The 50,888-nt window shown below is 43.5% G+C and overlaps 1 protein-coding gene across 1 annotated transcript; it reads right to left on the minus strand.

Annotated features, from left to right (window-relative positions):
• Positions 1 to 2,776: 2,776 nt before the first annotated feature.
• On the minus strand, positions 2,777 to 25,255 carry ISY1 (ISY1 spliceosome associated protein). Its single transcript, XM_077822127.1, has 11 exons — positions 25,117 to 25,255; positions 24,271 to 24,293; positions 22,551 to 22,602; positions 20,168 to 20,233; positions 19,584 to 19,626; positions 18,355 to 18,467; positions 15,657 to 15,774; positions 13,051 to 13,173; positions 8,213 to 8,322; positions 6,097 to 6,183; positions 2,777 to 3,709 (listed from the first exon to the last, which is right to left on the minus strand). Exons 1-11 carry the CDS (start codon positions 25,117 to 25,119, stop codon positions 3,602 to 3,604), a joined length of 846 nt encoding a protein of 281 aa, XP_077678253.1. The 5' UTR covers positions 25,120 to 25,255; the 3' UTR covers positions 2,777 to 3,601.
• Between the last annotated feature and the right edge of the window lie 25,633 nt (positions 25,256 to 50,888).

The raw sequence follows: 50,888 nt of genomic DNA on the forward strand, positions 1-50,888 counted from the left end.
AACTACTCACACGAATAAGGGTTCTGGGATAGGCTCAGAACTACTGTGAATGATCAGAAATACACCTGGGGAGGTAGGTGAATTTGCTGAAGGTTTTGAATCCTAAGTGTAGGAGTATGAAGGCTACAGGATTGCAGGATCTTTCCAGATACAATCTGGAATAATTGTAACAGTAAAATTATTTTGGCAAATCCTTCTGGTCACTCTTCTCTCTTCCCAGGATACTAGGATTTGGAGACTGGGACTGACAAGGCTACAGTAAGCTGCCTGCTGATTTACTAAACTCCAAGCCCCATTAATGGCTTCTTACCACGGGGGAGAAGAAGCTGGCTCTTCTAGGACCCTTCTCATGTTTCCTTGGCTCGGGTTCAGGTACTTTAGTTGAGCTAATGTTGCTGGTTCATAAATATGGGTCCTACAGGACCTCTCTACTCAGCATACCCTCTTAAAGGGCCTATTTCTAAGCAGTATCCCGAGACTGATTCTTGCTAGCTAAGGAGGCTCCAGGCCAGGAGCCCTGGGGAAACAGTATTGGCATCTGTCTTGTGTAGGAAAGGAGACTTGCTCACAAAGCAGTCAGCAGCTCTTATCTGCAAACCTAAAGAAAAAGGTAAAGAGCAAAAGCTGATAGCATCATACCTTTCTTAGTTATCTGCTCAAGCATATTTAAACATTAATGTAGGCCAGAAAGTAACTGAATAGCAATTGACGTTTTTATGACCCACTCCCCAGGGGTCAAACAGCTACTGGGGGAGGGTCACAACCACCCTGCCCTTCCCATATTGCTGAGTGGAAGATGGATCCCAGCATGGAAGGGGTTGATAACCACTGCTTAAGAGCTGCATGTAGCTATATCCTTCATATGGCATAAGGATCAAACAATGTGCAATGGTTGCACAAACCTACTTAGGAGGTTCATTCCTCCAGAAGGTCTGCAGCTTTTCAAAGACTCCTAAATTGTGTCTTAGCACACCATCTCATGGCTATCCTCAGTGGGATGTTAATACTAGATTTTTTGCATAAGCCTACTGAAATTGAACTCTTAAGAGAAAAAACTGGCAAAGGCCTGAAAGCACTGTGACTGTCTTTAAATGAAGTGAAAGGAGTATAGTATTATAACACAAGTACTTATGGTGCTCATGTCTCCCATTCATTAACCCTCTTCTACAAACAATTACCATGACTTTCCCATCAATGTTCTTTACAGAGAAAAGAGGGGGAATTAAATTAAACAAGCTTGCTAAACAAACTGGTTGAGTCAAATCTTGGTCATGAGCCTACAGTCAGTCAAATTAACCCAATTAGGCAAGACATTAATGCAACAGTCAGCCTAAAATTATGTTCTATAATTACATACTATATCTGTTTTTCCACATTAAAACTAAATAAGCTTTCAGTTGCTAAGTGGAAACAACCCTTTTCGGCAGCTGGTATTCTTCTCATGACCCATTTTCAAATTTCTTCTGAAAAACCATCTTTTCCAGCTACCTCTTATTTGCTCTCATTTTACCTTAGCATACTGTAATTCCATGTGTATGGGGATAAAAATCATTGCATACAGCAATTTTCATAAAGTAGCTGAGTCATGTTGCTAAAACACACGGAAGCCCGTTACATAAACCACGTTATGGTGTAACAAACACTACTCTGAAAATATCTGAAGTCCTTATAGGCTTTGCTGACCCTAATCAATGCAGTTTTACCCCAGAGCATAGCATAGGGCATCGCACTGGGTCTTGGTGGTAGGTTTTTGTGGAAGTGGATAAAATGTTTTTAAAAACTTCAAGTGTTCATGTTGCCTTTACTGTCACTTAGCACAAGATGGTGTTGAAAAGCTGCAGCCCCTGTTTGAAGAGCTCCATTTTCAGAGGATCCAGAGGACAGCATTGAGCAATTGCTCAGCTGCTCTAAGGGCTCTCTCAAGCAGTAGGTTTCTGGCAATCATCCCGTTCAACACATGAGATGCTACCAGAGAAGTTAGTGAAGTGGTACAGGCTGACGGGCTTTCAATATGCAGGTCACACCCATCTTTACGTTTGTTTCAATGGACCTGTATGGTAACAGCTGATGGCCCTTACCACAGTGGCTGACCAAAATCAGAGTTCAGATTAGGGTAAAATGGCAAAAACTCAGCCCAAAAACAACTGATCTTATGCTGGCTAGCTAGGAAAAAGACTCAGTAAATTGTGGTAGTATTATCAACTCCTTTGATTGAGGGAGATGTGTATTTGTTACTCAGGTTTCCAATTTAGGTGTTGTCAGAGTCTCTGCTTCTACTCAGATTCTCTACTCTTCTTGTAGGTCTAGAAATAGCAGTGCTTTTGAGTGCTTTTATTTTTTTTAAATATCTGTACTAGGGAAGATACAGACCTCATCACAGTAATCCATACCTTTGCCACCTTCAGACTAGATTACTGCAATGCAATACACAGGGGCTACATTTTAAGACTGCCTGGGAACTTTAGCTAGCACAGAATCTGCCTGTTTGTTGAATGCTACATTTCTCACAGACTATGCTCTGTGAACAGGAGTGACTTCCAGTTAGTCTCCATTCATGCCTGTACACTATAAGATATTCAGGTTTCATAAGTTATTAAAACTACATAGCTTCAGTACCTCAGAGATTGCCTCATCCTGTGCTACAGCAGCCAAGAGCAGCTGGTGATGTGAGAGTTAACAGCCCTCTGGCTAAGGGATCTTATGACTTCCCTTCTCTAGTTATAGTAAGGAGAAAACACATTATTTTGAGTCAGATGGAAAACAATATAGAAAAAAATTAGTTTGTATAAAATGCTTTACTAAAAAGATCTGAGTAACTTATTACAAAGGTGAAAAAGTAATTACAATAATTGCTGAAATATCCAGCACTCTAGTAATCCATCCAGAAACAGTTATGAATCATAGCAGGAAAAGAAGTTTAGACTACAAGAAAACTGCACCACTTGGGCAGATAATTGAGAGGTTACTTCTTTTTGAGTTTGAGTTATTTTTCCAAAATTTATGAAATAATCATGGAAACGGTCTTCAAACTCCATCTCAGACTAACAGGTTATAGGCTATCCTAATAGTTTAGAATTAGCAGACCTGCACCTAGAGGTCACCATAGGACGGCAGAATTAACAGTCAGAATGTGGAGGAATGAAAAGTATTTGCCAGCCATGTCACTCCTAGGGCATCTCCTCTGGCTTCAGAAGGAAACTCTTTGGTTTGCTTTTCCATTCAAGAGTGGTCGCTATGGAAGTGACCACTAGAGAAAAGGGAAAACAGGGAAGTAGGGGAAATAAATGGAAGCTAGAAAAAAAAAAATAGTACTGAAAACATGAAGGAGGCCAACTTATTTTTGTTGGTCATTTTTTGAGACTGAGGGACAACAAATACATTCCTTAGGGTGGAGACAGATGAGAGGACAAACCTATATGGAGTAGATTACCTAAAACACTGGAATTTTTTAGGAAAATATGCAGGAGGATCATCTTTTATTCTTAGCATTAGCAAAGACTAACAGTTGCTGATGAGTCTATATTTAGGGGATCAAAGTAACTGCTGTCAGGATGGATTGTAAAAAAATTAAAAAAAAATCATGCTACTAAGTGGTGAGACACTACAACCCTAGGAGTCTTTTAGCGTCTTCACTTTGTGCCATGAGAGTTTCACTGGCGTACTTCTGGAGGAGCTCCATCTTCTTTCTACGGACAAGAGCTTCCTCAATCTGCAAATACAAAACATAAAATCATTCAACCTTCAGTTCAGTCACTAAAACCCAGAGATTCTAGATCAGGCAGAAAAGAAAGCAGCCTGTGAAGGCTGGAAGAAGTTGACCTTTTATCAGAAAGCGGTACTGCACAGGACAGAAGCAGCAATAGTATTCATATTGCTCCCAACGTTCAGCTAAAAAATAATGCCGGTCAGCAAAGCCTATCACTGGAATGGAAGTAACTGATGACTTTACAGCTTTGCTACTGCACATTAGTATTTAAAAAGCTTCTGTGGACTGACTCATTTTCCATTATATTGAATATGACAATCTGCTCAGAACTCTGATTGGATAAAATAATTCAAGTGAGTCATTTTCCCATTACAGGGCTTTGCAATGAGATTTGGATGCACAAACATGACAGCTCTAAAAGTAGGCCAAATCCATACCACAATAGGTTAATTAATTTGTACTGTTTACTTTTCATTTCAAAGTCTGGAAAACAAGACAAGTTTATTGCTGTTTTTTAAATAAAAGAAACTGCCTGCATATGTTGCAGTCTTAATAAAATCACCACTAGGTTTCTGACACAATTACAGGATTAAACATCTTCACTTGAACTCTATATCTATGCTCAAACACATACAACAGTTTTTTAAAGAGATAGCCCTTAGCCACAAAGTCTGGATCTGAACTTCCAAACACATGAGAAAGTTCAGATCCTGAGTTTTGGTCTAAACCAAGCTCTAGTATTTCAAAAGTTTTGTGCAGAAATTCCAATTGCATGTAAAAAATATGGATTTTTCATTTAAAAGGTTGCCAAGGAGAAAATGATCAACAAGTTCTACATTTGTCCTAAGGATATAAATCAGCAGATGCAATTCCACTTGTACAATCAGTGTTGTCATTTATTTTTCCCCATCTCTCTAATTGTTCCCTCTGAAAGTCAAATATCACCACAAGGAGTACAAAATACGAAGTGGAATTGCACCTACACTGATTTATATCTTTAGGATAAGGCCTTATTATTGATCATACCTTTTTCAGGAACCTTTACATCAGAAGAGGTACAAAGCTTAGTTAATGTAAAACTGGCATTTCTATACAAACATCACAAGATAATTAAAATACACTCCTCATTCCTTTTGAAATCCACATAATTCTTATTCAAAAGTACACTGCAAAATCAATGTTATTCCTATTAAAAACTATTACATATTTGTCTGAATGAGACTGTACCTAGTACATGACGTTTAAAAAGTTCATTCATTCAGAGAATGAACACCATTATAAATTATATCCACACTGATTTTGATTAAAAATAACTTCCTCTTCAGCTCTAGCTCTAGGCTGCAATAGGCAAACATTAAAATAAGAAATGGATGATTTAGTCATTAGAAACAGATTATTATATTCCAATGAGTAACACTTGCATATAAAAGGGTCTGGTCCATTAACACTCGCATATATTTACCCAAGAGACAACTTTTTTGCTTTACAACTGGAATCCCCCTATAATTCCCCTTGCCTACATCATTGAACAGTAGTTCAGCATCAGATACCCTGTTCTGACTGTTCCTCACAGGGCTGTGCTCACTAAATCAACAGTACTGCTATTCAGACTGCAGCATTTCTCTCTCCTATAATTTTGCCATCTCATTTTAGCATAGATTAACACTGTGCTTATCAGCCATTTCATATGGATATATTACTGTTGTCCTCTCTTTCCTCTGAGGCTCTGGTGCCAAGCATTATGGGGTATCTGTGTGAGGCAGAGGCACATCCAGTGCTAGGTAAACATAAACTGGGTGAGAAGTCTCAAGAGTTGTTTCAGGTAAATTGATAAATTAAGCTAAGTATGTACCCTAAAACAATTTCAAAAGTGAACAGAAAAAAAGAGTGACTGATTTCAGGCTCATCTAACCAGGGCCATTTTTAAGAATGGTCACTTGATTCCCTAAACAAACAAAGCAATCAAAAATAGAGGCATTAAAAGTTAACAAGAAAAAAAGCCAGATGCTAAAACTCCAAACTCAAAAACTTAGGAAGTTATTGGTAGCAAACCAGGATTATCTTTCGAGTAACCCATCATAAAGTATATTCTTATTTGCACACTACTTTACAAAATGTTTGAGACTCTCAGAGGAAAACATTCAAAACTACAAACGTTATGTCCTATAACGCTCCTGGAAGGTAAACATCCCCATTTCAAAAGATGGGTAAATGGAGGTGAAGAGCTTTAGTGATTTCCATAATGAGCCAATATTCAGGAAGAGAACCCAGGAGTTCTGCCCCTTAACCAGTAGGGAACTCTTTCTATAGGATGCGTGCCATTAATTAGGTCCTGCATTGTAACAGCCTGCGAACGTCCCATGTGCCTTTGTCTCCCAGTTATTTCTTACCTCTTGTTGTGATGGCACTGGAACATGGGCAATAAATTTCTGCTGGCCTTCTTCGCCTTCTTTTTCTTTGCTGCTTTCCTCATCAGACTACAAAATGAAAGAAGTTTAAACAAGCTTATTTTGCAGTTTCCATCAACAGGTTACTACAGCTAAATCTCACTGATCTGCAGTAGTAGAGGCAATCCCAAGGCAAATTATTGAAACTTGAGAACCACGAAGTGCTAAGGGCATGACCACTGTAGGAGACACTGCACTCCACGTAGCAATAGGGAAGTATCACACCACCCTTACCCTGCTATTTAAAGTCCTAAAACAGAGTTGCTTACTTTCCTATGTACCAGGTGCCACCCCTTGTGCTGCTGATGTATGGAGCCATGTTCTTACTTTTCCCACATTTCTCCACATGGATGTGGAGCCATGTTCTTACTTTTCCCACATTTCTCAGCTGGGGCAGTGCAGAGAAACTAGTTAACTCAGGCAGGGGATTGGGGCCTTTACAGAGACAGCCATGCCATTTTTCCGTTGAGTGGTTGCTCAAGAGCTGTCACCTCACTCCGCACCGCTGGGCTCAATGTAGCCATGGGAGTTAGCACAGATATAGACAGAGCAAGGTGGTGGGGGAACAGCAAGCCAAACTTTGTCAGCTAGACTAGTTCCTATGACAGGCCCAGCAGAGCTGCATGCAAGCGATCAGAACATGCTTCTGCAATGCTGCTGACCTCCCAGGAATAGGAGACAGAAGTAGCCCTATCTCAAGGTCTCAGTGAGTGTGCGATAGGGTTAGGAGTGACATGCACTCCCCCCACTGCCTTGCAGGAAGCGTGATGTCACAGCAGTACCCCTGCTCATTAACACCTGCAGAACCTTGCTAATCTGTGTTTCACAGAAGAGAAAAGCTGGAGGATAGTTTTGTAGTACATCAAAGTGTGAATAAGTGAAGTTCTACTGTACACAAAACAACTTAAGTTCAACTACAGACACTAAATATTCTACATATTGTATGTACACTGTCGTATCTGTACTGATAAGTAAAAACCTTTTGAGAGATTCAGAATCTCAAATGCCATCTATGCCATCCCCCACAAATAAAAACTCAAAATTAGTCTTCTTACTTGGTTTTCATTCCAATCACAGGAAAAAGCCTTCCCAACCTGCTGACTTTGGTCACACTCTAAGCATGCATTAGAATCAAAAGCCCCATTCTAGTGTTAATTTGTATCAACCAAAAACTCATGCATAGGGCCCTACCAAATTCACAGCCATGAAAAACGCACCACAGACCGTGAAATCTGGTCTTGTGTGTGCTTTTACCCTGTACTATACAGATTTCACAGGGGAGACCAGCATTTCTCAAATTGGGGGTCTTGACCCAAAAGGGAGCTGCAGGGGGATCATAAGGTTATTTTAGGCAGGTTGCGGTATTGCCACCCTTATTTCTGCACTGCCTTCAGAGCTGGGCATCCGGAGAGTGGCAGCTGTTGGCCAGGTGCCCAGCTCTGAAGGCAGCGCCCCGCCAGCAGCAGTGCAGAAGTAAGGGTGGCAATACCATACCATGCCACCCTTAGTTCTGTGCTGCTGCCTTCAGAAGTAGGTGGCTGAAGAGTGGCAGCTGCTGACTGAGGGCCCAGCTTTGCAGGAAACAGAGCAGAAGTAAGGGTGGCAGTACCATACCGTGCCGTCCTTACCTCTGCGCGGCTGCTGGCAGTGGCTCTCCAGCTGCCCAGCCCTGAAGGCCGCGCCACCACCGGTAGCAGCGGAAAAGTAGGGGCAGCAGCACCACAACCCGCCTACAATAACCGTGCGACACCCCCCCACCCCCAGCTCCTTTTGGGTCGGGACCTCTACAATTACAACACGCTGAAATTTCAGATTGAAATAGCTGAAATCATGAAAATTATGGTTTTAAAAGTCTTATGACGGTGCAATTGACCGAAATGGACCATGAATTTGGTAGGGCCCGACTCATGCAAACAGTACAGAGGGTAGCAAAATTCTCCTCAGAACAAAGCAGCCATTCTGGTTCCAAGTAATTAATGCTGAAGACATCCAAAGGATACTCATGCTATCCAGCCTATTAATTGCTATCAAGACTTCAGTCTCTTATTCACTGTGGTACCTCATCATCGACGGCATATATGTTTATTTCCTCCTCTTCCTCCTCCTTGTCACCTCCTGCAAGTCGTGCCTCTCTCTCTACTTTCCATTTTTCCACTGCTTCTGCTATGACTGGGTAGAAAAACAAAGTGGAGATACTACATAACTAGGTTTAAAAGTAATGTCAGACAAAAAGTCAGTTCTAGAGCTGATGCTAATTCTTCTGAGTTCTTGTATACAGACTTTTATCATGCACTTGTAACAATGCTCCTGGTTAGATCCACAGGGATTGAACCTGGGACCTCCATCTAAAAACCATGAGCTTCTACTGATTGAGCAAAAGGACTAGGTCCATTAGTTCAAAGGCAGAGGAAGACCCAAAACAAGGAAAGGTAGTTATCTACCAAAGGGAGACAAAGTCACACTTAGTGTGAACTGCACTGTAACCAGGCTGAACCTTGAACGTGACCAAGTTGTTAGATTGGTTACAGAACATGGTTAATGGCCCAGACTCCACACTATAATTGTGTTGGAACCAGATCCAGGGAACACTGTTCTAAATGGATTCAATACCACAGCTATATTTGTAGTGCAAGCAGGCACACGAAAACAGGCTGCTTGATGGCAGTTAACGTACCATAAGGCTGTCAAATACAAAATTTCTCGAGTAATTACTACATGGTTAAACCACGTTCTGCTCGACTCATTTTTATTTTCTCCATTTTATAATCCATGCCAAATGAAATGTACTTCTATTTAAGGTAACTGGACTTGGTTGTAGAGACCTTATGTTGTGGATAACTACTGTTGGGCTACTATACCTGGGGTACTGCAAATGCTAATACACCCTTAACCATAACAGTAGCTGTGCTATTTCAAGTTATAAGTAGTGTGAACATTGCTCCACTCCTCTTTTCTTCATGCCTTTACCTGGTTTTGCAGCCTTCACGTTAGGGTCCACATCTATCTCAAATGAGCCTGCAAATATCCTGCAAGGACTACCAACGTATGCAATGACAGCCCATCTCAACCATTCAAGGTTAGTCAGTCTCCTAGCAAAGAAGACAGCAATGTCTCTAAAAAGCCCACAGAGATTTGCTAATAGCTTTCTTATCATGCAGTTAGAGTTACAATACCCAGAAAGCAGCAATTTTTCATCTTTGACAGCAATTAGGGAATTACTAGCCCTTCTTTACTCATGTAAAGAAACAGAACTACAGGAGAAAAAAAACTGACCAGTGTCATATAGCTGTGCTGCTACGTGATAGCATAAGTGATGAAAAAGAAAGCTACTGCTAATTAGGAAAGTTCAAGTAGTGTTTAACCTTTTAATTCTATATCTCACATGAGCAGACCATAAAAGAGCCTGGATGATGTCTCACATAACTGGTGACCTTTATTTTTCTATTAAAAACATCTTAAAGATGTCATGTGCTACTACTTTGGGGCAGTCCTTCATATACTGGGAGGAAAAAAAAAAATATCTGAAGCACCCATCCCAACAATTCTAGGAGCTTACACAAGCTTTTGAAAACACACACACGTTAAAAATCCAAAATATTATTTTTCCGAACTCCAATGAATTGCCCACCAAAATAACAACCTTCTTCATGAGACCCCATAACCCTGAACCCCCACCCAATCAAAAGAAGCTAGAGAAAACATATACTCCTTACAGCATGCTCCAGAGGCCAACAAATTCCACCTTACACGAACCAATTAAATTCCCTGCTTCCCCGCATTCAAACCAAGGGGCTTGAGCATCTCCATTTATTACAGATGGCACAGTGTCATTTGGGGAGAGTTTCTTAAGCAGTCACGTGAATCCAGTATACTACCCCTTCTGTCTGTAACCAAATGATGCCAAGATAAAACACTAGACGTTTTTAATGTTTGCACCAGCCCCTATATATGCTCAGATCTTATTTTCACTCTAATGCTTCACTCCTTTCTGTGTATTTGAGCTCCCAGCCCTTCCCTGTTCCCACCTTTTGCTACCTTCCACCCACTTTAGGCTCCATCCCACAACACTCCAACTGTTGCTACTCTCATATCCCTGCTACTCTCATATCCACTCCTTCCACTGTGCTTTCCCACTATTCTTTCCACAAAGGATCCAATCCCATTCCTGCCAAATGCTTCTATCCCACAGTCAATGGCAGCCCAGTCCCACACTATTACTGCTGCCTTTACCAACCCTCCTTGTGCGCCAAGCACCCTCCTACTCTCACCAGTCCAACCATTGCTAGATCATCACCCACTCCCTTAGATCGGCTTGATCTATTCTTACCTACTTCTGTCCCTGCACATTCCATCCAGGAGGAAGCCAAATTATGCTCCAACCCTAGGTATGCAGCAAGACCCCGATTTGAGGCACTACCATTAGATCCTGTAGTAACTAGGAAGCTAGGCAGCACCCTGCAGTCTTTAGAGGCTCTCTTTTAACATGTTTCAGAGTAGCAGCCGTATTAGTCTATATTCGCAAAAAGAAAAGGAGTACTTGTGGCACCTTGGAGACTAACAAATTTATTTGAGCATAAGCTTTCGTGACAAAAGCTTATGCTCAAATAAATTTGTTAGTCTCTAAGGTGCCACAAGTACTCCTTTTCTTTTAACATGGTTTCCTATATACCTCTCTCTACTGCACAGCTTTCAGCATTCCTGTGCTACTGAAATTGCAGGTAGTGAAAGGGGACCTGGCTTTGCAGCTCAATTCAAGTGCTGTGTATTGTGCAACACATGGGGCCTGCTCAAACATGTTACAACTGAATGTTTGCTCCTTCTAGCTGCAGCAGAACAGATGCAAGTTGATGACTACACAGCGTGGATTAGCATTTATGGTCAGATCAGGTCACAGAGTAGCTATCCGAAAAGAACAGCTCTGCAGGAAAAACAAGCCTGCAGTTAGAAATGAGGGGGGGAAGCCATGAAAGAAAAGGCTGTTATAAGGGACTTGAAAAAAGGTTGAGTGCACAACCTGTGGCTCTGACATCATTTGACTCAGCTGAAGTATATAATACAGGTTTGTCTCTATGTATTCAAAAGAGACTGAAGTAAACCAGAAAGGGACGAAGTCAATGGAATAATATCAAGTCTACAACGACACAGATATTCATTTCAAGAAGGTATAACCTGGGACTTTTACTGGCTATGCAGATGAGCTAACTCAAGTCAACCTAATGTTTTCTCCATAAATATTGAGGTCATAGTGGGAAGAAAAACCAGGTGAAAGGCAGTATTTCATAACTATTTATAGAGCTTCCCCCTGTAATCAATTACAGCAGCTCAGCTATTTCCTCTGTGGCTCATCTAATTTGCTTTAGGCTCATTCCTTCCATAATATAAGAATTACAATGATTAGTTTCCCCTGTATCTTTGTGATTACAGACATAACAGTTTAGCATATGCTTAGGCTAACTGGAGTCAGGTGGTCAATCACACACATGGTTTCTACTCCTTTATGCAGCAAGCCATTTAGGATCAATAAATAACTTAACCAGTCTTACCAATGCACATTTACAAGAAGGATGTGGATAAATTGGAGAGAGTCCAGCGAAGGGCAACAAAAATGATTAGGGGTCTAGAACACATGACTTATGAGGAGAGGCTGAGGGAGCTGGGATTGTTTAGCCTGCAGAAGAGAAGAATGAGGGGGGATTTGATAGCTGCTTTCAACTACCTGAAAGGGGGTTCCAAAGAGGATGGCTCTAGACTGTTCTCAATGGTAGCAGATGACAGAACGAGGAGTAATGGCCTCAAGTTGCAGTGGGGGAGGTTTAGATTGGATATTAGGAAAAACTTTTTCACTAAGAGGGTGGTGAAACACTGGAATGCGTTGCCTAGGGAGGTGGTGGAATCTCCTTCCTTGGAAGTTTTTAAGGTCAGGCTTGACAAAGCCCTGGCTGGGATGATTTAACTGGGAATTGGTCCTGCTTCGAGCAGGGGGTTGGACTAGATGACCTTCAGGGGTCCCTTCCAACCCTGATATTCTATGATTCTATGATTCATTTCTAAATGCTAAGTTTAGGTTACATTCCAATGGACTTTTTTTTGTAAGATGTTCTACTGAATTCATGTATGCCCCACCATAGTAATACTAGCAATCAGGGCTAGTATAGCCCTTTTCCAGTGGACCTTAAAGTTCTACACAAAAGCAGGGAAACTGGTATCTTCATTTTACAGACAGGGAACACGGGTACTAACGTGAGAGAGGCTAACGTGCCCAAAGCCTGTGTTAGTGGCAGTGCCTGGTATAGTATCTAGATATCCAGACTCTCCAGCACCCACTGGCTCCAGTGGAAAAGTGTAAACCAGCTGGCTTCCAAAAAAAATTAGTCCTTGCAGCTGTATACTTTTGTTTGGAAGCAGATGGAGGAATGAGAGAAATTGAACTCCCTCTTTAAATGAAAATATGCTAGTTTTCCTGAGTTGGATTTTTATATAACTTAGTCAAAGGTTGCTGAATAAAGTTTTACACTGAAATTTCAGCAAGAGACAGCTGGTGACAGGAAGATGCCTACCCTTTTATTTTAAATGGAAGCACAGTAGTTAAATGGGACAACAAAAATATTCCTATCAAAGAGCTTTCAGTACACTAAGTTAAAACTATCAAAGGTAGGAGTACTGCTTATTCACTGTAGGTAGAACTACGTACAATGAAGATCTACAAACCACCGAAGAAAAGGCAGTGAAGCACCATTTTAAAAAGTAAAGGCAAAAAACAAAAAAAAAAACCACCAACCCTTCTGCGCTAAGTAACATGCAACTTGGAGATGGTTACATGTAACAAGCTCGGGACACCAGAAACAGCCTTAAATGAAGCTGCACCCAGTTTATATAGGACTTTTTGATTTCACATACCTTTCTTTTCATGTTCCTGTTCCAATGGCTCCAAGACGCCATCATCTTCATCCCTGTAGCCATAATACTCCGCATCAATAGCCTTCATAAGCTCAGCTCGAGTCTTCCTTGGAGGAGGGAGAGCTGAAGGAACAAGAGACCATCACACTCTCAACGACCCGAAAAAAAAGTGATTCTACCAATCCATGAGGGCTGGTCCTGTCCTCATGGATCACATCAACCCTGTACCATTTGTCTAACAAGGCAGATCTGACCATCATCCTAACCCCTCACGTTCCCATCAGCTTCCACTTTCTGGCAATTTTCTTTTAACTGATGCCAGCTTCATGCTGCCAACCAGTGCTCCTAGAAAGTAGTTTCTTTGAGTTCTACAAACCCTACTTCAGCCGTGGATGACAATATCTAAAAGTGGATAGGGAAATCCCATATGGCCCTCTGTGGCTATGTCTACACTGCAATGAAACTGCAGCTGGCCCATGTCGGCTGACTCAGACGCACAGGCTCAGGCTGTGAGGCTATACAATTGCAGCGTACAGGCTCAGGCTGCGGCTGGAGAGCAGGCTCTGGGACCCTGCATGGGAGAGGATCCCAGAGCCTGTGTTCCAGCCCAAGCTCAAACTTCTACACTATAGCTCTGCAGCTTAAACGCTGCAAGCCCAAGTCAGCTGAGACAGGCCGGCTGTGGGTGTTTTATTGCAGTGTAGACATACCCAGGGGGATTCTGGAGCAAGGCTTCCTGAGGAAAAAGTGTAAAATGGTTCCATTTGGGCTTTTAGGCCCAAGTGCCTCTTGACCAAATTATGCAATATTTATGCAGAAGATTGGCTAGGACCAGCCAAAGGGTCAATAGGTCCACTAGACACACATTACAGAGATATCCATTGATCACCTGCCTCTTAAAAAAAAATAATTGACTGAGATAGAAGATTAGATAGGCCATTAATCAGAAACTATACGTAGACTGCTATACTGTCACTGATCAACGGCTTACCTAGTTCACAAGCTAGATTAAATCCAACTCATACAAATAAAGAAAAAACTTTTTTCCATAGGATATTTACCTTTTCCTTTTACTATAAAGTTAGTTCACATTCTTAAGCATTATAGTGAATACAAGAAGCACCTTTTCATGAGATTTAGTCAATATGAAACCTGGAGTGGAGAGCTGAACACAGGTAGAGTCATTTTAACAGGACAGCATCAAATAATTTTAACCAAAGGTTAGTTTTATGAGCTTACAGGCATGCCATCCTGTCTTAGAAAAGTGTGTAGTCTCTACTTCATACTAGATACAGGAGTTGAAGCATGAATGTAAAATAAGGAAGGGAAGAGAAGACAATTTCCCCTTTTGCAAAAAGAAAAGGAGTACTTGTGGCACCTTAGAGACTAACCAATTTATTTACGCATAAGCTTTCGTGAGCTACAGCTCACTTCATCGGATGCAGTGAGCTGTAGCTCACGAAAGCTTATGCTCAAATAAATTGGTTAGTCTCTAAGGTGCCACAAGTACTCCTTTTCTTTTTGCGAATACAGACTAACACGGCCGTTACTCTGAAATTTCCCCTTTTATCATCCTGCCCTTGTTTGGAACAGTCACTGAATGAATATAAAATATTTGAGCTTTGGGAGTGCAGAAAAACAATTTTATCTAATTCCAATCAAGATAATCATGGCTGTGAAAGAATAGGTATGTAAATAAATGGGTTTCTTCTCAGTCAAGGAAAGAGCTTTTAATGGATGACTTAAGTTATACTATGGTAAATGTCTGACTAGACCAGAGGTGGGCAAACTACGGCTCGCCGGCCACATCCAGCCCACAGGACCGTCCTGCCCGGCCCTTGAGCTCCTGGCCCAGGATGCTAGCCCCCAGCCCCTCCCCCCCCACAACCATGCTGCCATGCAGGCAGCGCAGCTTGCGCCCGCCCACCCCCCAGGCTTTCCAGTAAGCCTGTCCTGCTGCTCTGAGCGGCATGGAAAGGGGGGGAGGGGGAGGCAGGAGGATGGGGCAGAGGTTCGGGTGGAGGGAGGGCGGTCAGGAGACAGAGCAGGGGGGGTTGGATAGGGAGTGGGGTTCTGCGCGGGCGGTCAGGGGACAAGGAGTGGAGGGGGGGTTGGATGGGTCTGGGGTTCTGAGGGGGGCAGTCAGGGGGCGGGGGTGTGGATAGGGGTCAGGGCAGTCAAGGGACTGGGGGGGTGGTCAGGGGACAAGGAGTAGGGCGGGTTGGAGGGGTCAGGGGTTCTGAGGGGGGCAGTCAGGGGGTGGGAAGTGGGAGAGGGTATGGGCCAGGCTGTTTGCAGAGGCACAGACTTCCCTACCCAGCCCTCCATACCGTTTTGCAACCCCAATCTGGCCCTTGGACCAAAAAGTTTGCCCACCCCTGGACTAGACTGATCACTAGCCTAATATGTATGCCCACCTCCTTTTCCCTATGATTCACCCTACATTCCAGATGACACATTTTGTATGACAGAGATGCTAGAGATCACTGATGTTATCCTGGCTGAAAAAGCCACAATTCTGAAGCGGGGGAAACTTCGCATCTGTGATAGACACCCATCAATACAGAAATAACAAATAATTCTGAAAAGCAGCTAAAGTTACTTACGTTCCTTTTCAAAGAGCTCTCTGACACCCGGTAAATCTTTAGCAGCTCCAAAATATTTGTAACCCCTGTTTCCTGGAACTTCCTTGCCTTCATGATCTAGCATTTTAGGACCAACTCTCTTTAAAAATAAAGTACATAAAAATCATTGCTCCTGTCCATGGTCATTTTTCTTTCTCCATGTTAATTAGCATTACCCATTCTCTGGCTTACTAGGCTAAAAAACTGTTCTCTAGGTATGTTAGATGATTCAGGAGTAGCAGCCCACTCAGACAATCTTTTTATTTTTCAAAATAGAAAATGTCCTCTCTTTTATTGAGTGCCAAGCAGTTAGAAGGACTGCGCAAAACATGGAGTACTCTGACCCACGACAGACCCACCCTGTCATCTCACATGCTGGATTTTACAGTAGAGGGACAAGAGGGGATTAAAATGCCATACACAGAAGTTTACGATCCGACTCCCTATGTGATCCTTACCAGTCCAACTTTTAACAGAAGGGCCTGATAAATCAGCACAAATTATTAGGACTTTCAAGTGATTAAAAAAATTAATCGCAATTAACTGCACTGTTAAACAATAATAGAATATTATTTATGTTAATATTTTTGGATGTTTTCTATATTTCCAAATATACTGATTTCAATTACAACACAATACAAAGTGTACAGTGCTCCCTTTATATTTATTTTTGATTACAAACATTTGCACTGTAAAAAAACTAATAGTATTTTTAATTAACCTAATGCAAGTACTGTAATACAATCTCTTTATCATGAAAGTTGAACTTACAAACATAGAATTATGTACAAAAAAATAATTGCATTCAAAAACAAATCAAGGTAAAACTTTAGAGCCTACAAGTCCACTCAGTCCTATTTCTTGTTCAGCCACTTGCTCAGACAAACAAGTTTCTTTACATTTGCAGGAGATGCCCGCTTCTTGTTTACAATGTCACCTGAAAGTGAGAACAGGTGTTCGCATGGCACTGTTGTAGCCAACTTTGCAAGATATTTAGCGACAGATGCACTAAAGTTTCGTTTGTCCCTTCATACTTCAACACCATTCCAGAGGATATGCATCCATGCTGATGGCGGTTCTGCTCGATAATGATCCAAAGCACTGCAGACTGACGCATGTTCGTTTTCATCATTTCAGTCAGATGCCACCTGCAGAAGGTTGATTTTCGTTTTTGGTGGGTCAGGTTCTGTAGTTTCTGCATCAGTTTTTGTCTTTTAAGACTTTTAAGACTTTTAAGACTTTTGGAAGCATGTTCCACACCTTGACCCTCTCAGATTTTGGAAGGCACTTAAACCTTGGTTTGAGTGCTGTAGCTATCTTTAGAAATCTCACATTGGTACCTTCTTTGTGTTTTGTCAAATCTGCTGTGAAAGTGTTCTTAAAACAAGTAATGTGTGCTGGATCATCATCAGAGACTGCTATAACATGAAATATGTGGTAGAATACGGGTAAAACAGAGCAAGAAACATACAATTCTCACCCAAGGAGTTCAATCACTAATTTAATTAACACATTTTTTTAAAACGAGCATCAGCAGCATAGAAGCATGTCCTCTGGAAGGTGGCCAAAGCATGAATGGGCATACGAATATTTAGCAAATCTGGCACGTAAATACCTTGCAATGCCAGCTACAAAAGTGCCATGTGAATGCCTGTTCTCACTTTCTGGTGACGTAAATAAGAAATGGGCAGCATTATCTCCTGTAAATGTAAACAAATTTGTATCTCTTAGCGATTGGCTGAACCAGAAGTAGGACTGAGTGGGCCTTGTAGGCTGTAAAGTTTTACATGGTTTTGTTTTTTAGTTCAGTTATGTAACCAAAAAACCCCTACATTTGTAAGTTGCACTTTCACAATAAAGAGAATGCACTACAGTACTTGTATGAGGTGAACTGAAAAATACTATTTTTTTTTTTACAGTGTAAATATTTGTAATCAAAAATATAAAGTGAGCACTGTTCACTTTTTATTCTGTGTTGTAACTGAAATCAATACATTTAAAAAGGTAGAAAAACATCCAAAATATTTAATAAATTTCAACTGGTATTCTATTGTTAAACAGAACTAAACTGCGATTAATTTTTTTAATAGCATGAGTTAACTGCAATTAATTGACAGCCCTACAAATTACATTTTGATCTTTCATCATGAGATGTTTTGTGTCAGAGACCTGTATGTCAAAAGTCAAGTATTTAATTATTTCATGATCAGTCAGAGGATTTACTCTCTGCTGAACACCTTTACACACTGACTGACATATAATACAGGACAGTGGAGCCACAGAAAGTGGCAGATAGAGTTTGTGTATCTCTTCGGATTCTGAACAAAAAATACTAATAGCCTAATCTTAACAAGACCCTAAGGCTGAAAGAAAGCCATCAAATAGTCATTTTCAGAACCTGGAGAGGGAGAGAAAGATAGGACATCACTATTTGATCTAACATGTCATTCAGCATGTTTAGAGGTTGAACAAGATGTGTTAATCATTGAAATACCAGCCACTAGGAAAAAAATAACCAAACGTGTTTAATACATCTCTGTTGTATACACTATGAAATGCCGGTCATCCAATATTCAGTAGATTAAAGTTTCTAGTCTTGGGTTGATGGCCTTTCACTTTGCTAGCCATTCACAGTTAACTGCAGAGATGTTGTTTACCAACACAGTTGTTTTATACTTACTGCATAATCAGGACCTCCCAGCTCCTTTATCCGGACCTCCCAGTGCCCCTTCTCTCTTAGAAGTTTGTTAATTTCATCATTCAAGTCTCGAATTCTGAATTCACCTAAACCAGCTTTAAGATAAAACAAATGAAGAAGTTCTTACAGGCACTGTATACTAACCACTTCGGAAAGACTCATTTCTCTCTGTTCCCCTATGGGGAATACTCTCCAAACTCTTGTTGGAGGCCCAGCACTTTTCTTGCTTTAACCAGAGGTCTTGCCTCATAACAAGCAGTTTGAGGGCTCGAAAGACTTAACTTGAGCACGCTGCCCCTCCTTGGGGAGAAGGAGTTGGACTAGGTACTGACCCTCCTATAGAAAACTCATTTTTATCCACTCTGCCAGGAAGCAATATCTTAAATGGGGATGAAAAGTGACGGCTCTCTGGTCCATGACCAGTACTTAGAGTACATTATTCCTAAAAGCACTGGCCTATTCATTTTTAGTCCTGGCATGTCATGAAATGTATAATGCCTGGGTGTCATTTAACTTAATTTTCTTCAATATTTGTAGTTGAATACTGACACTTAAACGTCAATCATTTCACATAACTAAATTCATGAAACCTTAAGACAAGCTTCAACAGCACAGTTAGGTGGATAAAATATTGGACTTTTCTTCCCTATTTAATTGGACTATTGTAGCTCCTCATAAAAGCAGACACAAGAACTGTTCATAACAGCATTTGACATAGCCTCTCAGGTTTCTTAGTGCAGATAATCTCCGTGGCAATAAAGATTTTTAATTTGTGAATTTTTAAAAAAGTAAATATTTACCAACAAATACTGAAAAAAGTGTAAGAGTTAAGCAAACCAACACAACACTTTAAAAATGAGGTCTAGCCATAGATAGCCTTAGAAGCATCCACTAAAAGCAGGCCAGAATTGATGCGAAGGAAGGAGGTAAGATGGCAAATAGAATGATGCAGTTTTAACATCAAACCCATTATTGCTAGAAATAATTGCTATGCCCCACTGAAGAGGTGGAGTTCCTTCTAGCTCCAGTGTCAGATATCGAGCATTAAAATAGTCACCGGGACCACTGTCCAGCAGTGCTATTTTGAGACCGATCCACAACTTAAAAACAGCAGCCAATATGATTTTATAGCCAGGTAAATTAAAGCAGAGAGTTAACTGACATTGGTACCAAAGTTTCACACAAATCAACTGCAATTAAAAGATGCTCACCATTTTGAATCTGTGCCACTTTCTTGGAAATTTCTCCAATAATCTATTTAAATAAAAACAATTACGAAGAAATTAGTTTTTCTTGATGAATCAGAAGTCAAGGTAGTTTCAACTGTTAAACCATTCTACATGCTTAAGAGAACTTATATTTGAAATATCAATAAGATGTTAATAAAAGTTTAATTTGGGCACAAACACTATTTATAATGACTATCTAAAGAACTATCCATACTAGGAAATGCATCATCCATGACTCCTTTTTGTACGGACATTTGCACCTTTGTGCTAACAATAACCTGCAGTCTATCCTTTAACTTTCTGGTCATTATGGTTAAAATATGACATGCTCTATTTTAGCTCAGGCCTCAGTCAATCCCTAATTTAACTGTTTACACATGAGTAAGGAGAACAATTCTAGCAGCAAAAAAATTATTAGATTTAGTTCAGTGTTCAGTACAATTATCTCATTAATTTTGACTGTATAAATATTTTGCTAAAATTATGCATATTTCGATTATTTATCAGTCCATCCTCTACAGAATTAGAAAAGCCTGACGTTCACTGCCTAGATATGCGATGCATACCTGACGTCTCCATTTCTCAGCTTTCGGCAACTCATTACATTCTGATGCAAGAAAAGGTCTTCGCTCCTGTTTGGGAGAAAGACATGTACATTGTAAAGCTTCAAACCACCTAATATTGAAGCTTCACATGTTTCCAAAGCAACTGATATTTCATGCTCTGAGTGTAACATGGCCTAGTTGTTCCTGGATTAGTCCCAGGCAAATCAGCCACTCGTGCCCCCTTACTTGAGTTTCCTGTGTTCCCATCCCATCTTTAAAGATTTAATATAACAGCCCTGATGAAATAAATTCCATTTAACCACTGAACACAGCCACCAATTCAAGCCCAGCATGTACAAGTAGAGCCTGTCGTCTTTCCATTCAAACCCTTTTCCCTCCATTCTCCAAACCCTATTCTCTCCATTCTTCATCACCAGCAATGCTCTAGTCAGTGTGACTCAAGCGTAGCATCACTTTTAACTCCTCTGCCCACACCTAGTCCATTCCATTGCTTCTCTACATCTATAAAGTTTATCCCTTCCTTTCTATTGCTGTTGCTAATATTCCAGTCCATGTCCTAGTTTTCTGCATTAACAACGACAGTTTCCAACTCCATGGCCTCTTACCCTTCCAGTTCATTCAAAAAATTGCTACAAAAATCATTTTCCTTTCCTGCCACTAGCCACTTCACTACCTTTGTTTGCATCTTTCCATTAACATCTGTTATTCCATACATACATTCATAGTATTCCTCACCTTCAAGTCTCCCTACTTACATATTTGCCCCTACAGCTCCTCTTACTCCCACTTCTTACAGGCCTTACTTTCACATAATTTATGTCTCCCCTTATGTTTGGAACAGACTCCCAATTAGTATGTGTCCCCCAACCCCCAAAACACATCATCCCTTCCTCTAGGAAACTCCTGAAAAGCCACCTGTTCAAAGTTTATCTGCAATAGCCAGTGTTTCCTACTGCATTACTCTGTATCAGGGGTTCTCAAACTTCATTGCACCGCAACCCTCTTCTGACAACAAAAATTACTACAGGACCCAGGGGTGGGGGCCATAGTCAAAGCCCTACTGCCCTAGGCCAGAGAGCCAAAGCCGAAGCTCAAGTGGTTCAGCCCCAGGCGGGGACCTGTAACCTTAGCCCCAACACCCAGGGCTGATGCCCTCAGGCTTGGGCTTTCGCTCTGGGCCCCAGCAAGTCTAAGACAGCCCTGACGACCCCATTAAAATGGGGTCGCGACTCACAGTTTGAAAACCACTGCTCTATCTTGTCCTCCTCGGAGTTTATAAATGTATCTGTACTCAGGGAAAAGATGCAAAATTGTAACTCAGAACAAAGCCCTTTAGTAGGTTGTGTGTTTCCTTCTGAAAAAACACTTACTCCAAACAAGAAACTTGTCCTCATTTTGAGAAATAAACATTGATCCAAATCCTTCCATTGACCTGATCTTGCAATTCACCTGAAGAGAGTGGACTTCTGCACCCACACAGAGCTCCAGTGGAGTCAATGCATGGCTTCACCTGGGGAGTCAGTTAAGAATCAGGGCCTAAGATAATGGGTCCTTTTTTAGTTTCAGAATCCAACCTTTTGACCCGTGTTTTATGCAAAGCCACTGACCAACAATTTTTCAATTCATGTGCCAATCTAACTTGATTTGAGGGTTAAAAGTTTCTCCTACCATGCATGGTTAAATTTAAGCATAGATGTGATAGAAGACACCACATGGCTGAATAATGGCACAGCATGCTGTGTCATGTGCAAGCCCGGAGTTTGGATTAACCCTGGAAGTGGAATGCTTAGGGGTCGCTACTTTGGTAGTACAATACTAGGGAAGTGAAAAAGATTATAAAAGGGCTTTTCTAGCTCTCCTGAGCTAACTGGGAAAGAAGCCAAACAAAGCCCATGATCAAAACCAATGACAATGAATGTACACTCAGTTAGCAGAAAGAAATCTCTATCACTACATTTTTAGAATTGCCTTCTGAATGACCTTGCTGGTATCTCTGTTATTCTTCCAATATCAAGGTATATTGCTTCTACTGTGAAATGCCAACTTGGCTTTGGCCATATGGACTATCTACAGTATTAGAAGTTGATTTAAGCATGGTCCACTGTATGCCTCTCCAGAACAGTTTTTCAGCCCTTCCGCAGCAATAACTGTTACTTGTGGGTTTTGTTGCCATACTGCTTTCCAGAGCTTCTCCTAATTTAAGCCCCTTTCCTGGTGACCACCTTAGCCCTTGTGCAGCAATTACATGGGTCACATTCCTTCTGCTCGCAGTTGTTGAAGCAGCACTGCATGTGGCTTTGCATTATGTGCTGATAGGTGAGGACTAATTTCTTGGTTATTCATTTAAAAACCAACATAGAAGACCTATTTTTCTCTAGCCTACCTTAACTTTTCCTTCCTCAAGCTGAGCTTGGCGAAATCTCGCCAAGGCTGTCCTGAAAGGAAGAAAGGAAATTAGTTTACTTTTAAAACCTCTTCATTCTAACAGCAGTGATTTTCTAAACCAAGGTTTTCAAAGGACTTAACTGGTTAAGTTCTGCATGGATACACCTATATTATATATAGGCTTTCAAAAAATAAAATGATAACTACTGTTTCCATTAAGAACATTCCAACACTGAAGAAGCCACCAGTCACCAGTGCAGTCACCCAGCCATGAATTTTGTGTTAGTATTAGAAGTACCAACAGCCTGCTGGGGAGGCAGAGGGAGACAAGTACATCAAGCTTATTCATTTTAAAGAAACATTTCAATAATATTTCTCAACAGCTCAGGAAGACTCTCCGTACGTTCTGTGGCTGATTAATATACATAGCTTGTTTGTTTTTAAAAATAAGTATGTCTAAAAATTTCTTTAAGTATCTCTCCCACCACTACTACCAAGGGATTCTGCAAAAACCCATCCCTCCACTGTCCCCCATAACCAAAGTTATAGCACCCCTGACTCTAGCCAAGATGACTGCACGTTACTTCAGATTGGTTCTCCTCTAGTGAGCTAAAGAGGACACAGTTGCTTGAGACAGAAGAAACAGCTCCTAAGGGTATGGGCATAAACATGATAACGCTGCAGTCCTCCCATCGTGGCAGTGAAGGACTGAACTAAGCCTTGGTTGCATGGCAGTGTAACTTCAGGCTACTCCTATGTTAGTTTCCTGTAAATTAAAAACCCAAGAACAAAACACTTTCCTCGCTTTGCAATGAGCTAAGTAACTCTCACAGGACAAAGTACTTTGTGCAACACTAACAGGCCATGCAAAGAATAAAGGGTGCTGCTCATCAAACTGACATACCACATTGATTCATAATATATTAGCATCTAAATTAGCACACATCTCCAATGGGGGGTAGCAATTCTGTAATCAATTCATATTTACAATGCTGAAGACAATTTGACAGAAAAAGAGGCACAAGTGCCATGATAATGCAGGCAGATACTTCAAACCATTCACCTCCTGAATGCTCAATATTAATCTTGTGTGTTCACCTCTGCCCAGCCAAAAAGACAACACAGCTGTTCCAGTAAGGACCACTAAAAGTGCTACCACACCTGCATCTGACATCTAACTTTAGTAACACTTCTAGAACCCAGAGGCTAAACAGTAACACTGGTTTATGATTTTTCATCTTGTAATGTCCATAACTGCCATAAAAAACAGCTGATTAAGTAGGGGGGAAGTATTACAAAAGTCCTGATACTTTGAGTATCATCACAAATTATACTTTACAGGTATGTTTAACATGGAATATTACTGTGAATTAACCAAGGTTCCTTGAATTTAAGTCAGTGTGGATGAAATACCAATGCCTTTCAAGCATGGAGCAGATCATCAGTCCTGTTCATACATCAAAATACATATATGAAAGATCCATTTGCATATACATATATATATATACACACACACTACTACTCTGAAATAAAAACAAGTACTTCATTTAGACGGTAAGCAGGAACTAGAACCGCTGTACATGCGGACCGAACTTAATAGCTAAATAACGCATCTAAGCGTTCAGTTACCAAGGTGATGAGCAACAAATACCAATAGGCAGTGCACTGTGACAGACACTTTGAATGACAAACATAACCAAGTTCACAGCTGTACTTACATAGCCTTTTCTGCATTTCGAGCCTAAAAAAAAAAGACAGAGAAACAGATTAACAGGTTAACTAATACTTAAAAGTTCAGCCTCAGTCTAGCACAAAAATGACTAGCACTAGTAAATGCTTGCAAATAATAAAAATAAGAACGAAGTGCCCACCTTTGTTCAAAGTCTCCCCAGTCCCCCATCCCAGGCCTTAAATCTTATGTATACTATTGTTGCACCTAGGATGGACCAAGACCTCACTGTGCACTGTACAAACTCAGAAAACACAGTCCCTCTCCAAAAGATGTTATAATCTAAATATAACACCAGAGAACAGATGGCCAGACTGGCAAAGGAGCACAGGGAAATAATGTGACGCTGCTTCAAGGAGAGGGTGAACAAACTGGATTTCCTGGGAGGCCCACGCATGTGTCCTGGGAGCTGTTGGCAAAGGGCACACAATGAACACAGTGGGACCCTGAGAAAATGCACAGAGCCTCTATGAACTCCACGCTGCCGGGGAAGAACGTTTGTACAGCGCCTAGCACAAGGGTCTGGGGCCCAGGGTCCAAGGCTCCACCACAACACAAATCACAGCAGCGGCCCCCTTGCGAGCCGGAGCTAGTCACTGTGCGAACGCCATGGCCCCAGACGCAGCTGAGAGGAACGTGGGCGCGCGGGTCCCGGCACAACACAGCCGGGGAAGCGGGGCGGAGCCGCCCCTAGAGAAGGCCCAGGCTGGCCGGTGGAGGGGGCCGCGGGGAGGCGGGCGGGGGCGGCCTGTGTGCAGAGGGGGCGTGGGGATCCCAAGGGTGCGGGGGAGAGGTCCCAGCAGGGCGCGCGGCGCGGACGCAGCCCGTCACTCACCATGATCCCCGCTGCCTCACGGGCCCCGCAAGTGGCACCTTCTCCTCCGGCCGCTTCCCACGCGCGGACAACAGGAAGCGCCGCCTCGGCGGAGCAGGGCGGAGGTCAGCGGTGAACGTCAGCCCCCAATGCCCCGGAAGAAGATTGAGGAGGCGGCAGAAGCAGGAAGTTGGCTACGGAACGTAACGTGAGCCAAACCGGAAACAGAACTTCCCCTCCAGCCTAGTCCCAGCCGCTCGCTGGACCGTGACGCAGCGACACTTCCGGCTTTGCACCCCGTGCTCGTACTTTGGCGCTTGCCTGAGCTGTCTTCGCGCAAGTGTAGTGTGTGGTTCTCTGTGGAGCATGCGCAGTGAAGCGCTCACCTCCCTTGCGACCTGCTTGAAGGCGCAGGCGCAGTAAATCTGGTGAGGGGGGTGGGCTCTATGGTGGGTTGAGGCTTTTCCCACGCAGGCAAAGGGTTAGACGGCGTCAGTCTGCAGCGCAGCCACCTGCCACCTTTCCCCAGCACTAAGGCCCAAGTCCTCAGAGGGATTTAGGTGCCTAATGCGGCTCTGAATCTAAATCCTGCCCTAGGCACAGGCAATTAAAATATTATTTGTAAACCCTCTCTCCCCTGCACATTAACTTTGTTATCCAACCTTCTCAATAGTAGAGGAGTGCAAAACCCTTCGCACTGGTGCAGTTCCTCATAATCTAATGAGTACTTGCGGCACCTTAGAGCCATATGGTTCCCAGGTGGGTCATCAGCAGTGCTGGAAGCTTTAGATCCACAGCACAGACCTCTCTGCCACTTGGGCTAAGTAATGATACCAGCCATAAAAGGGGAGATGAGGCACATTTTGACAGTGGATGTAGCTCACAAAAGCTTATGCTCAAATAAATTTGTTAGTCTCTAAGGTGCCACAATTTTCTTTTTGCAGATACAGACTAACATGGCTGCTACTCTGAAACCTGTCAAAATCTAATAAATACTTCAAGAGTTCTATTTTTTAAAATGACTATGAAACTAGTACTGTGGGTTTCTGCGTTCATTGACTGTCGGATTCCATAGCACATTTCCTTTATTTGCATGTAAACAGACTTTCGTTAATTGCCAGCCCCATGAACTCTGGTGGTCAAATAGGGTTCTATTCATCTTGCACATCTTCTCCCGTAATACTTGTCTGTAGGCCAAATTATGCCCTCATCTATAAAACCTCTATTATTATTATGCACCCACGTTAATTTACTATTACAGTAGTGCCCAGAGGTCCCAACCAGGATTGGTGTCCCACTGTATATTGGAGATTATGCCCAGTGACACTGCTGCAAATCTATTTAAAAGTAATGTCAGTGTGAGAATGATGGATGGAAATAATCTGGTTTGACGGTCAGAGCTCAGAGTGAGTTTGCAGGGACGGCAGTAAAAAAAAACCCCAAAATATCTTAATTCTTGCAAACCGAGCAAATGTAAATCAGTAAGAAATTAATATGGAGCCATAAGAACGGCCCTATTGGATCAGAACAATTGTCCATCTATCCTGGTATCCTGTCTTCTGACAGTGGCCAATACCAAATGCCTCTGAGGGAATGAACAGTACACCTCAAGTGATCCATCCCCTGTGATCCGCTCCCAGCACCTGGCAGTCAGAGGCCTAGGAACGCCCAGTGTGGGGGTTGCATCCCTGACCATCTTAGCTAATAGCCATTGATGGAACTATCCCCCATGAATTTATCTAATTCTTTTTTTAACAAAGTTATACTGACTATTATTAGCATACTTCAGTAGTGTCCAACCTGTGGTGCTCAAGGATGACAATATTAAGAAAATGCATTGTGCAGGAGGTCAGACTAGATGATCATAATGGTCCCTTCTGACCTTAGTTTCTATGAATCTATGAAAATGTGCATTTGATATGAATGAAAATACATTTCCTGATCTGCCCCTGCAGTTTTTTAATGAACGTGTTTGAGAGTTAGCCCCATGGTTACCAGGAGGAAATAGGAATCTCACCTGCCATCGAGCCCCAAAAAGCAAAACAGGAGTTTGCCCAGAGGAGCACTTAGCAGAGGTTGGCTCCTTTCCCTTTCCCACATTGGTGCTATAGGGCACCCCAGGAGAAGTGAATAAACAAGAGAAGCTAGAAGAACCAACAGTCACTTCTGTCTCCTTGATTCTCTTCCCCAGACCAGCTTAGAACAAGTAACCTCCGGGCTGCTCCAGCCAATCCCCTGTCTACCCTCAACATGCCTGCTACACCAATGGCTGCAGAGAGGGCACTGGGACAGCTGCCTATGATGGCTTTTTGCCACAGGTGACTCCACAGGAATTCTGGGGGAAATCCCACGCAGGGGACTTGTGTGTGGTTTCTGCTCCCTTTCTGCCTGAAGGTGCAAAGGGAGCAGAGCAGGACACAGAACCTGCCCCCAGATATTGAGTGCAATCCCATTCCCTTTTTGTAATAAAGTGTTTGTCCCTCAAGCTGAAAGGTTTTGACAGCACCAGTATACCGCATCTATATCCATGACCTATAAAACAGCCATCCCTCCTTCCTAATAAACTCCTCCAATATCAAACCCTGGAGCTGCCACAGCCATTTTAAACTTTTATTTTTCACAGTGGTTGAGCACCCTGCAGATGCAGACATCTGAAGCCTAGCAAATGCCTACAGTTAGGCTAAATATACCCTGCTAAGTAAACCATGTTGAGCATGATTTAAGATGTTCACAGGTGAAAGTCTGCAGTGCATGCAGTTAATATTCCCAGATGCTGGGACAAACCCAGTATCCAGATTTTAAGATGTCAGGGCAGATCCTCTGCTAAATCAGCAAAACTCCATTGACTTCAGCTAAAAATCGGTGGAGACCTGTGCCAACTTACACCAGCTGAAGATCTGGTCCATAATTTAGCTGTACTTTGATACCTGGTTTTAGACCAGCGGTTCTCAAACTGTGGGTCTCGACCCTGTTTTAATGGGGTCATCAGAATGGAAGGTAGACTTACTGGGGCCCATGGCCAAAGCCCAAACCCCACAGCCAAAGCTGAAGCCCCAGGGCTTCAGCCCTGGGCAGTGAGGCTCAGGTTACAGGTCATCCGTCCAGGTCAGTGGGGCTCAGACTTTGACTTTGGCCCCTCCATCTGGGGCGGCGGGGCTCAGACGAGCTCAGGCTTTGGTCCTCCCTTGTGGGGTCCCGTAGTCATTTTTGTTGTCAGAATGGATCATAGTACAATGAAATTTGAGAACCACTGTTTTAGACACATAATTACCTTCCATGGAGTCAGGAAACTAAGGGTATGTCTACACTATGGAATTAGGTAGAATTTATAGAAGTCGTTTTTTTAGAAATCGGTTTTATATATTCGAGTGTGTGTGTCCCCACAGAAAATGCTCTAAGTGTATTAACTCGGCGGAGTGCTTCCACAGTACCGAGGCAAGCGTCGACTTCCGGAGTGTTGCACTGTGGGTAGCTATCCCACAGTTCCCGCAGTCTCTGCTGCCCATTGGAATTCTGGGTTGAGATCCCAGTGCCTGATGGGGCTAAAACATTGTCGCGGGTGGTTCTGGATACATATCGTCAGGTCCCTGTTCCCTCCCTCCCTCCGTGAAAGCAAGGGCAGACAATCGTTTCGCGCCTTTTTTCCTGAGTTACCTGTGCAGACGCCATACCACGGCAAGCATGGAGCCCGCTCAGGTAACCGTCACCGTATGTCTCCTGGGTGCTGGCAGACGCGGTACTACATTGCTACACAGTAGCAGCAACCCATTGCCTTCTGGCAGCAGACGGTGCAATATGACTGGTAGCCATCATCGTCATGTCCGAGGTGCTCCTGGCCACGTCGGCCAGGAGTGCCTGGGCAGACATGGGTGCAGGGACTAAATTTGGAGTGACTTGACCAGGTCATTCTCTTTAGTCCTGCAGTCAGTCCTATTGAACCGTCTTATGGTGAGCAGGCAGGCGATACGGATTGCTAGCAGTCGTACTGTACCATCTTCTGCCGGGCAGGCAAGAGATGAGGATGGATAGCAGTCATATTGCACCATCTTCTGCCGGGCAGGCAAGAGATGAGGATGGCTAGCAGTCGTATTGCACCATCTTCTGCCGAGCAGCCATGATATGTGGATGGCATGTAGTCCTTCTGCACCGTCTGCTGACAGCCAAAGATGTAAAGGATAGATGGAGTGGATCAAAACAAGAAATAGACCAGATTTGTTTTGTACTCATTTGCTTCCCCCCCTCCCCTGTCTAGGGGACTCATTCCTCTAGGTCACACTGCAGTCACTCACAGAGAAGGTGCAGCGATGTAAATCTAGCCATGTATCAATCAGAGGCCAGACTAACCTCCTTGTTCCAATAAGAACAATAACTTAGGTGCACCTTTTCTTATTGGAACCCTCCGTGAAGTCCTGCCTGAAATACTCCTGGATGTAAAGCCACCCCCTTTGTTGATTTTAACTCCCTGAAGCCAACCCTGTAAGCCGTGTCCTCAGTCGCCCCTCCCTGTGTCAGAGCAACGGCAAACAATCGTGCATCTGAGTTGAGAGTGCTGTCCACAGCAGTCACAATGGAGCACTCTGATGGGGCTAAAACATTGTCGCGAGTGGTTCTGGGTACATATCATCAGGCCCCTGTTCCCTCCCTCCCTCCGTGAAAGCAAGGGCAGAAAATCGTTTCGCGCCTTTTTTCCTGAGTTACCTGTGCAGATGCCATACCACGGCAAGCATGGAGCCCGCTCAGCTAACCATCACCCTATGTCTCCTGGGTGCTGGCAGACGTGGTACTGCATTGCTACATAGCAGCATCAACCTCTTGCCTTGTGGCAGCAGACGGTGCAGTACGACTGGTAGCCGTCATCGTCATGTCCGAGGTGCTCCTGGCCACGTCGGCCAGGAGCACCTGGGCAGACATGGGCGCAGGGACTAAATTTGGAGTGACTTGACCAGGTCATTCTCTTTAGTCCTGCAGTCAGTCCTATTGAACCGTCTTATGGTGAGCAGGCAGGCGATACGGATTGCTAGTAGTCGTACTGTACCATCTTCTGCCGGGCAGCCATGAGATGTGGATGGCATGCAGTCCTTCTGCACCGTCTGCTGACAGCGAAAGATGTAAAAGATAGATGGAATGGATCAAAACAAGAAATAGACCAGATTTGTTTTGTACTCATTTGCTTCCCCCCCTCCCCCGTCTAGGGGACTCATTCCTCTAGGTCACACTGCAGTCACTCACAGAGAAGGTGCAGCGATGTAAATCTAGCCATGTATCAATCAGAGGCCAGACTAACCTCCTTGTTCCAATAAGAACAATAACTTAGGTGCACCATTTCTTTTTGGAACCCTCCGTGAAGTCCTGCCTGAAATACTCCTTGATGTAAAGCTACCCCCTTTGTTGATTTTAGCTCCCTGAAGCCAACCCTGTAAGCTGTGTCATCAGTCGCCCCTCCCTCTTTCAGAGCAACGGCAGACAATTGTTCCGCGCCTTTTTTCTGTGCGGACGCCATACCAAGGCAAGCATGGAGGCCGCTCAGCTCACTTTGGCAATTAGGAGCACATTAAACACCACACGCATTATCCAGCAGTATATGCAGCACCAGAACCTGACAGAGCAATACTGGGCGAGGAGGTGACGTCAGCGTGGTCACGTGAGTGATCAGGACATAGACACAGATTTCTCTGAAAGCATGGGCCCTGCCAATATATGCATCATGGTGCTAATGGGGCAGGTTCATGCTGTGGAACGCCGATTCTGGGCTCAGGAAACAAGCACAGACTAGTGGGACCGCATAGTGTTGCGGGTCTGGGACGATTCCCAATGGCTGCGAAACTTTCGCATGCATAAGGGCACTTTCATGGAACTTTGTGACTTGCTTTCCCCTGCCCTGAAGCGCATGAATACCAAGATGAGAGCAGCCCTCACAGTTGAGAAGCGAGTGGCGATAGCCCTGTGGAAGCTTGCAACGCCAGACAGCTACCGGTCAGCTGGGAATCAATTTGGAGTGGGCAAATCTACTGTGGGGGCTGCTGTGATGCAAGTAGCCCAAGCAATCAAAGATCTGCTGATATCAAGGGTAGTGACCCTGGGAAATGTGCATAGTGGATGGCTTTGCTGCAATGGGATTCCCTAACTGTGGTGGGGCCATAGACAGAACCCATATCCCTATCTTGGCACCGGAGCACCAAGCCGGCGAGTACATAAACCGCAAGGGGTACTTTTCAATAGTGCTGCACGCCCTGGTGGATCACAAGGGACGTTTCACCAACATCAACGTGGGATGGCCGGGAAAGGTACCTGACGCTCGCATCTTCAGGAACTCTGGTCTGTTTCAAAAGCTACAGGAAGGGACTTTCTTCCCAGACCAAAATAACCGTTGGGGAGATTGAAATGCCTATAGTTATTCTTGGGGAGTAAGAGGGAGACGTTTATGGCGGGGTGGGAGGTTGAGGCAAATCGCTTGGCTGCTGGTTACGCGCAGCCAGACACCAGGATGGTTAGAAGAGCACAGAAGGGCACGGTACGCATCAGAGAAGCTTTGAAAACCAGTTTCATGACTGGCCAGGCTACGGTGTGAAAGTTCTCTTTGTTTCTCCTTGATGAAACCCCCCGCCCCTTGGTTCACTCTACTTCCCTGCAAGATAACCACCCTCCCCTCCTCCCTTTAATCATTGTTTGCAGAGGCAATAAAGTCATTGTTGCTTCACATTCATGCATTCTTTATTCATTCATCACACAAATAGGGGAATGACTACCAAGGTAGCCCAGGAGGGGTGGTGGAGGAGGGAAGGAAAATGCCACACAGCACTTTAAAAGTTTACAACTTTAAAATTTATTTTGAATGCCAGCCTTCTTTTTTTTGGGCAATCCTCTGTGGCGGAGTGGCTGGTTGGCCGGTGGCCCCCCCACTGTGTTCTTGGGCGCCTGGGTGTGGAGGCTATGGAACTTGGGGAGGAGGGCGGTTGGATACACAGGGGCTGTAGTGGCAGTCTGTGCTCCAGCTGCCTTTGCTGCAGCTCAACCATACACTGGAGCATAGTGGTTTGGTCCTCCAGCAGCCTCAGCATTGAATCCTGCCTCCTCTCATCACGCTGCCGCCACATTTGAGCTTCAGCCCTATCTTCAGCCCACCACTTACTCTCTTCAGCCCGCCACCTCTCCTCCCGGTCATTTTGTGCTTTCCTGCACTCTGACATTATTTGCCTCCATGCTTTCATCTGTGCTCTGTCAGTGTGGGAGGACAGCATGAGCTTGGAGAACATTTCATCTCGAGTGCGTTTTTTTTCCTTTCTAAGCTTCACTAGCCTCTGGGAAGGAGAAGATCCTGTGATCATTGAAACACATGCAGCTGGTGGAGAAAAAAAAAGGGACAGCGGTATTTAAAAAGATGCATTTTATAAAACAGTGGCTACACTCTTTCAGGGTAAACCTTGCTGTTAACATTACATACATAGCACATGTGCTTTCGTTCCAAGGTCGCATTTTGCCTCCCCCCACCGTGTGGCTACCCCCTCAACCCTCCCTGTGGCTAACAGCAGGGAACGTTTCTGTTTAGCCACAGGCAAACAGCTCAGCAGGAACGGGCTCCTCTGAATGTCCCCTGAAGAAAAGCACCCTATTTCAACCAGGAGATCATGAATGATATCTCACTCTCCTGAGGATAACACAGAGAGGTAAAGACTGGATGTTGTTTGAACAACAGCAAACATACACTGCAATGCTTTGTTGTACAGTGATTCCCGAGTATGTGTTACTGGCCTGGAGTGGTAAAGTGTCCTACCATGAAGGATGCAATAAGGCTGCCCTCCCCAGAAACCTTTTGCAAAGGCTTTGGGAGTACATCCAGGAGAGCCGCGAATGCCAGGGCAAATTAATCCTTTCACATGCTTGCTTTTAAACCATGTATAGTATTTTAAAAGGTACACTCACCGGAGGTCCCTTCTCTGCCTGCCGGGTCCAGGAGGCAGCCTTGGGTGGGTTCGGGGGGTACTGGCTCCAGGTCCAGGGTGAGAAACAGTTCCTGGCTGTCGGGAAAACTGGTTTCTCCGCTTGCTTGCTGTGAGCTATCTACAACCTCATCATCATCATCATCTTCTTCGTCCCCAAAACCTGCTTCCATGTTGCCTCCATCTCCATTGAAGGAGTCAAACAACACGGCTGGGGTAGTGGTGGCTGAACCCCCTAAAATGGCATGCAGCTCATCATAGAAGCAGCATGTTTGGGGCTCTGACCCGGAGTGGCCGTTCGCCCCTCTGGTTTTCTGGTAGGCTTGCCTCAGCTCCTTAAGTTTCACGCGGCACTGCTTCGGATCCCTGTTATGGCCTCTGTCCTTCATGCCCTGGGAGATTTTGACAAAGGTTTTGGCATTTCGAAAACTGGAACGGAGTTCTGATAGCACAGATTCCTCTCCCCATACAGCGATCAGATCCCGTACCTCCCGTTCAGTCCATGCTGGAGCTCTTTTGCGATTCTGGGACTCCATCATGGTCACCTCTGCTGATAAGCTCTGCATGGTCACCTGCAGCTTGCCACGCTGGCCAAACAGGAAATGAGATTCAAAGTTCGCAGTTCTTTTCCTGTCTACCTGGCCAGTGCATCTGAGTTGAGAGTGCTGTCCAGAGCGATCACAATGGAGCACTCTGGGATAGCTCCCGGAGGCCAATAGTACCCCACAGTACCCCAAATTCGACCCGGCAAGGCCGATTTAAGCGCTAATCCACTTGTCAGGGGTGGAGTACGGAAATTGATTTTAAGAGCCCTTTAAGTTGAAATAAAGGGCTTCATCGTGTGGACGGGTGCAGGTTTACATCGATTTAACGCTGCTAAATTCGACCTAAGGTCCTAGTGTAGATCAGGGCTAAGACAAAGCTAATAGGGGGGTACTCAGAGTCTATGGTGGTGAGGACCACATACACACCTAGATAGATGGCTATATGTGTGGCGGGGTACTGTAACAATGCATTTGCATTTTTGTATTTAAATGTAATAATAACAATGAATTTCCCCTGGCTCTCAGATGCTCGTGTTTTTTCAGACTACAATTAGATTTCAAGCTCTTCAAACACAATCTTCAAAGCAAGGATTGTGTCTTCTTGTGTTTGTATATCACCTAGCACAAAGGGGGCCCAATCCTGACTGGAGACTTAGGTACTACCACAGTACAAATAAAATAATAAATAATAATAATAATATAATTATTACACTGATGTTATTACACTGGTATTATACACAGACAACCTTAAAATTTTTTGCTCTAGGAATACTATTTTACACTTAAGCTTTCTTTGGAAGAGTTTTCCAAAGTGTTAAGTGTGGCTTGTACACAGTTCTGTACTGCTTCTGAATTCTGTTGTGAGTGTAACCCAAAACACATGCCCAGACACGTCAACATGCTAAATGCAGCACCTGAGTCAGCAGCAGTGGAAGCAAATTTTGAAAACAGTACCTAAGTGTACTAAGCATTGCAGGAATGGAAGAGAACACTCAGTTGAATCATGATTTATATACTTGTGCCACCTGATGGATATTTGCTGTCACTACACTAAGAGCAACAATACACAATGCTGTAATAAACCCCCTGACATGCCGATCTCACGACTGGTTATATTTTCTTTCAGCATTATATCTAAGGCTCCAGTTCAGCAAAGTATGTGCTTATCCTTAAGCACATGCTTAAGTCCGTCCTTATTCAGCAAAGATACATCAGAGAGTCGGCATTGAACCAATTTCCCAGCATGGTGTCAGAGGCAATCTGTTGCTGAAGGTGCTGTCTTCAGATGAGATGGAAATCTGAGGTTCTGACCGTCTGTGGTCTTTACAGGTTCCTTAGTACTTTTTGAAACAGTTTAGCTTCTAGCAGAATTCCAACATAAGTGATGACATTGTGCTACTACCTCCATGTCTAATGAATTCAGCACAGGCTGAAAGAGGGACATGGTAGATTTTATCCTTCACTGGGTGACCTTGGACATGTCAGGTAACATTTCTGGGGGAAATTCTCAAAAGGTACAAATGGCAGGTAGGTGCCAAATTCTCATTGAAAGTCAATAGGAGTTAGGCAGCCTACCTGTCATCTGTGCTTTGAAAATCTCTCTCTCCCCATTTGTAAAGTAGAGATAATACTAGCTCATCTTTGCAAAGTGCTTTGATTAAAGGTGTTATAGGAGTTGTGACAAAGTTCCTCCCCTACCTTGGTGGGTCTTGTGCTTATTGGCGGATTTGCTCATCTTGGAGCTTCATGGCAGCCCTCAGCTTGGCTGTTTTTCTGAACCCACAGTCCAGGTCGACGACTCCTGTGTCTGACCAGGAGTTGGGAGGATTTGGGGGGAACCCGGGCCCGCCCTCTACTCCGGGTTCCAGCCCAGGGCCCTGTGGAATGTAGCTGTCTAGAGTGCCTCCTGGAACAGCTGTGCGACAGCTACAACTCCCTGGGCTACTTCCCCATGGCCTCCTCCCAACACCTTCTTTATCCTCACCATAGGATCTTCCTGCTGGCGTCTGATAATGCTGGTACACCTCAGTCCTCCAACAGTCCGCGTTCTCACTCTCAGCTCCTAGTGCCTCTTGCTCCCAGCTCCTCACACACACACCACAAACTGAAGTGAGCGCCTTTTTAAAACTCCAGGTGCCCTGATTAGCCTGCCTTAATTGGTTCTAGCAGCTTCTTGATTGGCTGCAGGTGTTCTAATCAGCCTGTCTGTCTTAATTGTCTCCAGAAGGTTCCTGATTATTCTGGAACCTTCCCTGTTACCTTACCCAGGGAAAAGAGACCTACTTAGCCTGGGGCTAATATATCTGCCTTCTATTACTCTCCTGTAGCCATCTGGCCCGACCCTGTCACAGAGTGCAAAGTATTATCATCCTGTACAAAAAATCCCAACAGTTCTACTTTAAAAGAAAAAAATGCTTACTTACCTGTATAGTAACTGCTGTTCTTCGAAATCTGTTGTGCACATGTATACACCACTGCAGGTATATTGTGAGCCCAATGCACTCAAGTCGGAGACTTTTACCAGCAGAACCAAGGGATGGCACATTCACACCTACTCTCCTTGTGCACTCATCCGAGGACATAAAAGGGGCATATCTACCACCTGCCTCTCCGTTCCTTCACACTTCTGTGTATCTAATGTCCGAAGTAGTGGGGAAGGTGGGAGGTTTGGGAATGTACACATGCACAACACATCTGGAAGAACAACAGACTGTAGAGGTAAGTAACTGTTTTTTCTCCTTCCAGTGATTATGCACATATACATCCCACTGCAAGTGACTCATCAGCAGTTCCCTTACAGGTAGAGGGACTTTGGATCATCTGAACAAATTGTTACCCCAATTTGCAGAAGTTTGCATCATTACAAGAGGCTTGAGTGGTGGCGTAATGTCTGGAAAAAGTACGTACAGATGACTACATGCTGTTCTGCACATATCTGATATTGGTATATTGCTCAGAAAGGCTGATGAAGCAGACTGAGCCCTGGTGGAGTGAGCTGTATCCTCAGGGGAGGAGAGACTTTAGCAAGTTTATAGCAGAGCTTCATGCAGTCAGAAATCCAATGTGAGAGATGCTGAGTGGACACTGATAGACCCTTAATGCTCTCAGTGTAGGCAAGAAGAAAGCCTGGGAGAGGCTGTGAAGGTCCTAGTACAGTCCAGGTGGAATGCCAAAGCTCTGTGAATGTCTGATGTGTGAAGTTTTTCTTCAGCTTTAGAAGAATGGGGCTTTGGGGAAAACACCAGGAAATGAACGGTTTGGTTCAAATGCAGAGGTGACAGTACCTTTGACACAAACTTAGGGTGTGGCTTAATGGAAACCTTGTCTTTATGGAACACCATGAAAGGAGGGTCAGCCAGAGGAGCCTGAAGTTCTGAAACCCTCCTTGAGGAAGTGAATGCCACTGGAAACACCATCTTGTTAGACAATAGAGATAGGGAGATTGTTGCCCTAGATTCAAAGGGGGGATCCCATTAGTCTGGAGAGGGCTAGGCTGAGATCCCATGAATCAGACAAAGGAGAATAAATGTTGAGTAGAAATCTGGAAAGCGGAGGGTGAGAGAAAATGGAAAAGCCCTCTAGTCAGCATTGTGCAGATATGGAAGACAGATGGACTGGCAGGCCAGATGATTTCAAGTGCAAAAGATAGTCCAATACATGTCTAACTCCTGTATGATGGGGCAATAAGTTTTGAAATTGTGCCCAAGTTGAAAACAGCTTCCACTTTTCTGCGTACATGGTTCTAGTGGATTCTTTTCTTCTTACCAAGATGGTCTGCACATATTAGGAGCATGATGTCTCATAAATATTCAACCAAAGCTCATTCATGAGGTGGAGAGTTTGGAGGTTGGGATGCAATTGCCCTGGTTCTGAGACAGGAGATCCTCAACTAGAATTAAAATTATCTGTGGCCAGACAGAGAGTTGATGTAGGTCCACGAACCAATATTCCATTGGCCAAGCTGCTGTCACTAATATTCATCATCCTTTGTCTGTTTTCATTGTCCTGGCTACCCTTGGAATGAAAGGAACTGGAGCGATGCATATATGAGATGACTGGATCAAGGGAGAAGAAAGGCAACTGTGATGGAACAAAATCTCCTACATTTGTTGTTCAGATTTGTTGTGAACAAATCTATTACCGGGCAGTCCCACTAGTGGAAAATCTGGAGGAGAATGTCCTGCTCATTAACCACTCATACAGGTGTATGAAATCCCAGCTGAGGGCATCTGCACTTGTTTTTCTTATTTCTGGAAGGTGGAATGTCTTCAGGGAGATTGTTTCTTATGCATAGATTCCACAGGTCAATAGCTTCCTGGCATTCCTGAGACAACCTTACACCTCCCCTGCATGTTCAGATAAAACATAGCAGCGTGTATAACCTGGTGCTTGATGATGGACATAAATGTCTCACAGGCCTAGTGAATAGCTTCACACTCCAACATACTTTTATAGAGTAAAACTTACTGGGGCAACCAAAGAGCTTGAGTCTGAAGTTGACCGAGGTAGGCACCCCAGCCTTTGGCAGATGCATCCGTTACCAGAGTTCTAGTAGGTTCTGGGGACAGAATGGAACTCCTTTGCATGTGTTCCACAAATCCAACCACAAATCCAGAGACTGAAGCACTCATGCAGGTATGCAAATCCACAAGTCCAGAGAATGCCTGGTAGGACAATATACCAATTGGAGCCAGGCCTGCAGACAGTGAAGGTGAAGTCTGGCATGTGGAGTTATGTATGTGCATGAGACCTTGGGACCCAGGAGCTGTAGGCAGGAATGCACTGTTGTTGTTGGATTGGACATGGGGCTTCTGGACAGAAATCCTTCCATCAGAAGGAAAACCATGGCAGGTGAGGCATCAAGGTCCCCCTGATAAAGCGTATGCGTTGTGTTTGTTGTAACTCTCATTTCTCCAAATTTAGCATCCAGCCCAGATAATAACTGCCTGATCATATATATGCTGTTTTGGACTTGGTTGCTTGATGTTCTGTGAACTCATCAATCGTCCAGGTAAGGAAATATTTGAATGCGTAAACGGGTGCAGGGGGACCACTATGCCTGCCATGCAGTTCTTTAGGACCCGTAACCCTGCTATGAAGTCTATAAGATGATCTAAAACAGTGGCTTTCAATCATTCCTGACAACTGTACCCCTTTCAGGAGTCTGATTTATCTTGCATACCCCAAAGTTTCATCTCACTTAAAAACTATTTGCTTACAAAATCAGACATAAAAATACAAAAGTATCATTATTACTGAAAAATAGCTGACTTTCTTTTTTTTACCATATAATGATAAAATAAATCAATTGGAATATAAATATTGTACTTACATTTCAGTGTATAGTATATAGAACAACATAAATACGTCATTGTCTGTATGAAATTTTAATTTGTACTGACTTCGCTAGTCCTTTTTATGTTGCCTTGTAAAATTAGGCAAATACCTAGACGAGTTGATGTACCCTCTGGAAGACCTCTGCATACCCCCAGGGGCACACATACTCCTAGTTGAGAACAACTGATCTAAAAAATCTTGAAGGTGATATCATAGAATAATACGACTGGAAAGGACCTTGAGAGGTCATCTAGTCCAGTCCCCTGCGCTCATGGCAGGACTAAGTATTATCTAGACCATTCCTGACGGATGTTTGTCGAACCTGCTCTTAAAAATCTCCAGGGATGGAGATTCCACAACCTCCCTAGGCAATTTATTCCAGTGCTTAACCACCCTGACAGTTAGGAAGTTTTTCCTAATGTCCAACCTAAACCTCCCTTGTGGCAATTTAAGCCCATTGCCTCTTGTCCTATCCTCAGAGGTTAAGAAGAACAATTTTTCTTCCTCCTCCTTGTTACAATCTTTTATGTTCTTGAAAACTATTATGTCCCCTCTGTCTTCTCCTTTCCAGACTAAACAAACCCAATTTTTTCAGTCTTCCCTCATTGATCATATTTTCTAGACCTTTAATCATTTTTGTTGCTCTTCTCTGGACTTTCTCCAATTTGTCCACATCTTTCCTGAAATGTGACACCCAGGACTGGACACAATACTCCAGCTGAGGCCTAATCAGCGTGGAGTAGAGTGGAAGAATTACTCCTCATGTCTTGCTTACAACACTCCTGCTAATACATCCCAGAAAGATGTTTGCTTTTTTTTGCAACAGCATTACACTGTTGACTCATGTTTAGCTTGTGGTCCACTATGACCCCCAGATCCCTTTCCACAGTACTCCTTCCTAGGCAGTCATTTCCCATTTTGTATGTGTGCAACTGATTGTTCCTTCCTAAGTGGAGTACTTTGCATTTATCCTTTTTGAATTTCATCCTATTTACTTCAGACCATTTCTCCAGTTTGTCCAGATCATTTTGAATTATGGGCTCCTTCCTTTCAGATCCTGAAGAAGAAACATAGATGTCTTCACAAAAGGGAGGAGCAGTCCATGTGAGGGTCCAAGGTGGTCTGGGTATGGGACAAACCTGGGGATCCAAAGAAAGGAAGGGTCAAGGTCGTTGGGATAGCAATAAGACGACTGGTGCTGGCAGTGCCAGCATGATGGTGTGGGGAGACAGTGCTCTCTGGGCAGACAACATTGAAGGAGCTGGCGGCGTCAAGTGTGTCAGCAGTGCCTGTTGTGCCGAAGGCACTGCTCATGCAGGCTGAGACACCCAAGCTGCTCTGCCTGGAGTCAGCTGTAGCAATGGAGAGTCCTGTAGGAGGAGGCACAGAAGGTCTCTTGCGGACAAGAAAGCTTGCGGAGTGAAGGGCACCAAAACAGATAAGCTTTCATCCATGAGTGCTGATGTTGCCAAGATAGACTGGATCAGATGGAATTGTGAAGAAGGGCCTGATAAAGGTGAAGACACTGTTCTTAAAGACCCAAAAGAGCACATGCACCACCTGTAATATCTAAAGTATTATTCTTCTCAGCTAACATAAAAATAATATCTTAGCTCAGAACTCCCTTCCGACCTATACCGCGAATCTCTGGAGTTTGCAATTACATGTCTTAGATTGGGGTGGGCAAACTATGTCCTGCAGGCCGGATCTGGCCTGTCAGGGCTTTGGATCTGGCCCACGGGATTGCCAGCCCCATGGTGCAGCGGGGCTAAGGCAGGCTCCCTGCCTGCCCTGGCCCCACACCACTCCCAGAAGTGGCCGGCACCACATCCCTGCAGCCCTTGGAGGAGCGGAGGGCAGAGGGCTCTGCGCGCTGCCCTCGCCTGCAGGCACCACCCCCCTGCAGCTCCCATTGGCTGGGACCGGGAAACTGCAGCCAATGGGAGCTGTGGGGTAGGTACCCACAGGCGAGGGCAGTGCACAGAGCCCTCTGCCCCTCCACCTTTCCCCAGGGATGTGGTGCCAGCAGCTTCTAGGAGCAGCGCGGGGCCAGGGCAGGCAGGGAGCCTGCCTTAGCCCCGCTGCGTACTGCTGCCACCCCAGAGCCGCTCAAGGTAAGCAGCGCTGGGCTGGAGCCCATACCCCTCCTGCACCCCAACCCCCTGCCCTGAGCCCCCTCCCGCACTCCACACCCTTCCCTGCACCCCAACCCCTTACCCTGAGCCCCTTCCTGCACATACATCCTGCATTCCCTCCTGCACCTCAACCCCCTGCCACAGCCCTACATTGATGACTCTGCATGCAATTTCCTCACCCAGATGTGGCCCTTGGGCCAAAAAGTTTGCCTACCCCTGTCTTAGATAGATTGCCAGCAGCTTTCCTGCTAAACAGTTGGATTTACAGCTATTGTATTGTCCTCCCAAAACTAAGAGACTTCATATCTGAATCTCATTTACAGTTATGATGGCAGAGCTCTAAAATGGGGTGACAGTGGACTTAGCAAAAATGCATAAATTCTTCATCTGGTGCTGTTGGTAACAAGATGATCTGGAACCAATTTATGGAACATAATTCATTTCAGACCATTACTGGAGTGATTTACATCCTGGAGTCTTCTTGGATATATAACTGAAATGGAGTTGTCTGGCTTCATGCATTTTAAAACATTTATCATCTAAATCAGAGACCAAAATGCAAATTCTAACTTCCAGGGACATCATTTTGAGGTCAATATACCAATGATTGAATTACACTGTGATCTACATCTTTTTTTATTTAGCTCTCACAGATAAAATGGAAAATATTCTTCATGTTAATATTTAGTAACCTTTTTGCTTTTTTAATGCTGAATACTCTGGATGCCAGACAACCTAAAGCTATATATACAGTATTGTATCAGTCTCTACAGTTGTGTGGCCTTGCCATTTTATTAGGTATGGTTTGTTATAAAACTGGAAAAATATTTTTCTGCTGTCTAAGTATTCTCTCTCAGCTCTTTTTCTCTTTGCTGAAAGACTTTGGCAACATCTTTGGAAGAAATGAATAACGAGGTCACAGTAGGGGAAGATGCAGCTGCAACTCATATTTGATCCTCCAAGTAATTTTCCAAATACCCCAAAAAGCAAGCGAGGACCTGATAGGCCAAATGAGGAGGAAGCAAAATTCCCTCCTCCTCCTCCCCCTAAACCAGGGTGTCTTTATACATCATAAAGAAGCAGTAAAAGGCACTATTTTGTTTATCTTTGCATTGTACATTTAAACTGTGATCCTATATTCCTAAGTCCATCCAATCAATCTTACCCAGTCTGTAGTTTCTCATATTATCTACAGACACACACACATCAGCATCTAAACTCTACGTAATGGTTTGTGAACCATCCAACCCCCACACAGCAGACCCTCCTACTGCCCAACCTCCTGCTATAGTCCACGGATCAAAACATCCTGCATCTTACCCTCCACATAGGGTCCACAGATTTCACTACGTGCTGAAGACTCCAATCCATCCCCTGTATATAGCTTAGAAACCACATTGGGGTAGATTCAGATGCAATGAGGAGAGGCCTTTGAATACCTGGTTATGACTCCCTGATCTCACATCCTCCAACCCCAGAGCAAGTGAGACTTGCACAGAAGCACCTCAGAACTCCACTCCACCATAACCCCTTTCCCTTCTACTCTGTAGCTAGATGAGAGGAGGCAGCTGGCACAGAAGGCAGAGGAGCTGCCACTGCAGCAGACTGGAGAATCCAGCCCACTGTATCTAGCTCACCCATCATACACATACAAGCCAGATATGCTCCATGAACTCTGTGACCAAAGAACTTGCAAATTCTAACTCCCAGGGACATCATTTTGAGGTCAATATACCAATGGTTAGATTACACTGTGATCTACATAAGTCTTTTTTTTTTTAAGCTCTTTCAGATAAAATGGAAAATATTCTTCATGGGGGGAGGGATAGCTCAGTGGTTTGAGCATCCGCCTGCTAAACCCAGGGTTGTGAGTTCAGTCCTTGAGGGGGCCATTTAGGGATCTGGGGCAAAAACTGGGGATTGGCCCTGCTTTGAGCAGGGGCTTGCACTAGATGATCTCCTGAGGTCCCTTCCAACCCTGATATTCTATGATTCTAATATTTAGTAGTAGCTTGGAATGTAAGCTTTTTTATGCTGAATACTTTTATGGTGTAGAATTGTGCCTCAGAATCTAAGCCTTTTATTTTTTCCTGAAGGAAAACCTTCCAAACATGAACAAAGTGCAAGCCAATGCAGTTGTCACCTGAGTTTACCGACACCTTGACACAATATCTGAGAGGGATATGAAATTCCCTCATTCCTCTAAATGGGGTGTATTAAAGCTGAAACATACATGATGAAATTTTAAATGTTATCATCGTTGACTATTTCACTTCTGATCATTCTATCAGAGGCGTCCAGTTACAGTACTGTCCTTATCCTTCAGTGGCAAATATTGAGGTTGGGACAGTGGAGCAGCTGAATGTGAGGTTGGGGGAAGTAGTTCTAGCCACTCTCCTTCCTCTCCTATCCCCAAAAAAACACTGAAGTCACAAGAGGGAGAGAAATAATAATCACATGTGGTCTCTTGCTGCAAGACTCCTTGGTTTCTGTGGCACTAGTGCAGCAGACTAGAAATTCTGCAGCAGACAGCAAATTCAAAACAGGAGGATTTACTGAATTAAATATGAAAACAATGATACAATCAACTTTGCAAAACTTCGGAAAAGCCTCATGCAAAAGTACCACATTCACTGAAACTAAGACCTTATTACTTCTATATGGAAAAGAGACATCGTTCTCCTAATGCATGTACAGAATCTATTACATTAGAAATTTACAATCTATGATGTGAAGAGCTTCTAAAGCTATTATACTACTTTGGCGGCAAATAACACTGAGACAGTTCTATGTTTATGGAACCTTAATTGCAAAATCCTTGACTTGGAAATATTTTTTATGAACTACAAAATTCCAGTGAGATTTTCTGTAATTCCAGCCTTGACTCGCTCTTCCTAAAGTTTTTGGTCTAGAAATACATTTTGTTTACTTACTGGGATTTTTTTGTTTTGTTTTTTGTTTTGTTTCTTCTTAAATAAAACCAAACTTCTTAGGTGTCTATTTCTTTCTTACACTGTTTACAGTACTGATTTTCTTGTAAAATAATTTTCAGAAAAGAAAGTCGTATTAGTTTTCAGAACAGCTGGGCAACACCTAACTTTGAGAGGTCCAAAGATCAGCAGCAGCAACTTCTCTCTTCAAGCCAAGACACTCCTGTTCAGTCCAAGGGGAGCATATTAGATTATTCCCCCATTACTACAATGGAATTTATTAGATTTTTGAGCACAGTGCGGTGATTTCTCGGGGAGGTGTTATTGAGGCTTCACCAAGTATGACTGCAAAACTTTGAAGTTCCTTAAGTCATAGCTATTGGTTTGGCAAAGCTATCAGAACCTACAAGTGTTGCCTAGGGAACCCACAAGGCCTGTAGGACAGCCGGGCCCTTACAGTCTTCACTGGCCTCATCTTGTAAGAAATATGAGGTGTCAATGATCAAAATGAAGTTTACCACGTGCCAATCTTGTAAATTCCATGGCAGTAGGCTTATAGTTGCAGAACTGCACACTTTATAAGATACAGATGGTATCTGTGGATCACGTAAGACCTAGTAAATCCTGCTGACCTTCAGAGATTGGTAGCAGCAGCTTTCTAAGTTTCTTTAACAGAAGCTATTGCATTTTCAGCCCTAGAACATTTGCGTCCAAAGGCTCTAAATTCATTGATGCAGACCATTTGTTTTTTGAAGCTTTATTCTGCAAGGTGTGCTATGATTAGTCCTCTTATGCTATGAATGAGAAGACATTCACTTCAAGTGGCAATTTTTTGCCACCATCTTTTCAACTATACCACAATTTATTAATCATGTTCAAGTGGTTTGTTTTAAGCATCTGGCTTCCCAAAAGGGGCTCTTACTTGATCATCCTTTTTGGGGGGATGGCTGCACTGGTGCTAGTGCAGATGAGATGGGCTCTTTCTCAATGTGCAGCTCAGAGATGCAGTATCCATTAGGAAAAGAATTTTTCAGCATCCAAATAAGAACAAAAGGGCATATACATATACACAAGAGGAAAAAGGGCAAGTTATGAGAGCTTCCTGGTGGCCTCCCTTTGCTGTAGAACCTTTATTTGTAATTTTCTTGTGTAGTATATATAAGTCTATGGCTGGATTGCCTAGAAAAATCCACCACTGTTTGGGAAGCGCACACTCAGATGGGTTTCCTTGTGGCTGAAGCAGTTTCACATCAGGTTTATTTCCCTGGAATATGAAGCACTCAAAAATAGACAGATGGTAGCTTTACCGCCTTGATTAGGGTTTTCAACTTGCTCCACCTTGATGACTTAAAGTCATTACAGCAGCTTTGCCTAACCTGCAAACAAACAATGTGCTGATTCTAGCAAAACTGTAGTTTAACAAGAGCTATTTAGGAATTTCCTGACCTCTAGAACATTTGTGTTGAGAAATGCCTCTGACAAAAGACTATTTTCTTTGAACCAGATGAAGTCTCATTAAGCTCCCCAAACGAGGAGATTGGAGTCTCTCATTACATGAAGGCTTTCACAGATAATGTGGCATCCCCTTCATTGTTTTCCAGTGTTCACCTAAGCAACACACCTGGATCTGATTTGATACTATCACTTCCAATTTGAAAAGTTAACTGGATGGATCTTTCCTGAAGAGAAACCAGGCAGTCTGCTCCTTCAGTGAAGCTGAGCCAATGGCACTACTTTGATAGGAGACAATTCATCCTAATAGGCAGGTGGTTTAAAACCCAAAAATGAGCAGTTGAGCTGATTGCATGCTGTGTTACTACACTATAAAAGTACATTGAATAAGCTCCTATGAAAGTTTGTAATGTTCTGAACTTGATCATTAGGAGGTGTATACAGGCTGTGGTTATGAATTTATGTGTATAGAAAACAGTGCTCATGACCAATACTATGTCTTCAACTATACCTCCCAAGCCATGAAAACCAGTTGCAAATAACCACCCACTGTACAGTTCAAGAAAAGACAATAATGGACCATTACATTTAATGGGAAGACAGTGAGACACCTGGGCTATCAAGAGGGAATTTACCCACTCTAAATAACTGAGTCACTATGGAGAGAGATTAGGGGAGGCGGGGGGAAGAAGGGAAGGGGAAAAAAACTTTTTACAACCAGGCTTGGGCCTGAGGGCTTTTATTCAGAAATTGAGGGACAGAGATTAGGCAGGAGGCTGGCTGAACATTGGATTCCCTCATACAACTAGCAGGAACAGGGGGAAACTAAAGATAAGTTAATTAGTAGAGGAATGCCCAATAGGCAAGTATAAAACCTGAGGTTACACCTTTGTTTATCCTCTGTGTAACCTGTGAAATATTAAGGGAAAGCAAATATCAATTTCAAGTTGTTTTTTCTCAGTAACAGCTCTCTAGCGTGCAAGCTGTTTGGAGTGTGTATGGTTAATAAAAGTTGGCAGCTCAGAAGGCTGGTTTCACACCTTTAAACCTTTGAGGAGGGGTGATAAACCCCAGCTGAACAGTCTGAGAGGTCTTAAGAATTTGGGAAAGACAAGTCTGGGGAGTCTTGGGACTGGAAGGGCTGGTAGCATCTCCCTACAAAGGGCTACTAGGCCAGTGGAAGCCAGGCTGAGACATTGGGGGCAGGCTACTGTGTCAGGCAATTGTACCACAGCAACCCTGTATAAAAGCCCACCAGATTACACTGCTTATGGGTCTGTATACTCTTTTAGAGGTCACAGGGGCATTTACCTTCTTGATCAGTCCCAAGGGAAAGACATCAGCTTTGAGCTGGTCCCAAGCCCAGCTGCCCAAGGTAAGTACCCTAAATTAGCTATTTGTCTAGCTACATGATCACAGTAATCCCTAACAAACAGGCAGCAGCCAGTACCACCATCATTTTCTTGAAGGGTTTTAGGGCTGTGGCCAAACTTGAATGATAGAGCTTTCTTCTACACATTTTTCAGATTTTCATAAATCTATAAAGTGGGAAATAGGGATGAAATACAATATAGGCACTTTTCAAAAGGTCAAATAAGTTTCCTAAAGGTGTCAGCTGCTGCTGTCAACTTGAAGGATTCTCTTTTAAGCAGCTAGAGAGACAGTGCAACCTTTTTTAAGTTCCACAGCAATGACACTCCTGTCCCAGTTTGTTCAAGAGGGGGAAGAATACACCAGAGAATCTGAGGAGGAGGAGAAACAGCCTACTATTCAAGAAATTCTATACAGCTGAGTTGAAAACTGCCTTTTCCCACCCCCAGGGAATTGGTCTGTAGGAGACCAAATGGGAAATACCCTTGAGGACCACATGGAATCAGAGTGAGTGCTGTTAAGTATGACCACGCTTCTTTGCGGAGAGTATCCTCACCCTTGTATTTAGGTAAGGAGCAAGAATATGAACAGAGCTTAAATCAGTTGCTTTAAACAGCTTAGTGACCTAGCTGGGGGGGGGGGGGGGCGGGGAGGGGAGGGACCAGCTGTTGCTATTTCAAAGACCTATTCTAACCAATAAGTTAATCTTAGAGGATTTAGGTATCATGGTTTCTTGATGAGTCGTGGGAGAAGTACTGCTATCTTGCAGTAAAGACCATGTAATGGGGTCTTAGTCTGTGATGAGGGCTCCTATGTGCTATGGTAATACAAAGATGTGACCTTGCCTCATGCTATAACAGCCCAACTCCCAAAACCTTAAATGCCATCAAGACTAGTTTTTTCTGTTCCAGTGAGGAGCCAGATAAAGGGTGCAAGCTTGAGTTTCTAGTTGTTACTTTATGTACAAAGGGTGAAAAACCAAACAGAAAAGCTTTCCAATATTAGAAATTAAGCTCCAGTCTGTTAAAAAGACAGAATTGATAACTATGAGAGAGCTTTGTTGAGTGAGTTAAGAATTTTTAAGATATAAACTGTTGCTCTAGTCTATTTAGAAAAAAGCAGGTTAAAAATCATTTAGATTCAACATCCTCCCCCATTCAATCAAGATGAATGCTCAAAGGCATTGTACAAACGAACAGTTTACACAAGGGGGAGCAAGACTATGATCTGCATGTCTGGCTGCCGCCATATAAACATCCAAGAATGTAACTTCACCTTTAAGATGAATAAAAAGCAATTAACTGGTCAGACAATAGGCAATCTATGAACTAGAAGACATTCAGATTGCTATAAACTAATTAGGAACTCAGCTGCTGCTTCAACTGAAGCCATTGGATTGCATGCCCAAAATGGAACATTGCGAAGTGAAAAAAATAAGTACACAAGAGCAGAAAGGATTTTTTGCAGACTTGATTTAGTGATAACCATATTAAAGCTACCATAGAAATTTGGGTACTATCACAGGCTATTTAAGTGCCAGTTTTTAGTATTAGACTGTAATCAGCACGCCCTGAATTTTTGAAAGTGCTCCCCTCCCTGCAAAGGAACTTTGGTGGATTTTCACTTTGTTTGCTAATTCGCAGCTTTTAATTTCTTCTATTGCTTGTAAGATGACACATTTACTGTTCCAATTGCATTTTAGCATGAAAATAAATAGCACATTAAATACCACCCCCTGGCAACTTATCTGAGAGGGGAGCTTCACAGCACTCACCTGTAAAATCACTAAGTAGACATAGTAAAGCTGGCATTAAAGAAATAACTTTGTCAGGCTTGTAATACAAAACAAAAACATTCTGTAATCTCTCAGTTGAAGTAATGATTTTAATGAGTTATTCTGGCTAATGTCTAATGGAAAAAATGAAGCATATTTGCATACAGTTTCTTCACTTAAAATGGAAAGTATGTATTTCCTGTGACATTAGAATTAAGAAGCTAGATTTCAGTAAACTTGAGTTACTTTGATTACAATCATCAGATATCAAGGCCTTGTCTACACTGAAGTTTTGTTGGCAAAAACCATGGCAATGTGACTTTCTGGGGGCAAAAATGCCATTTTGGTGACAAAATACAGCCACCCCAATGAGAGGTAAGTCTTTTTCCTTTAAATTTTTGTCAACCAAGTGCCAGCATAGACACCACACTTAATTTTAAATTGCTTTAATTGGCCTCCAAGTGTCCCACAATGCCCAGGGTGACAGCTCTGGTCAGCAGTTTGAACTCCCCTGCCCTGCAGCCAGGTAAACAACCAACCATTTGCCCCTCCTCCTTAGAAGCCCCAGGAATTTTTGAAATTCCATTTCCTGTTTTCTCAGGGTGGAGAGGTCTCATTGCATCTTCCCAGGTGACCACAGAAAACACTGACCTGGCTTGGACCACTGTGAAACTGCTGTATCTACTCATATAAACAAAGCACCCAAGATGGAGCAAAAATGACATGTTCCAAGAGGTACTGCACTGCTCCAATGCAGAGAAAAGGAAATGGAAGAAGTGCTGGGAAGCCGAAAGGCAGGATAGACCGGAAATAGCAGGAATTTAAGGACTCTATTGAGCAGATGATTAAAGTAATGGAGGAGCAAATACAGATGCTGAAGTCCTTAATAATGCTGCAGATGGAACAGATCTGTGCCTGCCTTCCCCTGCAGCACGTTCAGAACTCTTTTCCATGCCCTCCCAAACTCTGCTTCTTGTCCTTTCCGTGACTTCTGTTCCCCCTGCCCCCAGACTACTTTCATAATGATAGCGGGACCTACACACAACTCCAAAAGTCTGCCCTTCCCTGGTATCTCCTTTCCTGTCATCTTTGTGTGTGCTGTTCCTTGTGCAATAAAAGCAAAGTTTCTGAATTGTAACTCCTTTATTTGGTTCCTGCAAATTGAGATAGCAGGCACCACCAATACACACACACAGGCAGTTTATTAGTGTGCTTGCTGGAATGTAAGGCCCCAAAACATCACCATTACTTCTTAGGAAAGCTACGTGTAATATGACATTGCAGCACCAATTAGAGATTTACATTACTGGTTCTTATTTTCAAAGTGTTGCCTCAAAGCCTCCCAGATTCAAAATTCCCCCCCTCTGGGCTCCTGCTAGCCCTGGTATCTGGCTGCTCAAAAATCAGCTGCCAAGCAGTCTACCTCAACGCTCTACTCCTCAGTGAGCGTTTCACCCTTAGCTTCACAAAGATTATGCAATTTTCAACATGCGGCTATGACCATGGGAATTCTCCTCATTAAGGTCTAACCTGCCAAAAAGGCATCACCAGCATGGCTTTAATCTGCCAAAAGCCCATTCCACTGTCATCCAGCACCTGCTCAGCCTGTTGAACCACTCCTTACTGCTGTCCAGGTTTCCCCATGTAAGGTTTCATGAGCCACAGCTGTAGGAGGTATGCCAGGTCTCCCAGGTTCATTATGGGCATTTCAACATCCCCAACTGTAATCTTCTAGTTTGGAAAGCAACTCCCACTTGTAGCTTTCTATACAGGCTAGTGTTCTGAAGATGCGTGCATCATACACCTTCCTGGACCACCCTATGTGGATGTCAGTGACCCACTCATGGGTGTTTCATAAGTGCCTGCAACATCATGGAGAAGTAACCCTTCTTATAGAAGTACTCTGTTGCAAGGTGGTCTGGTGCCAAAACTGGAATGTGTGCCATTTACCACCCCTCCACAGTTCAGAAATGGGTTTTCCTAACTATCTCATACACATTTCCCAGAGTCACATCCTTTGTAGCAGGATGCAATTAACTGCCTTGCACATTTGCATTAATGCAGCCCCAACAGTTGACTTCCTGACTCCAAATTGATTCACGAGTGACCATTAGCAGCCTAGTGACCAGCTTCCACACTTCTCTACTGAGAGCAGCTCTTATTCTGGTGTCCTTGCACTGCAGTACTGGGACAAGCTCTGCACACAGTTCCAGGAAGGTGGCTTTCTGCATCCAAAAGTTCTGTAGCCACTGCTTGTCATCCCACACCTACCAACTACACAAGCCCACCATTCAATGCTTGTTTCACAAATC

The sequence above is a fragment of the Eretmochelys imbricata genome, chromosome 7 (assembly GCF_965152235.1).
Source record: "Eretmochelys imbricata isolate rEreImb1 chromosome 7, rEreImb1.hap1, whole genome shotgun sequence".
NCBI classification, from domain to species: Eukaryota; Metazoa; Chordata; order Testudines; family Cheloniidae; genus Eretmochelys; species Eretmochelys imbricata.

Bases quoted from the DNA above. Each gene is read 5' to 3' on its own strand.
- ISY1 (XM_077822127.1), bottom strand. The intron at 18,468-19,583 runs GTGAGCATCTTT...TTTATCTTAAAG, and splicing joins AGTGGCACAGATTCAAAATG to CTGGTTTAGGTGAATTCAGA. The intron at 3,710-6,096 runs GTAAGAAATAAC...TTGTATTTGCAG, and splicing joins CAGTGCCATCACAACAAGAG to ATTGAGGAAGCTCTTGTCCG.